General features: G+C 48.0%; 5 protein-coding genes, 2 long non-coding RNA genes and 2 pseudogenes across 10 annotated transcripts; 5 read left to right on the top strand and 4 right to left on the bottom strand.

The window, feature by feature from the left end:
- Positions 1-15,344: 15,344 nt before the first annotated feature.
- On the top strand, positions 15,345-17,553 carry LOC136492714 (F-box/kelch-repeat protein At5g15710-like). The gene has a single exon (XM_066488713.1). The coding sequence runs from the start codon at positions 15,541-15,543 to the stop codon at positions 16,801-16,803; it is 1,263 nt and encodes a 420-aa protein (XP_066344810.1). The 5' UTR covers positions 15,345-15,540; the 3' UTR covers positions 16,804-17,553.
- A 153-nt stretch (positions 17,554-17,706) lies between these two features.
- On the top strand, positions 17,707-19,779 carry LOC136492718 (uncharacterized). The gene is made up of 4 exons (XR_010768170.1): positions 17,707-17,920; positions 18,006-18,309; positions 18,780-19,072; positions 19,445-19,779. It is a non-coding gene; the product is annotated as an uncharacterized lncRNA (long non-coding RNA).
- A 1,654-nt stretch (positions 19,780-21,433) lies between these two features.
- LOC136492717 (uncharacterized protein At5g50100, chloroplastic-like) lies at positions 21,434-27,232 on the top strand. 4 transcript variants are annotated; one of them, XM_066488718.1, is made up of 8 exons: positions 21,437-22,109; positions 22,520-22,647; positions 24,751-24,858; positions 25,595-25,651; positions 26,284-26,349; positions 26,527-26,587; positions 26,744-26,787; positions 26,900-27,232. In XM_066488718.1, the coding sequence occupies exons 1-8, from the start codon at positions 21,980-21,982 to the stop codon at positions 26,933-26,935; spliced, it is 630 nt and encodes a 209-aa protein (XP_066344815.1). In that variant the 5' UTR covers positions 21,437-21,979; the 3' UTR covers positions 26,936-27,232. The 4 variants fall into 4 exon arrangements, with proteins under 4 accessions (XP_066344814.1, XP_066344816.1, XP_066344815.1 ...); XM_066488720.1 differs by having other exon boundaries at positions 21,439-22,109; positions 26,517-26,587; XM_066488717.1 differs by having other exon boundaries at positions 21,434-22,109; positions 26,744-27,232.
- A 196-nt stretch (positions 27,233-27,428) lies between these two features.
- LOC136492715 (ubiquinol oxidase 4, chloroplastic/chromoplastic-like) lies at positions 27,429-30,155 on the bottom strand. The gene is made up of 9 exons (XM_066488714.1): positions 29,853-30,155; positions 29,553-29,745; positions 29,342-29,435; positions 29,098-29,213; positions 28,800-28,908; positions 28,634-28,702; positions 28,224-28,295; positions 28,088-28,135; positions 27,429-27,806 (listed from the first exon to the last, which is right to left on the bottom strand). Exons 1-9 carry the CDS (start codon positions 29,996-29,998, stop codon positions 27,607-27,609), a joined length of 1,047 nt encoding a protein of 348 aa, XP_066344811.1. The 5' UTR covers positions 29,999-30,155; the 3' UTR covers positions 27,429-27,606.
- Positions 30,156-31,296: 1,141 nt separating this feature from the next.
- On the top strand, positions 31,297-32,387 carry LOC136492719 (uncharacterized). Its single transcript, XR_010768171.1, has 3 exons — positions 31,297-32,015; positions 32,177-32,220; positions 32,353-32,387. It is a non-coding gene; the product is annotated as an uncharacterized lncRNA (long non-coding RNA).
- Positions 32,388-33,053: 666 nt separating this feature from the next.
- Positions 33,054-35,313, bottom strand: LOC136492716 (ubiquinol oxidase 4, chloroplastic/chromoplastic-like). Its single transcript, XM_066488716.1, has 7 exons — positions 34,822-35,313; positions 34,532-34,727; positions 34,323-34,416; positions 34,084-34,199; positions 33,780-33,888; positions 33,622-33,690; positions 33,054-33,318 (listed from the first exon to the last, which is right to left on the bottom strand). The coding sequence occupies exons 1-7, from the start codon at positions 34,932-34,934 to the stop codon at positions 33,218-33,220; spliced, it is 798 nt and encodes a 265-aa protein (XP_066344813.1). The 5' UTR covers positions 34,935-35,313; the 3' UTR covers positions 33,054-33,217.
- Positions 35,314-43,204: 7,891 nt separating this feature from the next.
- On the bottom strand, positions 43,205-54,081 carry LOC136492722 (uncharacterized; annotated as a pseudogene).
- LOC136492720 (uncharacterized) lies at positions 47,078-51,626 on the top strand (annotated as a pseudogene).
- A 2,945-nt stretch (positions 54,082-57,026) lies between the features above and the next one.
- Positions 57,027-58,169, bottom strand: LOC136492723 (ethylene-responsive transcription factor 3-like). Its single transcript, XM_066488721.1, has one exon. The coding sequence runs from the start codon at positions 57,934-57,936 to the stop codon at positions 57,373-57,375; it is 564 nt and encodes a 187-aa protein (XP_066344818.1). The 5' UTR covers positions 57,937-58,169; the 3' UTR covers positions 57,027-57,372.
- Positions 58,170-61,086: the final 2,917 nt, after the last annotated feature.

Genomic DNA, 61,086 nt, shown 5'->3' on the forward strand with positions numbered 1-61,086 from the left:
CTGCAATGGTTCTTGGCCTATCGACCGGGCAAACCATCATCTGGCGTGTCCTTTGAGGGCGCAGACAGAGATAGTGTGTGCATGATCTTCGGAGGGAGGTGACGTGACGCGACGCAACAGGCGTGTGAATCTAGGCAGATGGTTCGCCTTTTTGCCCCACTCTATCGTATAAATAGTGGCCTCCCCTTCATGTTTCTGCACACCAAAACCATAGCCTCACCTTCTCTATTTCTCCACCACAGCCATTTGGATCTATTGTGCTTGCTAATCTGCCACTGGAGCCCTAGATCTGTAGCTTCTGCTTCTCCGCCACCGCCTTTGCTTCTTCGTAGCCACCTCCATCCTCCATGGATTTGTGGTACCGCTCTGATGTTACCCATGCACACATGGAGGGCCTCGTCAAGCGTGGTCTTCTCCATGGGAGGACCAACACGGTGGAGTGGCTTATGCCTGGCCGTGAGGATGCGCCGGCACCACCCGATGGCTACATCGTCTCCTTCACGCTCTTCCATGAGCGCAGACTTGTGGTTCCTCCCCACCTGTTCTTCCAGGGTCTGCTGCACCACTATCAGATCAAGCTACAACACTTGAACCCTAATGGGATCTAGCACATCACGGCCTTCATCATGATGTGCGAGGGGTACGTAGGGACCGAGCCCCACTTCGAGATGTGGAGATATTTCTTCTCCATCTCCTTGATCAAGAAGAACGAGAGACATCAAGAGACCCCGATGCTGATGGGATGCGCGGACATCCACCTCCGAGGGCAGCGGGTAGCCAAGTACATGCCCTGCTAGCTCTCTAGATCCAACATAGTGTGGCACTCGCATTGGTTCTACCTGAAGAATGACCGTGCCGCTCCCTTGCCGATCTTCTCTAGGAGCTTGGTCGAAGAGGTGCCACTGTCATGGCTGTGGGGGCCACCCATCAAGGAGAAGAAGAGGATGCACGACCTCCTTGAGGCCATCGTGTTCCTAAAGACCCACGGCCTCCGTGGGGCTAGCGTCATCGGGGGGTATCATGCGAGGTGGGTGGCGCCACTAATGTCACGTGTCCTCCCACGGTATGGGATGACCAGATGACGCCCAGAGCACAGCTCAATGGGATGATGCTCGCTCAGGGGCTCCTCTATGATAGCGAGGTCACGTAGCTCATCAAGGAGGCCATAGGGGAGGCCGACGCCATGTTCCCGATCCTGGGGCATCCCATGATGCAGCCAGACACGGGCTTCATTGAGCTACCGACGGGGTTAGTCTTCTAGGACTCTGTCATGCCGCTGCCACGGATGAACAAAGGAAGAAGAAGAAGGACGAAGAGGAGAAGAAATGGTGGTCAAAGCAGCGAGTGAAGCTACAATGAGGGAAGTGGTGTCAAGGTTCATTGGAAGAAGAGAAGGAAGAAGAAGAAGAGGAGGAGGAGGAGGAGGATGGATCCATGTTGCCCATACCGTGGGATGATCTGGCCACCGGGGACAAGGAGCCACCTTCACCATAGGCGCGGCCCTTCCTTCGGCATGCCATGGGGTAGGAGGGGGAGGACGCGCCCCCAGAGCCGGTGGAATCAAAACGCCCGCCCCATCCAGACCTTCGATGGCGGCCTCGAAATCGGTAGAATTAGGTCATGTCGCCTCATCTGGGCCTTCGACGGCGGCCCTAGAGCCGGTGGAGATAGGTCGCCTCACTCCGTCCGAGCCCTCAGCGTCGCCTCTGGAGTCAGTGTGAGGTGGCCATTCTGATTCGTTTGAGCCCTCCGAGCCGAGGGAGGGCTCGAAGCGGCAACATGCTGATGAGGAGCAGCTGGGGTCGAGCAAGCTGGCCCCAAAACGTCCTCACACGATGGCGTCAGGGTGAGTCAAGAGTTTTTTTGTCCTTTTGTCTTAATGAATTTTTGCCATGAACTAACCGCCATGTCCCTTGCAGCATCGGAGGACGTGGGACTCTCCTGTGGCTCGCTTTAAAGAAAATCCTCCTTCAGTAAATGCGCCAGGAGCTGGCTAGCGCCACGCCGGTGGTGAGCGTGAGTGGCATTAGGGCGGCCATGGCGTCAACCGGGCAGGCGCAGCCGGTGGCTATGTCCATGGGAGAGTAGGCAGAGGAGGGCGCATCTGGGGTGCCCGTGGTGGGCGTGGCATGGCCGATCGTGTCCTTGACGTCGTAGGCAGAGGCGGCATGGCTAGAGCCATTGTCGATGCAGGTGGCCGTGTCCGTGGTAGGATGGACAAAAGGGGGCACACCTGAGGCATCCTTCATGGATGTGTCGATAGGGCAGGCCTCCATGTTCACATCACCCGCCCCCTCTATCACTAGAGGAGCCGCTCTGGAGGAGCTGCCGCTATAAGAGAGGTCGGCGCCGCTTGAGGTCGGCGTGGGGACGTCCTGGTCTCTGGTCCAGGTGGCTACCCTCAATGAAGTAGCAAAGGAGAGGGAATGGGGGAGCGTCCACATGAAGGTTGGGGATGTGGTTTGCGCCCTAACCACCATGTTGAGCTCGATGCGCGACATTGTCGCCCTGGTTGGCCATGTATGATATGACCATGCTTCCGACCATCATGTTCTCTTTCCACGCCTCTAAGTCTTGTCTTCTTCGCAGATCCTTACAGCTCATAGCCAGGAGAAGTCCCAGTTCCTTGCTAAGGAGACACAGTGAAGTGAGGGGCTGGCTACATAGATCACTGCCACCCATCAGGAGGTGGCTCTAGCCCTCCTATTTTGTTTAAAAAAGCTTGTTCTTTTGTTTCGGTTGAACAAATTTGTTCTTTCTCCCTTTTATGTGTAAAAAGGGTTCAAGCGCTCTGACCCTTCCTATTGTTAAGACTCTAGAGCTCGAGGTGCGAGCGAAAAACTCTAATCACACTGGTAAGCAAGAGTGCCATAGCCGCTGGGGCATAGGTTTCTTGTAGTCCGACTAGTTTTACTCAGCGTTCATTCCCGCAAACGTTGCCTCTAGGTTTTTAACGTGAGAAAGGGTCAGGCACGGCGATTATTTTAGAAAGTGTATATATACCCTTATTAGCCCCCGAGTGAGACCCGACCCCTTGCCGTTGCTGGGGTCAGGTTTCACTAAAGATCAAGGAGACGATAGCGAAACTGGTAAGAGAAAGTGTTTTTTATTTCAGAAACATTATTCTTAGTTTTTGTATGTACCCCCTAGGATTCAAGCCATCGTCCTATGACCGCGTATTTGGTCTCCTTACGAGTCCAACTTCCCTCAAGCCCCCACGCGTTGTAGGGGGTCCGGTCAAGGGGTCAGCTTATCTTTGTGATCATCATCCCTCAAGAGTTTTTTTTGGTAAAATGGAGGGGCTAAGCCGTGCCACATTTTTCCATAATGGATGAAATATGGTGCTCGGTGAGCTGTTAACGAGCTAGTCCGAGTGGGGCCCTAGCTTCCCATTCACTGGGGTCTGGCATGGGACAGCAGGTGACCGACTCCAGATTCTTAGTGGCTAATCCATATAGTTCTCGGGTCCGTTCGACCGGTCCCCAGGGTTCATTGCCTTTCTTTGAGGAAAAATCATGGACTGAGAACCAACCAAGACTCGAACATGGGCTGGGATGCCTGTGGCACTCGTGCGCTTGGGTACTAGCCACTAGTGGGCCCATCCCTTTCCACCCTCACTCTAAGGGCGCTCAGAGCGGCTGTGAACCCATTGGAGGGCTAGCCTTCGAACTCCTAGGCCTGAATGGGCCATAGGAGCGTTTTCAGCTCCGTATCCCTCCTTACCTATGACGGTTCTCACGCTTGTCTACACCGATGCCGAGCTGGACGACATCGAGAATGAGGTGGCCCCTCTGGCATAGGACTTACGTACCAAAGTAGAGGATGAGATCATCCCCCAAGAAATTAGTTAGGTAGATAAGCCAGGTGACGAACTTGTAATAAGTGGACAAGCTCTTAAATTTCATTATGGCCAAAAAGATTTTTAGCTCTTCTCCCCTTTTTGTATAAAAATATTAATACATTCCGACCCTTTCCATCGTTAAGGTTGTAAAGCTCAGGGTGCGGGTGAAAAAACTCTGATCACGCTGGTGAGCAAAAACATCATAGCCACTGGGGCATAGGTTTCTTGTAGTTCAACCAGTTTTACTTAACGTTTGTTTCCGCAACCCTTGCTTCTAGATCTTAACATGAGAGAGGGTCAGGCATAGAGAATGTTTGCCAGGTGGATATACTCTTAAATGTGTTTTGACTCTTTTCGTAGTTAAGGCTAAAAAGCTCGGGGTGTGGAAAAACTCTGATCATGCTGGTGAGCAAAAATGACATAGCCGCTGGGGCGTAGGTTTCTTGTGGTACGACCAGTTTTACTCAGCATTTGTTTCCACAACCCTTGCTTTTAGATCTTAACGTGAGAAAGGGTCAGGCATAGAGAATGTCTATCGGATAGATATACTCTTGTTAGCCCCCGAGTGAGGCCCAACCCCTTGCCGTTGTTGGGGTCGGGTGTCACTAAAGATCGAGGAGTTGATAGCGAAAAACCGATAAGAGAAAGCGTGCGTAAATTAAGGGTAAAAGCGACATAGCTGTTTGATGTTCCAGGCATTGACAAAGACATCACTATCGATGGTCCTGAGCCCCTTGCCATTGCTGGGGTCGGGTGTCACTAAAGATCGAGGAGTCGATAGCGAAACCGATAAAAGAAAGCGTGCGTAACATAAGGGTAAAAGCGACGTAGCTGTTCAATGTTCTAGGCATTGATAAGACTTCATCGTCGATGGTCCTAAGCTTATAGGTGCCTGGTTGGAGCACCTCCATGATGACGTATGGTCCCTCCTATGGCAGAGAGAGCTTTTGGCAGTTCTTATTGCTCTGGACGAGACGAAGCACCAGTCCCTGACGTTGAAGGCCTGACCCCGCACTCGATGGCTGTGGTACTAGCGCAATGCTTACTAGTACTTGGCCAAGTGGAGGAGGGCAATGTCATGCCCTTCATCTAGCTGGTCCATGGCATCCTCAAGGGATGCCTCGGCTCCCTGTTTGTCGTACGCCCTAACCCTCGACGCTCCATAATAGAGGTCGGTCAGGAGGATAGCCTCGGAACCATAGATCATGAAGAATGGCGTGTAGATGGTGGCCTAGCTGGGGTCATCCTCAGGCTCCAGAGCACCGTGAGAAGCTCCGTGACCCATCATTTGCCAAACTTATTCAATCGATTGAAGATCCTAGGCTTGAGGCCTTGTAGGACCATGCTGTTCACGCGCTTGACCTGCCCGTTCGTGCAGGGGTGCGCCACGGTGGCCCAATCGATGTGGATATGGTATTCATCGCAGAATCGGAGGAACTTTGTTCCGGTGAACTACGTGCCATTGTCTGTGATAATGGAGTTTGGGACTCCAAAGCGATGGGCGATGACTTGATCGTGGATATTAGTCAAGCCTCTATCCACTTTGTAAACTTGTCTACGGTGACAAGAAAGTGCGTGTAGCCCCCAGGTGCCCTCTTGAGAGGTCCGACTAGATCGAGCCCCCAGACCATGGATGACCACATGATGGGGATTGTCTAGAGTGCTTGGGCCGGCAGGTGGGTCTGCCGAGCGTAGTATTGACACCCTTCACAGATGCGCACAATCTGTTCAGCGTCGGCTACTATGGTCGGCCAGTAGAAGCCTTGTCGGAATGCGTTTTTGACTAGGGTCCTAGGTGAGGCATGGTGCCTGTAGACCCCACCGTAGATATTACTTAGCAACTGCTTCCCTTGTTCGATGGAGATGCAGCACTGTAGGATCTCGGTGTGGCTTCACCTATAGAGCTCACCCTCAATAACGACAAAGGACTTGGCATGACGCATGAGCCACCGAGCCTCCGTTTTGTCCGTCGGTAGTGCCTCATGGAGGAGGTAGTCGAGGTAAGGCGTCCTCCAGTCGGCCAGAGGGTCAGGCTCTATCGTTGGATCCTCATTAAGCTCCATGACTTTGGGGTCAGATGGAGCCACCGATTCACTAGCCCCTGAGCCTAGGGCAGGTGGCCCATCACCGGTCTATTCTGGCTCCTCGTAGCGGACCGAGGGCTTGTACTGATCACTAGCAAAGACGCCCGTCGGCATCAGCTCTTGTCAGGATGCCGTTTTCGCCAACGCATCGGCCGCCTCATTGAGACGCCTCGGGATGTGATTGAGCTCGAGACCATCGAACTTGTCCTCTAGCTAGCGCACTTCTCGGTAATACGTAGCCATCTTGGCATTGTGGCTGCTTGATTCCTTCATGACTTGGTCAATGACTAGCTAGGAGTCACCCTGGACGTCGAGCCATCAGCTACCCAACTCGATGGCGATGCGTAGGCCATTGACAAGTGCCTCATACTTGACCACATTGTTGGAGGAGGAGAAATGGATGTGAACCATGTACCTCATGCGTACCCTAAGGGGCGAAATGAAGACCAGCCTCGTGCTGGTGCCTTTCTTCATCAGCGATCCATCGAAGTACATCGTCTAATACTCTTGGTCGATGACTGCTGGCGGCATTTGGATCTTGGTTCACTTTGCAACGAAATCAGCCAGCACTTGGGACTTGATGGCTGTTCGAGGGGCATATGAAATGCCTTGACCCATCAGCTCGAGTGCCCACTTCGCGATTCTTCCTATGGCAACCCAGTTTTGGGCAACCTCGCCGAGAGGGAAGGACATCACGACTATCACCGAATGCGACTCGAAGTTGTGATGCAACTTCCTCTTAGCGATAAGGATGGCGTACATGAGTTTCTGGATTTGGGGGTAGTGAGTCATGGAATTAGACAAGACCTCGCTAATGAAGTACATGGGATGTTGTACTTTAAGGGCGTGTCCCTCTTCTTCTTGTTCTACCACTAGGGTGGCGCTAACCACTTGCATGGTGGTCGCAATGTAGAGCAGAAGTGGTTCCCCATCGGTCGGGGGCCTAGGATCGGGGCCTTCATCAGGAGCTGCTTGACCTTGTCAAGTGCCTCCTAGGCCTTAGGCGTCCATTCAAAGCGGTCGGCCTTCTTCAGAAGCCGATAGAGGGGGAGGCCTCATTTGCCAAGGCGCAAGATAAAGCGGCTGAGCACGGCAAGGCACCATGTCACTCGTTGTACCCCCTTTATGTTATGAATTAGACCCATCCTCGTGATGGCCGAGATCTTCTCCGGGTTAGCTTTGATGCCATGCTCGGAGACGATAAAACCCAACAGCATGCCCCTTGGGACCCCAAAAACGCACTTCTTGAGGTTGAGTTTGATGCTGTTTGCTCGAAGTTTTGTGAAGGAATGCTCTAGGTTGGCTACGACCTAGTTATCCCATTTGGACTTGACCATGATGTCATCCACGTAGGCCTCAACTGTCTGCCCAATCAGATCCCTAAAACACTTGAGCATGCAGCGTTGGTACATAGCCCCCGTGTTCTTCAGGTCAAATGGTATTGCGACTTAGTAGAACGATCCAAATGGGGTGATGAAAGATGTTGTGAGCTGGTCGGACTCTTTCATCACGATTTGATGGTACCTAGAGTACACATCAAGGAAGCAAAGGGTTCCGCACCCTGAGGTCGACTCGACTACTTGGTCTATGCGTGGTAAAGGAAATGGATCCTTTGGACATGCTTTGTTGAGACCCGTGTAGTCAACACACATTCTCCATTTCCCACTCTTTTTTCGTATAAGAATAGGATTGGCTAACCACTCAGGATGGTATACTTTCTTGATGAACCCGGCCGCCAAAAGCTTCGCAATCTCCTCGCCAATCGCCCTACATTTCTCCTCATCGAAGCGACGTAGGCGCTGCTTCACCGGCTTAGAGTCTATCTTGATCTTCAAGGCGTGCTCGATGACTTCTCTTAGAATGCCTGGCATGTCCGAGGGTCTCCATGCAAAGATGTCTCTATTGGCACGGAGAAAGCCAGGGAGCGCGCTTTCCTATTTGGAGGAAAGCATGGTGCCGATGCACACTACTTTGCCCTCGGAGCCACTAGGGTCTATGAGGACCTCCTTGGCGCCCTCTATAGGCTCGAAAGACCTGGTCGATTGCTTAGGGTCGGGCGCTTCTTTGATGACCTCCTCCCTGAGGGTCACAAGCTCTTTAGAGGCGATAATTGTCGTGGCGTGTTCGCAGCACTCGACCTTACACTCGTAGGCGCGCTAGAAGGAGGCGTCGATGGTGATGACCCCACATGGACCTGGCATCTTCAACTTTAGATAGGTATAGTTGGGGATGGCCATGAACTTCGTGTAGCATGGATGTCCTAGGATAGCATGGTAGGTTCCATGGAACCCGACCACCTCAAAGGTAAGGGTCTTCATCCTATAATTGGTTGAATCCCTGAAGGTGGCTGGTAGATCGATCTGCCCAAGTGGTATGGCCTGCTTTCTAGGCATGATGCCATGGAAAGGCGCCCCGGTCGGCCGAATGCACGATCGGTCGATGCCCATGGCATCAAGCATTTTAGCATACATGATGTTGAGGCCGCTGCCTCCATCCATCAGCACCTTAATGAGCCGCTTCATGCTAATGATCAGATATCTTCCCAGTTGCGGGACATTTTCTGGGTGGTTGGTCTGATCAAAGGTTATGGTGGACTCCGACCATTGGAGGAAGGTAGGTGCGGCTGGCTTGGCCGTATAGACCTCGCAGAGCGCAAGCTTCTGGTAATGCTTAGAGTTGTAGGCCGTCGATCCTCTAAAGATCATGAGGCAGCCATCTAGCATCGAAAATCCGCTGTCCTTCCCCTCAACGTCGTCTGCGGCTGGCTTGGGCTCCTTCCTATGCTCCCCCTTATTGGAGCCTCCGGACAAAGACTGCTTCATGAGGACACAATCCTTGTATAGGTGCTTGATAGGGAAAGCATGGTTCAGGCATGGCCCTTCGAGCAACTTCTCAAAGTGGTTCGGGGTACCCTCGGTGGACTTCTGACCCCCTTGCGGTCGGCAGTGGCCACAAGCGAGCCCTCGCCCTGTTGCTTGGTCTTCTTCTTGTTAGGATGGTTGGAGGCGCCTTCGCCAGCGTCCTCGTCCCACTTGGCCTTGCCTTTGGGGCAGTCAAAAATCGCTCCGACCATAGTCTGAGGTTTGTTTTCCCTAAGTATTTTGGGATGTTGGTCGGCGGTCGGTACCACGGTGGGAAGACGGCGTTGAAAGGTCCTAATATGGCTAGAGGGGGGGGTGAATAGCCTATTAAAAATCTACAAGCCAACTAGAGCAATTTGATTAGTATAACAAATAGCGAAATGCAAACTTGCTCTAGCTCTACAAGGGTTGCAAGCCACCTATCCAACAATTCTAGTTGCTATGATCACTAGACGCACAATTTGCTATGTCACTACTCACTAAGAGCTCTCACACTTGCTACACTAAAGAGGTCCACTAGATGAACTTAAACTACAAAGCAAGCTCTCAATTCTAGCTACACTAAAGAGCTTGCTACAACTAGTTTGTGAGAATATAAATGAGTGAGGAGGGTGATTATACCGTTGTGTAGAGGAGTGAACCATCACAAGATGAATACTAAATCAATCACTAGGAGAATACCAAAGGGCAAGAGACAACCAATTTTCTCCCGAGGTTTATGTGCTTGCCAACACGCTACGTCCCTGTTGTGTCGACCAACACTTGGTGGTTTGGCAGCTAAGAGGTGTTGCACGAACCTCGTCCACACAATTGGACACCGCAAGAACCCACCCATAAGTGAGGTAACTCAATGACACAAGCAATCCACTAGGGTTACCTTTTGGTGCTCCACAGGGAAAGGTATAAATCCCCTCACAATCACTAGAGATGGCCACGAACAATCACCAACTCGTGCCAATCCTCCTTCGTTGCTCGAAGCCATGTAGGTGGTGGCAACCACCAAGAGCAACAAGCGAATCCCACATTAAAACACGAACACCAAGTGCCTCTAGATGCAAACACTCAAGCAATGCAGTTGGATTCTCTCCCAATCTCACAAAGATAATGAATCAATGATGGAGATGAGTGGGAGGGCTTTGGCTAAGCTCACAAGGTTACTATGTCAATGCAAATGGCCAAGAGAGTGAGCTTGAGCCAGCCATGGGCTTAAATAGAAGCCCCCATGAAATAGAGCCGTTGGATCCTTAGTCTACTGAAAATTGGGGCGATCGGACAGGCCGGTCAGATCAACTAGACGCTGGACCCCAGCATTCGGTCGCACAATGCATGCCATGTGGCCCCTGCTTCAAACGCTGATCGCCCGATCTCAACTGTCATCGGTACATTTAAGTTGTGCCCGGACGCGCTGTTTGGAAGTGACCGGACGTAGGACCCCAACGTCTGGTCATTTCTGGTAAGGTTCCAGTCGCGACCAAACGCATCCAGTCATGCCCGATCGAACTCACTCAGCGTCCGATCATTCTCCCTCTTCTCTGTGTTCCGCCTACATCCGGTCACCTACATCTGGTCACTGCGTGACCAGCATCCGGTGCACTCTATGAAAACCTATCTTTTCTGTACAGGGCGCCGGTGGCACCATCGGACCCTTGCTCCCAAGTGCTAAACACAATGTGTACCACCTTTGTGCATGTGTGTTAGCATATTTTCACAAAAATGTTTTCAAGGGTGTTAGCACTCCACTAGATACTAAATGCATATGTAATGAGTTAGAGCATCTAGTGGCACTTTGATAGCCGCATTTTGATACGAGTTTTCACCCCTCTTAATAGTATGGCTATCGATCCTAGATGTGATCACACTCTCTAAGTGTCTCGATCACTAAACCGAAAAGCTCCTATCAATTTAACCTTTGCTTTGAGCTTTTTGTTTTTTCTTACTTCTATTCCAAGTCCAAGCATGTGATCATCATCATGGCATCACCATCATCATGTTATGATATTCATTTGTTTCACCACTTGGAATGTGCCACCTATCTCATAATCACTTTGATAAACTAGGTTACCACTTAGGGTTTCATCAATTCACTAAAACCAAACTAGAGCTTTTAGGCGTTGAGGATGTGTCGGCCAAAGGCCTGAGGTCCCGGCAAGTCAGGGCTCGGGATTTGATCCTCGCCGCTGTCGTAGCGTCTACCACGATGAGGGTGGTATCCATGGCTAGCCTCCTCCCTCTCGTTGCCGTGGGCACGCCTGTGGGCATCCAAGGTGTCACGCGTGTCACGGTGGAGGCTAAGACGCTCATGCACTAGGACCTCGGCGCATGGCTTGCTACCTCGCTACGCCTAGTGGACTGGAACATCCTTATCGGGTCGCTCTAAGGGCGTGCGCTGGCTGGCATCGAGCTCACGTCATCGGGACAGCGAGCTCTCGGCCTGCTGCACCGTGCACGCTCGAGTAGCGTGCGAATCTCGCGATGGGCCTGACGACCCTCGGGTGTCGCAGGCTCTGGAAGCCCTCAGAGTAAGGCCGCTGTGGCAGCGAAATTCTGGCTTGCCTGCGTGAAGTGTGAGAGGGCTTCGTCGTCCTCGATGATCCTCCGGTTCATGTCACGGGCCACGGCACATGCACACCCATCGTCTACATGACGCTCGATCTCTCATTCGAGCTCCACGCGTTTCTGCTCGAGCTGGAGTTGTGCTTCTTCGAGCTCTTGGGGCCGCGCCCTTAGATGCTCTACCCGCAGGCGAGGTGGGGCCCCTGCGTCCCTGTTGACCTCATCGTTAAGGTCATCTATTGGGGTAGCCCCTCCCTCATGGATGCTTTTGACGTATCCCTCAGGGATACCTACCATGAAACATTCTCGCGAGGGGTGATGGCTCCCCCTACTGGATTCAGAGTCAGAGGGCCACTCTAATTCTCCCGTGAGAAGGTCATGGAAAGATTCCGCAACGTATTCGGTCATCCCTATGAACTCATCGTTCGTAGGGGATGGGGGCGTGCGTTGCGCCACAAGGTGGCCAATGGTCTCTGCGGCATGGCGCAGTCCTAATGGGAGCGCTGTCGGGGCGCTCCGAATGAGGTATTCCAGGGAGAGATGCTCTCCTTCGGCAAGCTGTGTCATGACGTTGGCGAACGAGAAGGTGAGGCGACGCAGGTCCTCTTGGGACAGTCGAGGTCCTAGGAAGGCGCCGAGCTAGCACCCTAGCCTCCCGTAATCGAAGCCGAGGAGCTGGTCGCTCCTGGGGGCGTGGGCCTCCGATGCGTGCAGCTACAGCTCCCCAAGTGCCTCGGTGATCGCATCGAGGCCGACAGAGTGGAGAGGCTAGACGGTGGCGGGAACCTACGCCAACTCTTCCTCCATCGTAACGATGAAGTCTAGGTTCCCAAAGCGCACGTGCACGCCTGAGACCCAGCTGACGCCGTGACTAGCCATCCGAGGCCTGATGTGGATGTCGAGACGCGCAAAAAGGACCTACCTGGCGCGCTAACTGTCGGTGTTTTTGGACCACCGACGATTAAATTTGTATTTGCGCGTTTGGCTCGGATGGTGTGCTCGGAGGACATAAGGGTTTATACTGGTTTGGGCGGAACGTTCCTACGTCTAGTTTGTTGCTGCTCGTGTTACCGGCACTTGGTTTGCAGTAGGGGTTACAAACAGGCGAGGGAGGGAGAGGATCCTAAGTCTCTGGTGGAAGGAGTGAACGGGTGCTGAGAGCTCGCTTGCTGCTCAGCCGTGTGCTTGTGTCGTGCTCTTGTGTTTTTTTTTCTCATGGTCCAGATCCCCTGGTAGGGGCGCTCTGCTTCCCCTTTTATAGGCGAAGGGAAAGCGTGGGTTACAGAGGAGGAAAATGAGAAGAACGAGAGAGAAGAAGGCTTTCAGGATCGTCGGGTCCTTCTTTTCCTTCATGTAGGTCCCGCCGATCCTGTAGATGTCAACAGAGACGGCTCCATGTCGCGGCCATGTTCGTCACTAGCGCTATGCGTAGGCGTCATCTACTGGTCATGGCGTTCCACTCTGTCCTAGTGGACGTCGTGGTGAACTAACGCGCCTGTCAGCGTCCGTACGAGGATTAGATAGAACAGTACCGGCATGCCCGACACTGTTCTTGATGTGAATCGCCAGGTATGGCCCGTCATGGCTATGGGTTACATCGAGACGTGCCAGCCTCTTCCCTGGTGTCAGAGTTTTGACCCAAGCCCATACGCTTGGACCTGGAGTGGTTGGCGACGGTATGGATCCTCGTCAGATGAGACGGAACCTGCGTCTTTGGGGTCGGGTGAGACAGAGCCCACGGCCTTGGGGTCGGGCGAGACGGAGCCCGTGACCTTGGGCAAGACAGAACCCACGTCCTTGGGGTTGGACGAGATGGAGCACGAACCCAAAGGGTCGGGCAAGATGGAGCCCGCGACCGAGAGGTTGGGCGAAACGGAACCCGTGACCTTGGGGTCGGGCGAGACGGAACCCGCACCTAAGCGGTCAGGCGAGACGGAGCCCACACCCAAGGGGTCGAGCGAGACGGAGCCCGCAGCCTTGGGGTCGAACGAGACCTTTTAATACGTCTCGAGCTATGCGAAGTAGTCAGCGTGGGCACTAACTTTCTTACTTTGGGTATCCCTAATAACGATACTCGACGGAGAGTGAATTTGCCAAATGAGGAGTTCAATGACAAATTTTATTCATTCAAAGTCATACATCGAGTTACAGTCATAAATCCACTTCCGACCTCTGCATAAGAGCACATAACCTAAATAGGGAAAAAGAAGAGCATGTCAAACAATTACATGTATTTATTAGGTGCAACCGTGTATCTGTATATTCTTTATAGTTATGTCTGACAAAATGGTTCATGGTCTCTTCCAAATACAATAACCAAGGATTCAACCTTTCAGAAAACTCCAACATAACCTTAGACCCTCTTTGGAATGTGGGATCCCCTTTTTCTTGTGTTTTTATAAGAAAAAACAAACTAGTCCATGTAAATTTTCTATAAGTTTCCTATGATTTTCTTCATTTCAAGGGGCCTAACTAGTGGTGGACAAAAAACTCGTGGTTCGCTAGCTTGCTCGGCTTGATGCTAACTCTACTTGGCTCGGCTCATTTACTTTTCTTAGTGAACCAAACTAGCATTTTAGCTAGTTAAGTTAATGAGTTAGCTCAAGCTGGCTTGCAAGCTAAATGAGCCGAGTACTTCACGGTACAACAATCTAAACTAGTAGCTACAACAATCTAAACTAGTAACCATTAGGCTTGAGTTTATATATGAAATCAAAGTCTAGAAGTGATGTATACTATGCATTACACATATTTATTTATTTGCCTTCATATATGAATAGAATAAACTAGTAGCTATTGATTTTATAGCATTGGTTAGAGCCATTAACGAGCCGGCTCACGAGCTTGGCTCATTTACTTAACGAGCTGAGGCGAGCTAGAGTTCTAACCCGTTTATTTAACTAGTTGAGCCAGGTCGTTATCTCAATGAGCTATAATGAGTGGAGCCATAATAAACCTGGCTCGTTATCCAGCCCTAGGCCCAACATCTCCAACTAACTCTTTACATGTTCTTTATCATAAAATATAGAAGATACATAAAAAAAAATTAGGCTAAGATAGACTCTCTAAACCACACTTTGTCTTTTCCGCTCCTCAAAACCACATTTCTCGTTCTTCAATGGAGAGCTTCTATCACTCTAAATTCAATATATGATAGTTTTCTCATGTTTCTTTGTACAAGAAAAATTATAATAAGCAACCATAGTATATAGAACAACAAAAAAAAAGTTCAACGGAGAGATGAGAAATATACAATGAGTATATATGGAATGACACTTTAAATAGAGATATATAGAGATTAAAATTCCTAGAGACTTCTGTAGTTACTCTAAACTCACATGTGGTTGTGTTTATTTTATGTGTCGGTATTTTTTTTCAATACTTATCTGATTATTATATCTTAAACGCACTGGTTCATAGATATTATTTTTCTTATTTTAAATTATAAATTGTTTTGATTTTTTTTAGATTCACTGGTTTTACTATGTATTTAGACATAATATCTAGATGCATAATAAAAATTATGTATCTAAAAAACTAAGACCCCCTTTGGAACACGGGAATTTTTCCAGTCCCTATATTTTTCCTAAATCATACTAAAAATGAACCAATTCCCGTGCAATTTCTATGTAATTTCTATAAAATTCCTGCGTTTTAAAGTGGGCATAAAATGACTTATAATTTGTAGCAGAGGAGTAGTTGATTAGTTTCGTTTTTCTTATCGAAAATGCTTGATTGGTTTCGGTAGTCCGTGGAACAAAATGTCAGCCGATCCGATGGTACCAAATCCTGGTGACTGGTGAGTGGGGCGCGACTGGCTCACCAGCTACCTGCCGTGCCCGTGCGAGTGCGACCGAACGAACCAGCCAGCCACACACCCCCGAAAGCAACTGAAGAGTCCGTCTGACCGCGCCGCGCCTGCTGTGCTGGTCCTAGCCGTCCTCTCCTTCTCCTCCCTGCTCCCCATACCCCATTCCGCATTGCGCCGCACGCTCCTCTCCTCTCCTCTCCTCCGAGTGGGCGCCGACTCCGTCCAAAAAGAGGAGCGTCCGCGGTCCGCCACCGCCAGCGAGAGGGGGCGAGAGAGAGAAAGACCAAACAAAAATATTGAACAGCAGGCCCAGGCTGAGCAGCTCTGGCGCCGCTGCCTCTTCAAAATCCTCCCAGATTTCCCCTCGCATCCGCCCCGATCTCGCCTCCAATGGACGCGGTGCCGCCCGCGCGCGCGGCGCGGCCCACGAGCCCGTCGCGGCCGCCCAAGGCGATCCGCAGCACCAAGCCGCGGGGCCTCGACGAGGACACCGCGGCGCCGCCCGCGTTCCCCAAGGCCAAATCCCCCACATCCTACGGAGCCGGAGCCGAGGCGCCGCTCCTCCTCCACCACCACGCGGACGTCCCGATGGACGCCCGCGTCTGGGCGGAGCTCCCCGACGACCTCCTCGTGGAGGTGCTGGCCCGCGTGCCGCCCTTCCTCCTCTTCCGCCTCCGCCCCGTGTGCCGCCGCTGGGAGGCCATCCTCCACGACCCGGCCTTCCTGGCCGCGCACGCCGCGGTGCCCTCCCACGGGCCCTGCCTCCTCACCGTCTCCAGGGGCGGCGGCGGCGCCAGCCCCGCCCCGCCGCAGTGCACCGTGCTCAGCGTCCCCCTGCACGCCCGCTACAAGCTCCCGTTCTCCTTCCTCCCCGCCTGGGACCTCTGGCTCGTCGGATCCTCGGGAGGGCTCGTCTGCTTCTCCGGCTTCGACGGCGCTGCCTTCCGTACGGTCGTCTGCAACCCGCTCACGCAGGCGTGGCGGGTGCTCCCGGACATGCATTGCAACCAGCAGCGGCAGCTGGTGCTCACGGTCGACAAGAGCCGCCGCTCCTTCAAGGTAATCGCCGCCAGCGACTTGTATGGGGACAAGACGCTCCCCACTGAGGTCTACGACTCCAAGGAGAATAAATGGTCGGTGCACCAGATGATGCCCGCGGCGAACCTGTGCTCGTCGAAAATGGCGTTCTGTGACTCCAGGCTGTACCTGGAGACGCTCTCGCCGCTGGGGCTGATGATGTACAAAGTGGATGCGGGGCGTTGGGAGCATATACCTGCCAAGTTCCCACGGTCCCTGCTGGATGGTTATCTGGTCGCTGGAGCTCGCACGAGGTTGTTCTTGGTTGGGCGGATTGGGCTATACAGCACGCTGCAGAGTATGAGGATCTGGGAGCTGGATCATGGTAGAACAGTTTGGGTGGAGATAAGCAGAATGCCGCCCAGGTACTTCAGGGCTCTGCTGAGGTTGTCGGCGGAGAGGTTCGAGTGCTTTGGACAGGACAACTTGATATGTTTCACTTCGTGGAACCAGGGCAAAGGTCTTCTCTATGATGTTGATAAGAAGGCTTGGTCATGGATTGCTGGTTGCGCTAGCCAGCTGTGCAATAGTCAGGTCTGCTTTTACGAGCCAAGGTTCGACACATCAATCTACTGATGAGTATGGCAATATGAAATTCATTGTGGATAAGCTTGAGGTCAGATGTTTCTGGGGTTCAATATTGAGATGCCTATGCAATGTCCTATTATCATGGTTGTCAGATGCATCAAGTGCAGAGATGAATAGTGCTTCTTTGTTGAGACACTACCGTCTACCGGTAGCAGACTTGAGCTACCAATTTGCAAATCATGTCACTGAAGATTCTTTACTACAGCAGCTGCCATCTGGCACTTCTGGATTACAACATGCAGAATGTCGCCGTTTTTCCACAAATGGGGGTCCACCTGTTCCATTCCATTTTGTTAGCAATGAGTTTCTTGTAAATGATTCCAGGCCTGAAATGAAAAATAAAGACATGCAGTTCATTGTTAGTACAATCTCAGTGGGTACTGTGGACTTAGCTTAATATAGAGTTCAATTGGATCTGAGATTGCATTCTCCACTCAATTGATTTATGCACTGTTTCTTATGATATCTGAATAACATCAAATTGCATCTGTTTTCTGTGTTGTCCAAGAAGCTCATTTATCCTGTGTTGTGACATTACATTTGTACCCTAATTCTTCTAGGATGAATTGATTCATGTAGCTTTTAGCCTTTTACCAGCACCTACTTTCTTATAGTTATGCACATCTAGTTTCTTATTGTTTATGCACCTTTTTGGTGGCATTGCATGGTTAGGCTTGGCAGTTTATAATTATTTGAGATTTGAGATTTGCACAGACAGCATAGTATTTCTATTGTGTATCGATGATCCCTTTACTGGATTCATCTTATTTTGTATGGGTTACTGGTAACTTAGGTCATCCTGAAGGACGAATGAAAGCTAGAGATTCACATGTTTGGGTTGGTGTTGGATGTGATGTACCAGGGATGATGTGTAGTTGTCTGAAACTCTGAATCATGCTGAGATTTCAGCATTGTTTCAGTGAGCATTCTTTGACAGTATAGTTAATTAGTTATGCCTTTCACACAACCAATGTATGAAACTCAAGTGACAAGTTTTGTGCATCATCCAACCTGGGAACAATCACAATGTAATGGGAGCAACAAATGGACACCTCAAAAGTAAATACTCAACTGATGTCCGATGTATAGAAGCTGCAGCTTCCAGGTTCAGTATGTTTACCTAACTCCCAAGCACAGAGCACAATCCCCATTTATGCAATAGTGACTGAAGTTGCCTTTGTAAATTGCAGAATTGGGAGTTCTGGACAGATACAATGCAATACAGATTCTTAAAGAAACAGAGCAAATTTTATCAGTGCTTAGCCTTGAGGATGACATAAAAAAAGTACAATAAGACTAAAACTGGATGTAGTGTCAACTGGGAAATGTAATTGTTTTGGCATGAATTTGATCAATCCTCTATATGGTTGCTAAGTGTTTGGCTAATGTGTTGAGTGAGATGCTGAACCAATACATCTGACTATACTAACTGATGTGGATGTGCTGGAGGTTGAATCTTGGACATGATTTGCAGTCCTTGCTTCATGAGACAAGGTAGTAGCTGCTATACAGTAGACTGAACTCAAGCTTCTTATCATAGGAAATCTTACAGGTCATCTGTTCAGTTCCTGTGTTACAGAGATAGAGATGAAAAAAAAATTTGTATTAAACATATCTTACAGGTTACGTGTTCAGTTCCTGTGTTATGCTACGAAGATAGAGATGGAAAATATATTGTAGTAAATGCCTTATTGCATAAGATAGATGAAGTTATGCAAATGAATCAATGAAGCATCTGCTAAAATTTGAAACTACAACAAATATGCTTTAGAAGACACATAAGATTGGATATTGGTGCTATTGTTCAAATCATGTTATTCTATTTGGTAATCCTTTATTTGCAGCTCACTCCTGTGAATTTGGTTATAATATTCCTTTGCTGGGAAAAATTACAAACTGTTTGTTGGCAGCACTATCTGCAATGGGTCTCATAACAAGAGCTGTGGTTTATATTAACATACCAGGGTTACATTGTTTGAGTAAACATGAATTGGATTGAGGAAAGATGGAGCATCCTCCAACCAAATAGCATGCCGCTGTGGAGATTTTTTGAAAGGCATGCAATGGCAAAGAGTACTGGGAAGTTTCTGACAGTAGCGAGGCTGATGATTATCTTATGGAGTTGGTATACAACTATGATAAAGAAAATGAGCTTGAGGGTCGATAATGCTAAAGCTATGACAGACCACAATAATTGCAGAAATGGAGCAATTCATTTTTTTCGCCCAAAGTTTACTTTAGATAAATAATTTTCAAGGTCAGAAGTCATACTTCTTGTTAAAGGATTATACTTGGTTATCTCATGTTTCATGTCTACTGGTTGATGTGTCCAAAACCTATGTTACCTATACTGTCAAATTTGTGAAACTGCATATTGTTATAAGCGAATCTGTGCTGATAGAATTAGTCCTCTGCTAAATGCTCTCTCTCTCTTCTGTTTAGTTATCCACTGTTTCTATGATTCTTCTTTCCACTGATGACCTGACTAATGACTGTTTGTTCTTGTCACTGTCATCACAGTGTAGTTGAAATTACCTTTCTGACTATGAAGTGTAGTTGAAGTTACCTTCCTGATTGGAAGACAAGACTTGCAGCTAATTTTTCTTTGTTTCCATTTGTGAAGCTGTAGCTGGTGGTGAGAAGAGCTCTCATGTTACTGATATTTTAACTGCTCTAAAAGAGTTTCAACCTGTGATATACTTAACCTATATGCCTTGAAGAATTTTGGAGACCAAGCAAACAAGCACAGATCCAAGATATTCAACACCAGGTAAGCATTATGTACACAAAAAGGTGCAATATTTACACAGCTCACAGGTCACATCACAAGCTACAAAGAATTTTCAGCAACTAAGAAATAAATTGCATGCTAAGGCTGCTGTATCTAACATCAACCCAATACACACAGGCTGACAAACATTTATTATTAAGCATTTCCCTTAAACATATAGCTAATATAGACATGCGTAGAGTGGAAATTTATATTCTCAGTTGTGAATCTCCATAGATTTGGTGATTATTTGTATATATTTTCATACCCCTATGGTTCATCTCAGGTGCTATAAAAATAGTCATTGAAAATGTCTCATAGTAAATGTATTATCTACCATTTGACAGAGTCAAAATAAAAAAAATAACTTAACTAAGTCTTACATAAAGAAGGAATAGGTATAAATATAACTGGGGAAATACAAAATTTTCAGTGAAAATTAAATATCATCTCTGTTTTAAATTAAAAGTTATTTTGGTTTTCTAAACACATAGTTTCTGTTATGCGTTCTAGACATATACATACTATTTATTGTTATATATCTAGAAAAGGAAAAAAATATAATTTGAACAGAGGGGTGTTTTAGGTTTATGTTACTTTGGGTTAATTTTACCTAACCTTTTTTCGAATTAAAAATTGAGAAGGGAAAACACGAGCTTCTACTATACACGAATTGTTTGGCTACACGGCAATCCCAGGGAGGCTGCTAGAGTCCGCTGTTCGGACGGGAGCACCGCGTCGGCCGGACAGCGCACGCGGAAGGATTTGGCGCCAGAAATTAATTTCGGGCAGGGAAGGACCCACAGGTAAGGGCCCACTTTACCTACAGCTCACACATGACTTTCAACTAATTAAAAAAAGTCATAATTGCTAAATGAAACATCCAAATTAAATTCTGATTACACATCAGGTTTCTTGCAATAAATCCTTCAGAACAAGATCACACATGAATATATTTAGATAAAATTTTACTAATGAACATTTATCTTATGAAGATAGAACATTTTCTTTTATTGAGCAGAGACGATGTTCTAAGTTCAGAACATCGCATATATATGACGTGAACATCACCAAATACACTATAGAACATCACCAAATACGTTATAGAACATCGCATGTATATTACGTAAACATCACTAAATACATCATATAACATCACACGTATACTAAATGAACATCACAAAAAACATCACAGAACATCACATGGATACCGCATGAACATCACATGGATATTTTTCATTCTGAAATATACTATAGAACATCACATGTATACTAAGTGAACATCACTGAATACACCATATAACATCACTAAATACAGTATAGAACATCGCATATATATTACGTGAACGTCACTAAAAACATCATAGAACATCACATGTATACTAAGTGAACATCACAAAAAATATCATAGAACATTACATATATACTACATGAACATCACATGTATACTATATGAACAAGAGAAAAACATCATATGTATACATGACATAACACTAGAACATTAAATGTATACTACATGAACATCACATATATAGAAAGATAAAAAAGTAAAAAATAAAATTATTAAAGCAGCTAATTAGAGTAAAACAACAAAGAAGAAAAAATACACATACAAACATAATTAACAAATGATACAAAATAATAAGACAAGGACAGAAAACAAAACAAAACAAAAAAGAAATAAAAAGAAACATAAAAAATAAAAAAATAATAAAAATCACATAAAAGAAAAAAGAAATATAAATAAAAAATGAAGCATGAAAAAGGAAAAAGAAAAATAGAAAAGAAAAGAAAAAGAAAAGAAAATAAATAGAAAAAGAAAAGAAAAAAGAAGAATAAGGAAAAAAGAAAACTAACGTAAAAATCACAAAAAACATAAAAAAGAAATATAAATAAAAAATTAAACACAAAAAAGAAAAAGAGAAATAGAAAAGAAAAGAAAAAGAAAATAAATAAGAAGAATAAGGAAAAAATAAAACTAACGTAAAAATCACATAAAACAAAAAAAGAAATATAAATAAAAAATGAAGCACGAAAAAGGAAAAAGAGAAATAGAAAAGAAAAGAAAAAAAAACGTACGTATACTTACCTATACGCTGGGGGAAATCAAAACTGTTACGCGTGCAAGTGGGCCGGGCGGCTCCCGTCCGCAGCCATCGCGCGCGGGAAAAATCGGCGGAAGTCGGACGGGAACAATTCCGGCAATCCACGAAGCTGGCCGCAGAGACCGCGGGAGACGGGCGGTGCGGAAAGAGGCGGGGGACGCCGTCGCGTCGCGGTGGAGCGAGGCCGACCAGGAGCCGACCCATTTGAACCGGAGGCCACCGCTGCGCCCCGAGGGCTCCTCGCTCGCTCGCTTGCTTGCCACCCGCTCACGGAGACAGGGAGAGGCCGATGGCGAGCTCACTGGCCCGCCTGGGAGCGGCGCTGCCGCGCGCGCGCCCACGCGCCGCGGCCCGAGCCCTGCCACCGGGGCGGTGGGACGCCGCCGCGCTTGGCGCCTCCCACCGCGCCGCGCCGAACGGTAAGAGCATGCTACCCACACCAATTTCGCTGTTACTGTTAGTGGTGAGGGCTGAGGGGACGTCGGATTGGGTGGATCCTCGTGCAGTGCTTACTCATGAATCCTCTTGTGATCGAGCCGGATGCTTCGATCGGACCTAGGAGGTTCAGGATGTTGGTGTTTGTTCTTGGCGAGGGGAGCCTATGTTACTTCTTACCTTTTATTCTGCGTGCCTTTGATCTCACGAATTTTACTGCATTCTGTCTCGTTGGGAGATAATGCGTGTGCAAGTGCAGCGTGATATTGAGAATTTGAGGTGTGAACTAAAATGAGTAGCATTTTTGGGCTGCCAAACTACCAGAAATGTTCTGTTAGGCCTGTGCTTTTATGCAGTATAAGATCAGGTTATTAAGTACGAATTTGTACATCAGCTTGCAGGTGCCAAGTCCATTCCGACGTTAAAGGAGCCCCTACATCGGACTTGAAGGACGGTGGCAAATCTGAAGCTTGGAGGATCAAGATGCTCTACGACGGTGATTGCCCTCTCTGTATGCGTGAGGTATGTTGCGCTAGAACTCTACGATGCAGCTTCTTGAAGAACATAGCCTCATTTTCCAATAAGGCAATGATTAATGAGCACGTTGAACTAATGGGCACATGTCACCGGTTGATGGCATTGCTGATTGTATAACTGGCAGTATGGGTAATTCATACTGCGTTCACTAGTTTTTTCTCACCCAGCTGTGGAAACTAGATCTTCTACATCTATTTGGTATCCCAGGGGCACCATTCAATTACCTTTAATATTTTAAGTAATGATATGTTGATTCCTCTTTTATTAGTTCTTTGAGTTCCATTTCCAGCTAGCTGATCTTGATTCCTAATCAACAGCTGAGAGTAGGCAGCCATGAGGCTGTGACAAATGAAGAGTACAAATTATTGCCTGGATAAACCATCCGATGCTGTAGATAAATTCTCGATGAACTCATGTGATATTCAACAACAACAACAACAAAGTCTTTAAGTCCCAAATAAGTTGGGGTAGGCTAGAGTTGAAACCCATCAGAAGCAATCAAGGTTCAGGCACGTGAATAGATGTCTTCCAAGCACTCCTATCTAAGGCTAAGTCTTTGAGTATATTCCATCCTTTCAAGTCTCCTTTTATTGCCTCTACCCAAGTCAACTTCGGTCTTCCTCTATCTCTCTTCACGTTACTATCCTGGCTTAGGATTCCACTACGCACCGGTGCCTCTGTAGGTCTCCGTTGCACATGTCCAAACCATCTCAATCGGTGTTGGACAAGCTTTTCTTCAATTGGCGCTACCCCTAATCTATTACGTATATCATCGTTCCGAACTCGATCCCTTCTTGTATGACCGCAAATCCAACGCAACATACGCATTTCCGCGACACTTAGCTGTTGAACATGTCGTCTTTTCGTAGGCCAACATTCTGCACCATACAACATAGCAGGTCTAATCGCCGTCCTATAAAACTTGTCTTTTAGCTTCTGTGGTACCCTTTTGTCACATAGGACACCAGACGCTTGCCGTCACTTCATCCACCCTGCTTTGATTCTATGGCTAACATCTTCATCAATATCCCCGTCCCTCTGTAGCATTGATCCTAAATATCGAAAAGTATCATTCCTAGGCACTACTTGACCTTCCAAACTAACATCTTCCTCCTCCTGAGTAGTAGTGCCAAAGTCACATCTCATATACTCAGTTTTAGTTCTACTGAGTCTAAAACCTTTGGACTCCAAAGTCTCCTGCCATAACTCCAGTTTCTGATTCACTCCTGTCCGGCTTTCATCAACTAGCACTACATCGTCCGCGAAAAGCATACACCAAGGGATGTCTCCTTGTATGTCCCTTGTGACCTCATCCATCACTAAAGCAAACAAATAAGGGCTCAAAGCTGACCCTTGATGTAGTCCTATCCTAATCGGGAAGTCATTTGTGTCTCCATCACTTGTTCGAACTCTAGTCACAACATTGTTGTACATGTCCTTAATGAGCCCGACGTATTTCGTTGGGACTTTATGTTTGTCCAAAGCCCACCACATAACATTCCTTGGTATTTTATCATAAGTCTTCTCCAAGTCAATAAAAATCATGTGTAGGTCATTCTTCTTCTCCCTATACCGCTCCATAACTTATCTTATTAAGAAAATAGCTTCCATGGTTGACCTTCCGGGCATAAAACCAAATTGGTTCATAGAGAACTCACGTGATATTCGTGTTCTGAAAAATGCTTTTGCTTTCAGTTTGTACGCCTGGGCAGATACTTCCTGATTAACTTTTCCCATGATATTCGATTTTTTCTCTCAGAAACCTTCACTAGCTATATACTTTATATATCTAAGACCTTCAGCTGAGACATCAGAACCCCATCTTTTCAGAGGCACTCGGTGCAGACCATGGAGTTCTCCACCATGAACTTTTACTATATATTTTAGGACCCCATACCAGTGCTAGCCATGTTAGAGCTCAATGTGCAGCACTATCTAATGAAAGCACACGCCATTTGACTTGTATTTACTTATTCAAACTTGGATGGATTTTCTTAACTGATAATGTTGTTTATGGTTGAAACAATAGCTGACTATCATACGGATATCGCTGCAGCTAAATTTCCGTTTACTTTCATGTCTGTGCAGGTAAACATGCTAAGAGAAAGAAACAAATCCTATGGAACAATAAAGTTTGTTGACATAAGCTCGAAAGATTACTCTCCAGATGACAATCAGGGCCTTGATTATGAAACTGTGCGTATTATTTCAATTTTATTTCACTTTTCTTTTTCGCCCAGTTTATTTCTTCGTTAATGAAATTGGCAATGCCATGTTCTGTTTCCTAAAGGCTATTGTGTAAAAGTTACTTTTCATTAGTATAGTGGCACACACAGAGATAACTCTAGTAATTTTTGGCATGCACGTTCCACTGAAAAAATATTGAATGATGACCTTTTTTTCCTTGCTTAAACATTTGGTTTTGAATATTTCATGGCTGTCATTTTGTACTGGGCACTGTTATTCTGACACTTCAGCTGCTTCCAGATGGTTCCTAGCTTGTTTGCATTCGTGCTTCTATGCTTTCTCAAAAAGTTTCAAAAACCAATATTAAACTCATCAAACCTGATGTATGACCACCCTTCATTGCTAGCAATGCTATTTGATTCCTCAGTTCCTGCCATTCATTTTCTGAGGGAATATAAGGCTTCTTATTAGTAATTTATTTACTGGGGCCAGACTGAAAGTTAGCATTTTGTATGGCAGACAGAGAGATGAATACAGGAAGAGCTAGAAGATCATGTGCATTTGTTTATTTAATTTCTACTCCCTCCGTTTCAAATTATAAGTCACTTTGACTTTGTTGATTCTTTCATTTTGTTATGCATCTAGACATATTATTTATCTAGATAAATGAATGTACCAAAAAAGTCAAAGCGACTTATAATTTGGAACGGAGGGAGTAGTAAATAAATCTGCTTTCTCTTTTCAGGTCATGGGGAGGATACATGCCATTCTTTCAGATGGAACTGTTGTCACAGATGTTGAGGTAGAACATTAACATCATGTCCTACTGAAGTCGTCTGGGATTTTAACTTTCCAATAGGCAGAGGCTACTGGCTTAGTGCCAAAAACTGTTGGATAGTTAAATCAGACTAGGTTGACTGTCTGAACATTTTTGCAGCAAATGAAGGGAATGATCAATTGAGTTACATGTTAATAATGAATGACTAGATGTTTCTTTTACATAATACTGTAATACATCTGTTTTCCTTGTGGTCACTTAACTCTGTGTAGTGTAACTGTATTAATGCATAGATGAGTTTGTACAAGCAAAAATTAAGACTGTTCTCTTCTAGTGCCTAGCAAGCTTAGATACTAATGTTTTCTTGACAGGATTCAGGACACCGTTACATGCATAGCTTATGGTCACTAGACTGTTACAGTAGTGTTGCTAACCACAGTAAATCATCTTCTAAAAAACTTGATGTAGAATATCCTGATTTGTCGACAAAGTTAATTTGGCCAAGCTACAAAAGAATCATTCCAAAATGTAGTGCCAAACCTAACAAAGTATGAGTGTGGCACCAAGACAAATAAAATACCTAGTCAGAATTTGATTCTTTTTAGTCTAAGCATCAGGTATGTTCCATGCTAATATTTGTTATGTTTTCATTGCAGGCATTTAGAAAACTGTACGAGGAAGTAGGACTTGGATGGGTTTATGCTGTTACTAAGTATGAGCCTGTAAGTCGCTACTTACAGAGAGCAAAACATAGGCTCAGCTTGGTCCATTCACTTCATAGGCTCACCATTCAGCCGCATGCTTCCTATATAAGCAGAACATCTTACATATGAGATTAAACATAAGTTTTATCTTCTTACTGACACATACTTCTTTATTCATCTTCTAGTACTCTGCAGGTAGCTACCATGGCAAATGCAGTATATGGTGTGTGGGCGAAATACCGTATGCAAATTACAGGTATAGCTGCTAAGAACTTTGCACATGAGTTGACTTATGACAGTGTGCTTCCATTTGTTGTAGTAGTTGGATCAAAACTTTAATGAAATTTAATGCATACGTTCATTGATACTGCATTCGGGGTGAACAAATCACTCTCTTTTCCTACTACGACAGGTCGACCTCCACTAGAAGAGATTATGGCATCCCGAAAAGCTGCAGTAAGTTGTCCTTCTGGTCATGAGCTCACTTCCTCTGCCTGAACCTCTGTACTGATCATACTGGTTGCTTATCAGTGAATATCTCAGTAGCTTCTGCTTTGTCCTTCTGCAGGGCGAATGTAAAGATGACAAAGTATGCAAGATGTGAGCATAAAAAGCCGCCGCCGCCGCTGTAACAGTGATTCTGAGTGGAAAAAAAGGCCCCAAGCTGCAGCTGCAGCCGCGTTGTACCTAACACCCCTATTGGGCTACTGTGCTACATACCTCACCTCTATTCATGCTTAGATAGGCTCATATACATAGTTTTAACACTAAAATAATCGCTATGGTATTAAAAAAAGGTGAATAGCTTATGCAATGGTTTATCGAAGTAAATATATACATTTGTATGTACACTGTACTGGTTTGACGACAAGACATTTTATGGCGAAAACTTCCACGCAATGTTCTGTTTTTATCGTAAGCCCTAGCGACTGGTGAGGGATTGCACGGTGCCTCATGTCCTGATCATGGGATTTGTCTATAATGCCTTTTGGACACTGCGTTCCTGAGTTTACGATGCAACAAGAATGCAACGTTTTATAAATCACATTGAAAGCACGGCAAGCCATGTGGCAATGTTTCACAGCCTGAATTCTCATCTCTTCAATGTTAGATATTTGATTCTGTTGCATAATTGTGTCTACACTGACTTCTGTGATATATGGCCCGGATTTTACTTAAAAAAGTTACATAGAAAAAAGAGAGGATATCATCAAAATTTTGTACTTCGTATACTATGATGCCTGAAAACACAAGAAAGAGGATTTTACATACTATTTACTTTGTAAGGGACTTTTTGACACAGTCCACAATACCTTCACACTCGTCTTCAGGTATTACACATTCCGAATCAGCTTCTAAGCAGTTCGGCACTGAGTGAGGAGAACGAAGATTTCCATGTGTTTGACAGGCCTTCATTGTCTTGCAGTGCTCTGCCTCGTCATCTCGTATATTGACGAATACATCATATAAGTTATCTGCATATGGGAATCAGTGAATCAGTGAGTACTTACAATAGTCTTATCTCTTATGGCAGAGAAATAGAAAGGTCGACTACAAATGATTCACGTCAGTAGGCCAGAATCCACAATCCAGTAAACAAGGAATCAAAATCGAGATTTTATGACTCCATGATGGAGCAGCCAATTAATTTCACAAGCACAGCTAACATGTTTAGTTCCAACCTTCTGAAAAAGTAAAAAATAAAACAAGGAATAGGCGGCTATTGAGGGGACAAGAGAGATAACACCAACTTTACCTATTTTAGGTCTCCTAGAACATGGAATTCTTGCTGACTGAAACTCATCTGAGGGGCAAAAAAGTTATGTAAGCAATTAGAATAGATATCAACTGTTGATGTATAGCATTAAGATTTAAGAACGATAAGTGGATACCAAATAAGTAAAGGTCCTCGTTCAGGTAATAGTTTAATGCTGCCTCTGGAGCTGGTAGTCTTTTCAATTTCTCTGTTGAAAGGAAACAGAAAATTTACATCATCGAAGTGGAAGTGCAGGTAAAACGAAATAGCAGCTTCTGTAATCACAAGGTGGGTTTCAAAACTATTGAGACATAAAATTAAAATGTTTGAATAAGAATTTATTGTAAGAAATGATTTTAGGGTTCTGGATGTTCATAAATCATAAGAACTAGAAACTGAAAATCTTGAATCATGATGGCATAAAATTAAAACGATTTTAGCCTCACTGGCTGACTGCCTTACATCACATGGATAAAAATACTAAGCCAGGTTCAACAACCAGAAACCATATAAATAAACAACAGAAGCCCATTAAGTTAGCCTTACCTTCATGGAGCTTGAGGAACTTATCATAGGTGGAATACGCATGTCTCTCCACACATTCAGAAAAGTGATCTGTACTCCATTCGTGGGTGCAAGCGTTATCATCACGAAAGAACATGGTAATAGAAAACAAGCATTTACTTCACAACCGGTGCGTAAGAGTACTTACATGCCATTCGTGGGCTCACCATGTACATTGCAACAGTCATGAAGTAGTAAAAAAACGCCATAAACCGAGCAAGGAAACGATCAATCCATAAAGCGTCGCCACCCAATTCCTGATATGAGCCAAGGGCTGAATCCATAAGTAGGTTGAATTCATGTACAGAAACGAACTGATAATTACTATGGAAAACAAATTAGGCAAACCAACAGAAATAAAAGTAAATCACGGTAGAACTTTGACATAACACTGAAAGGAAGATCTCGCACACATGGATTTTACTACTAAGTGGAAAGAGGCGTACTTCCATGATCAAGAGGTGATGGAACTCGTTCCAGCTCTGCGCAAAGTGAACCTTTAGATAATCGGCTCGTCTCCACCAGCCAAAGGTTTCATACATGTGAAGCACCGATATGAACGCTGTTCATAACCAAACCAAGCAGAGTCAAAAACAGGCACCACAGCGGCACGGCAGAAACCAACGCTGCAAAACTCAGTAGGGACCTTTTTCAGGCTACTGCAAGCATATGACAAAACGGAGCCCTCACCGAAATACGGCACCCTGGCAATCGTCTCGAGCACAAAAAACCTGGCGTAGTTCCGATCACGGTACACGCCATCGAGTACCATAATCATCGATTCCTGCGGAAAGGAATAATAGCACATAAGACCATCGAGACGTATATGGGTACATGATTTTGCAGGGGTGAAAAAATCGGGACGGATTGTGCCGAGAATCTGGTGGGGCTACTGAATCACCGTGGCGAAAATGTTGAACGACTGCTCGAGCCTGACCACCCAGCTCTCGTCCGAGGAAGGAACCATGGGGTCGTCCGCTCCGACTCCGTCCAGGGGCGCGGCGGCCTCCCTGACGGGGGCGGACTCCTCGACAGGCACCTCCGTCCGCTGCTTCTCCCGCTGCGTCCTGATCGCCTCCACACGAAGCCTCCTCCTGCACAGGCTCGGGTTATTGCGGGAGAAGAACACAAGTACGGTATGGGGCCATGGGGGAGTTGGGGAGATAGAAGGAGAAGGCGGGCTAGAGTTGGCGCGTCGTACCAAGCGGCGGCGGCGGCGGCGGCGGGGCGGAGGCGCGGTGCGCCGCGGAGAGCGAGGAAGCCGGACGCGGGAGCGGGAGGCGAGGGGGCCGTGGCGGGCTTGGTGGACGGCGCCGCGGGGAGGGGCGAGGCCGAGGCCACCGCCATGACCGCTGGTGCCTGGTGGAGTGGAAGGGTGCCGGGATCCCGTGTGGGTTTTGGGAGGGTGGAAATGGGGTGTGAGCCGTGAGCGGCGCCGGCGCGCGAGTGAAGGTGGAGCGGAGGGGCCGGGACCGAGGGAGGGAGAGATCGAGGGAGGCAGGGGCGGTAAGATCTAGGCGGTCGGAGGTATGTGTCGTTGACCTCCCTAAATTATTTTTGACTTTTTTTTTACCTGTGTGCCATTATAAAATATTGAAATGACATGTGTACTATTGAAATTTGAAAAAGTTCTTCAATACTCTCTTTGAAATTTCTTTTGCTCTGTATACCACTTCCGTCAGCTTGACGTTCAATTTTAACGGAGGTGGCTACGAACCAGAGTAAAAATTACCTTTTTTTACCTGTGTGCTATTATAAAAGTTCAAAATGACCTGTGTACCATTGAAAAAACGAAATTGCTTGTTTGAGGCCCTAAATGAATTCAAATCAAAAAGTGGTCAACTACAAAGTTTCATAACTTTTTGAGATCCACAATTTTCATTTAGTAAGTTTTTCCATCCGAGGTCGTTTGAAAAATTTGAATTTTAAATTTGAGAGATTCAAACGTAGTTTTGCATGATAAGATGATTTCAAATCAAAAAGTTGTCAACTACATAGTTTCATAACTTTTGCAGATCTATAATTTTCATTTAGGAAGTTTTTCCATCCGAGGTCTTTTGAAAAATTCAAATTTTAAAATTTTTAAATTCAAACGTCGTTTTTGCATGACAAGATGATTTCAAATCAAAATGTTGCCAACTATAAAATTTCATAACTTATCAAGATCTACAAAGTTTATTTTGGTCATTTGTTCATCCGACATAGTGGTAGTAACATTGTTCACAAATCTTATATATCTGTCTTCTACTGATGTCGGATGAACAAATGACCAAAATAAACTTTGTAGATCTTGATAAGTTATGAAATTTTATAGTTGGCAACATTTTGATTTGAAATCATCTTGTCATGCAAAACGACGTTTGAATTTGAAAATTTTAAAATTTAAATTTTTCAAAAGACCTCGGATGGAAAAACTTCCTAAATGAAAATTATAGATCTGCAAAAGTTATGAAACTATGTAGTTGACAACTTTTTGATTTGAAATCATCTTATCATGCAAAACTACGTTTGAATCTCTCAAATTTAAAATTCAAATTTTTCAAACGACCTCGGATGGAAAAACTTACTAAATGAAAATTGTAGATCTCAAAAAGTTATGAAACTTTGTAGTTGACCACTTTTTGATTTGAATTCATTTAGGGCCTCAAACAAGCAATTTCGTTTTTTCAATGGTACATAGGTCATTTTGAACTTTTATAATGGCACACAGGTAAAAAAAGGTAATTTTTACTCTGGTTCGTAGCCACCTCCGTTAAAATTGAACGGCAAGCTGACGGAAGTGGTATACAGAGCAAAAGAAATTTCAAAGAGGGTATTGGAGAACTTTTTCAAATTTCAATGGTACACAGGTCATTTCAATATTTTATAATGGTACACAGGTAAAAAAACTCATTATTTTTTCTGCATCCGCCGCTGGAGGGAGGGAGGGGTATATTCGCAGTGCCGTGAGCGGGTTTGCCGTGCTTGTCGCGGCCTACGCTACGGGACGACGGTTTGCGGCGTGTTTGATTCGCGGCCTCTCAGGCAGCTGCGCATGCGATCCTGCCCCAGCCGACCAAAATTGGACGTCTGGAAGTACTCTCTGGGTCACACAGCTCCACCTAGAAGATAACCATTGCTGCGTGGAGATCAAAATATTTGTCCGGTTCGTCGTGGCTGAAAATACTGTTAGTTGATTTGTTGTGAAAGAAAAATACTGTTTGTTGGTTGAAAAAGTACGACTTATAAACCTAAGTGAACAGGGTGATTATCTTCTTGCCGACACCTGTGCTTCTTCATTCATCTTCTAATACTTTGTAGGTAGCTACAAACATGACAAATGCAGCATATGGTGTGTGGGCAAAATACCGTATGCAAATTACAGGTATAGCGACTAAGAACTTGCACATGGTTGACTTATGATTGTGTGCTTGCATTAGTTGTCGTAGTTGGATCACAACTTTAATGACATTTAAGGCAAATGTGAATTGAATATTTCGCATTAGGGTGAACAAATTTTATCACTCTTTTTTCCTACTACTACAGGTCGACCTCCGGTAGAAGAGATTATGGCATCCAGAAAAGCTGCGGTAAGTCCTGATCATGAGCTCACTTCCTAATTCCTATGCGGCTATGCCAGAAACTCTGTACTGATCATACCGGTTGCTTGTGAGTGAACATTTCAGTAGCTTCAGTTTAGTGACTGCTTTGTCCTTCCGCAGGGCCAATGTAAATATGACAGTACGCAAGATGTGAGGAAAAAAAACGATAATGCCGTGGGTAGGACGTCTGTTTCGTGGGCCATGGGCCTCGACGTCCGAACAGTCCAACAAGCAACATTGCCATCTGCATGAAAACAAAAATAAAAAATTACCACTCTCACCTTCTTCTCGAATCGCCGTTGTTCTCCATCCATTCTCGAACCAACTCTCTGTGCCCGCATCATCGCCGCTGCATGCTAGAGCGCCGCCGCCTGCTTTTCTATCTCCCCACCGCCACTCACCACTTGGCACCAAGTTCTTCGAGCCGACGCGGCGTGGTCCATGGCGATTGCTCTGGCGCGGCGTTCTTCACCATGCCCAGCCGCTTGCCTGCCGCCATCCTCCCTCTCCACTGCACTCGAGTGACGCTTGCTGGCTACCCTAGTTCGCCACCAGGTAGGCCATGGCTGCCGATGGCGCCATGCTTTGTTTCAGGTGTGTTTTCAGAAGTTGTTTTCAAGTATTCCATCTGTATGTTGCGTATGTTGCAATAGCTATATACGTATATTGCAACTATATGTTTCAAGTATTTCAGTTGTTTCAAACGTATGTTTCACGCGTTTCATCTGTATGTTTCATGTATTTCATCTTAATGTGGCATATGTTGCAATGGCTACACACGTATGTTTCAAATGTATGTTTTATTTGTTTTAGACGTATGTTGCAAATGTATGTTCCAAATATTTCAAATATTTCAGATACATGTTTTTTGTGTTTCATCTAGATGACTATACAAGTATATTTCAATAGTATATTGCATATGTTGCAACGATCGAATGGATGCTACAGAGGAGATGGAATAGATATCAACTGTTGATGTATAGCTTTAAATTTTTAAGGAACATAAGTGGGTACCGAATAAGTAAAGGTCTTCATTCAGGTAATAATTTAATGCTGCCTCTGGAGCTGGTATTCGTTTCAATTCCTCTGTTGAAAGGAAACAGAAAATTTACATCATCGAAGTGGAAGTGCAGGTAAAATGAATTAGCAGCTTCTGTAATTACATGGTGAGTTTCAAAACTATTAAGACGCAAAATATTTGAATAAGAATTTATCCTGAGAAATGATTTTAGGGTTCTGGATGTTTGTAAGAACTAGAAACTGAAAATCTTTAAACATGATGACATAAAATTAAAACGATTTGACCCACATTGGTATCTGGCTCACTGCCTTACATGGATAAAAATACTAAGCCAGGTTCAACAATCAAGCCCATTAAGGCAGCCTTACCTCCATGGAGCTTGAGGTACTCGTCATAGGTGGAATACGCATGTCTCTCCACACATTCAGAAAAGTGATCTGTACTCCATTCGTGGGTGCAAGCGTTATCATCACAAAAGACTAGAAAACAAGCATTTACTTCACAACTGGTAAGTAAGAGTACTTACATGCCATTCGTGGGCTCAGCATGTACATCGCAACAGTCACGAAGTAGTAAAAAAACGCCATAAACCGAGCAAGGAAACAGTCAATCCATAAAGAGTTGCCACCCAATTCCTGATATGAGCCAAGGGATGAATCCAAAAGTAGGTTGAATTCATGTAAAGAAACTGAAGTGATAATTAATATGGAAAACAAAATAGGCAAAACCAACAGAATAAAAATAAGTCGTGGTACAACTTTGACATAATAGCACTGAAAGGAAGATCTCGCACACATGGATTTTACTGGAAAGGGAAGATGGAGACATACTTCCATGATCAAAAGGTGATGGAACTCGTTCCAGCTCTGCGCAAAGTGAACCTTTATATAATCAGCTCGTCTCCACCAGCCAAAGGTCGAATACATGTGAAGCACCGATATGAACGCTGTTCATAACCAAGCAGAGTCGAAACAGTCACCACAACGGCACGGCAGAAACCAACCGCTGCAAAACGTAGTAGGAACCTTTTTCTGGCTACTGCAAGCATATGACAAAACGGATCCCTCACCGAAATACGGCACCCTGGCAATCGTCTCCAGCGCAAAGAACCTGGCGTAGTACCGATCACGGTACACGCCCCTGAGTACCATAATCACCGAATCCTGCGGAAATAGCACATAAAGTAAAACCATCGAGATGTATGGGTACAGGATTTTGCAGGGGTGAAGAAATCGGGACGTATTGTGCCGAGAATCTGGTGGGCTACTGAAGAATCACCGTGGCGAAAATGTTGAACGACTGCTCGAGCCTGACCACCCAGTCGCTCTCGTCCGAGGAGGGAACCATGGGATCGTCCGCTCCGACTCCGTCCAGGGGCGCGGCGGCGTCTCTGGCGGGGACGGACTCCTCGACGGCCACCTCTGTCCCCTGCTTCTCCCGCTGCGTCATGATCGCCTCCACGCGGAGCCGCCTCCTGCACAGGCCCGGGTTAGAACGACACGAGTACGGTATGGGGGAGGGGGAGATAGAAGGACCAGCCGGGCTAGAGTTGGCGCGTCGTATCGCACCACGCGGTGGCGCGGCCGAGGCGCGGACCGCGGCGGGAGCGGAGAGCGCGGAAGCCGAATGCGGGAGCGGGCGGCGAGGGGGCCGTGGCGGGCTTGGCGGACAGGGGCGACATCGAGGCCACCGAGGAGAGCGCGGTATTGTATTCTGGGTGGTGCTGTTGGCGCCTGGTGGAGTGGAGGGGTGCCGGGGTTCCGTGTGGGTTTTGGGAGGTGGAAATGGGGGTTGAGCGGCGCCGGCGCGCGAGTGAAGGTGGAGACGAGGGACCGAGGCAGAGTGAGGGCCGCTGTTTGCCGTGCTTGTCGCGGCCTACGGTACGGGATTACGGCTTTTGCTTGCTGCGTGGGGGGCGCCACCGGCGCACCGCGGCGGGCAGCTGCCGAGCTCCGGCTCGGCACGGCAGTGCGCGCGAGCACGAGGAGAAAAATAACAGGATTGATGGAAGTGCCGTGCCGAATGCAGCGCCTGATTGATCGCCGCTAGTGGTGAGTTTCTGTGCCGTGGCGCGATGCGCTCCGTTCCTTTCTCCCTTCTCACTAGTGGATGTCTTTTTCACTGCTCACTAGTGGATGTACTTTGCGACTTGCGAGCACTTGCCAGCTCGAAGCATGGTAGAGATGTGACCAGGGATGAAAACGGATCGAAAACGGATATTATATTTGTTTTTATATTTCTGTTCGGATTCGGATTTGAATACGGATAGTGTCAACTATGTCGGATAGGATACGATTGGATATCGACATCATAAATATGCGATTTGAGTATTTAGATACGGATACGGTATCGGATGTTGGATATCCAGACTCGGATACGGACAGATCTCAACCCCTCTAAACGGATTCGGTTTCGAATACGGTTGGAAAATATTCGTACCGTTTTCATCCCTAGATGTGAGACATATGACCATCACCGTACTAAGACTCTCCGGTACACCCAAACCCAAAATGTACGTTAAGAGACCTAAAATCAGCCTCCAACAAAGTATTTATACTGAAGACCTATTTTGAGTTCTAAGACTGTCTTCAATAGGTGACACATATAGACACCTGTGGGGGTATGGCCTCTGGTATCCATAAGACAAGACATGGGCTACACCATAAGAGGTGGCCCAGCCCACAAGATCAAGACGTGCACGGCGCTGCTTGGCGTGCACCGTAAGACGTTGTATAGTACTAAATAGTATATTTTCCTTGTAACCCTATCCCTCCAAACTATATAAGGAGAGATAGGGGTCCCCTAGCGAACAAGATCCATCTAGATCTATCTACTACATCTCAATACAATACACCAAAGACATAGGACGTAGGGTATTACGTCGATCAGACGGCGAGAACATGTCTAAATCGCTGTCTCTGCGCGTTGTGTCACCATCCGGTTCCTGATTACGCGCACCCCCACCGACAAATCTACTATCGTGGGATATCCCTCGGTGGACTACCGACGATATTCTATCGACAACGCTCAGACATCGCCAGCTTCGCCGAGGACACCTCGGTGCTCGGACATCGCCGCCTACGCCGAGGACTCCTTAGTGCTCGGTCATCGCCGGCGACGTCGGGGACTCCTCGCTCCTCGGTGCTCGGTCATCGCCAGTGACGCCAGGGACTCCTCACTCCTCGGTGCTCGAACATCGCTAGCAACGCCGGGGACTCCTCCATCTTCGGTGCTCGGACATCGCCAGCGACGCCGGGGACTCCTTGCTCCTCGGTGCTCGGTCATCGCCAGCGACGCCAGGGACTCCTCGTTCCTCGGTGCCCAGTCATCGCCAGCGACGCTGGGGACTCCTTGCTCCTCGACGCTCGGACATCACCAGCTTCGCCAGGGACTCCTCGGTGCTCGGACATCTCCGCCTACGCCGGGGACTCCTCGGTGCTCGGTCATCGCCAGCGACACTGGGGACTCCTCACTCCTCGGTGCTCGGTCATCGCTAGCGATGCCGGGGACTCCTCGCTCCTCGGTGCTCGGTCATCGCCAGTGACGCCGAGGACTCCTCGCTGCTCGGTGCTCGGTCATCGCCAGCGATGTCGGGGACTCCTCGCTCCTCAGCGCTCGGACATCGCCAGCTTCACCGGGGACTCCTCGGTGCTCGGACATCGCCACCTACGTCGGGGACTCCTCGGTGCTCGGTCATCACCAGCGACACCGGGGACTCCTCGCTCCTCGGTGCTCGGTCATCGCCAGCAACGCCGGGGACTCCTCGCTCCTCGGCGCTCGGACATCGCCAGCGACGCTGGGGACTCCTCGCTCCTCGGTGCTCGGTCATCGCCAGCGACACCGGGGATTCCTCGCTCCTTGGTGCTCGGTCATCACCGCCTACGCTGGGGACTCCTCGTTCCTCGGTGCTCGATCATCGCCAGCGACGTCGGGGACTCCTCGCTCCTCAGTGCTCGATCATCGCCAGCGATGCTGGGGACTCCTCGCTCCTCGGTGCTCGGACATCGCCAGCGACGCTAAGGACTCCTCGCTCCTTGGAGCTCGGTCATCACCAGTGATGCCGGGGACTCCTCGCTCCTCGGTGCTCAGACCTCACTAGCTTTGCCGTTGACCCCTCGTTCCTAAGTGCTCGGACCTCGCTAGCTTCGTCAGGGACTCCTCGGTGCTCGGACATCGCCAGCTTCGTCGGGGACTCCTCGGTGCTCCTTTGGTGGTCAGATTTTGCTATGTCTCGTCGATATGCTATCAAGCTGCTCCATACTGTTTGGATCAGGGTGCTGATCTTGGGCAGCACGTCTGGGGTCTTGATACACGCATGTCAGACGACGTCAGCAAGCTTTCAGACTTCTTTTCCTTTGACCCTACTACAAGATTCATTCTTCATCTTCCAGCAGGCTCGGGGACTAAGAGGGCACACTTCACCTTGCGGTGAATGTGCTTGTTCTCATGTTGAGGCTACGCCCGGGAACTGGCTGGCTGCTCGGCTGGTCTTCTACTTTCTAACCCTGGCACCACGCGACTATGTCACCTACTGTCAGGCTTGGGGACTAGCTGTGGGGGTATGGCCCCTGGTATCCTCAAGACAAGACATGGGCCGCACCATTAGAGGTGGCCTAGCCCACAAGATCAAGGCGTGCACGGCGCCGCTCGGCGTGCACCGCAAGACATTGTATAGTACCAAATAGAATACTTTCCTTGTAACCCTACCTCCTCTAGAGTATATAAGGAGAGGTAGGGGTCCCCGAGCGGACACGATACATACATGATCCATCAAGATCTATCTACTACATCTCAATACAATACACCAAAAATATAGGACGTAGGGTATTACGTCGATTAGACAGCCCGAACCTGTCTAAATCGCTGTCTCTGCGCCTTGTGTCACTATTCGGTTCCTAATTACGCGCACCTCCACCGACAAATCTACCATCGTAGGATACCCCTCGGTGGACTGCCGATGATATTCTATCGATAGCGCTCGGACATCGCCAGCTTCGTCGGGGACTCCTCGGCGCTCGGACATCGTCGCCTACGCCGAGGACTCCTCGGTGCTCGGTCATCACCAGCGACGCCGGGGACTCCTCGCTCCTTGATGCTCGGTCATCGCCAGCGATGCCAGAGACTCCTCACTCCTCGGTGCTCGGACATCGCCAGCGACGTCGGGGACTCCTCCCTCTTCGGTGCTCGGACATCGCCAGCGACGCCAGGGACTCCTCGCTCCTCGGTGCTCGATCATCGCCAGCGACGTCGGGGACTCCTCGCTCCTCGGTGCTCAGTCATCGCCAGCGACGCCGGGGACTTCTCGCTACTCGGCGCTCGAACATCACCAGCTTCGCCGGGGACTCCTCGATGCTCGGACATCGCCGCCTATGCTAGGGACTCCTCGATGCTCGGTCATCGCCAGCGACACCGGGGACCCCTCGCTCCTTGGTGCTCGGTCATCGCCAGCGAGCCGAGGACTCCTCTCTCCTTGATGCTCGGTCATCGCCAGCGATGCTGGGGACTCCTCGGTGCTCGGACATCGCCAGCTTCGCCGGGGACTCCTCGGTGCTCGGACATCGCCGCCTATGCCAGAGACTCCTCGGTGTTCGGTCATCGCCAGCGACACCGAGGACTCCTCGCTCCTCGGTGCTCGGTCATCGCCAGCGACGCCGAGGACTCCTCGCTCATCGGCGCTCGGACATCGCCGGCGACGTCGGGGACTCCTTGCTCCTTGGTGCTTGGACATCGCCGGCGACGCCGAGGACTCCTCGCTCCTTAGATCTTGCTATGTCTCATCGGTGTGCTATCAAGCTGCTCTATGCTGTTCGGATCAGGGTGCTGATCTTGGGCAGCACGTCTAGGGTCTTGATGACCGCATGTCAGACGACGTCAGCAAGCTTTCAGACTTCTTTTCCTTTGACCCTGCTACAAGATTCATTCTTCATCTTCCAGCAGGCTCGGGGACTAAGAGGGCACACTTCACCTTGCGGTGAATGTGCTTGTTCTCATAACGAGGCTACGCCCGGGGACTGGCTGGCTGCTCGGCTGCTCTTCTACTTTCTGACCCTGGCACCACATGACTACGTCACCTACTGTCAGGCTCGGGGACTAGCAGTGGGGGTATGGCCCCCGGTATCCTCAAGACAAGACATGGGCCGCACCATCAGAGGTGGCCTAGCCCACAAGATCAAGGCATGCATGGCGCCGCTCGACGTGCACCGCAAGACATTGTATAGTACCAAATAGGATACTTTCCTTGTAACCCTACCTCCTCCAGAGTATATAAGAAGAGGTAGGGGTCCCCGAGCGGACAAGATACATACACGATCCATCAAGATCTATCTACTACATCTCAATACAATACACCAAAAACACAGGACGTAGGGTATTACGTTGATTAGACGGCCCGAACCTGTCTAAATCGCTGTCTCTGCGGCTTGTGTCACCATCCGGTTCCTGATTACGCGCACCTCCACCGACAAATCTACCATCGCAGGATACCTCTCGGTGGACTGCCGATGATATTCTATCGACAGCGCTCGGACATCGCCAGCTTCACCAGGGACTCCTCGGCGCTCGGACATCGCCGCCTACGCCGGGGACTCCTCGGTGCTCGGTCATCGCCAGCGACGCCGGGGACTCCTCGCTCCTTAGTGCTCGGTCATCGCCAGCGATGCCAGAGACTCCTCACTCCTCGGTGCTCGGACATCGCCAGCGACGCTGGGGACTCCTCCCTCTTCGGTGCTCGGACATCGCCAGCGACGCCAGGGACTCCTCGCTCCTCGGTGCTCGATCATCGCCAGCGACGCCGGGGACTCCTCGCTCCTCGGTGCTAAGTCATCGCCAGCGACGCCGGGGACTTCTCGCTACTCAGCGCTCGGACATCACCAGCTTCGTCGGGGACTCCTCGATGCTTGGACATCGCCGCCTATGCTAGGGACTCCTCGGTGCTCGATCATCGCCAGCGACGCCGGGGACCCCTCGCTCCTTGGTGCTCGGTCATCGCCAGCGACGCCGGGGACTCCTCTCTCCTCGATGCTCGGTCATCGCCAGCGACGCTGGGGACTCCTTGCTCCTCGGTGCTCAGACATCGCCAGCTTCGCCGGGGACTCCTCGGTGCTCGGACATCGCCGCCTATGCCGGGGACTCCTCGGTGCTCGGTCATCGCCAGCGACACCGGGGACTCCTCGCTCCTCGGTGCTCGGTCATCGCCAGCGATGCCGGGGACTCCTCGCTCATTGGTGCTCGGACATCGCCAGCGACGTCGGGGACTCCTCGCTCCTTGGTGCTTGGACATCGCCGGCGACGCCGGGGACTCCTCGCTCCTCGGATCTTGCTACGTCTCATCGGTGTGCTATCAAGTTGCTCCATGCTATTCGGATCAGGGTGCTGATCTTGGGCAGCACGTCTGGGGTCATGATACACACATGTCAGACGACGTCGGCAAGCTTTCAGACTTCTTTTCCTTTGACCCTGCTACAAGATTCATTCTTCATCTTTTAGCAGGCTCGGGGACTAAGTGGGCACACTTCACCTTGCGGTGAATGTGCTTTTTCTCATCTCATGGCTATGCCCGGGGACTGACTGCTTGCACGGCTGGTCTTCTACTTTTTGACCCTAGCACCACGTGACTATGTCACCTACTATCAGGCTCAGAGACTAGCTGTGGGGGTATGGCCCCCGGTATCCACAAGACAAGACATGGACCGCACCATCAGAGGTGGCCCAGCCCACAAGATCAAGACGTGCACGGCGCTGCTCGTCGTGCACCACAAGACATTGTATAGTACTAAATAGGATACTTTTCTTGTAACCCTATCCCTCCAGACTATATATGGAGAGGCAGGGGTCCCCTAGCGGACAAGATCCATCTAGATCTATCTACTATATCTTCAATACAATACACCAAAGATACGGGACGTAGGGTATTACGTCGATCAGATGGCCCGAACCTGTCTAAATCGTTGTCTCTGCGCCTTGTGTCACCATCCGGTTCTTGATTACGCGCACCCCCACCGACAAATCTACCATCGCGGGATACCCCTCGGTGGACTTCCGATGATATTCTGTCGACAACACCCAAACCCAAAATGGGTAGCAGGAGACCTAAAATCAGTCTCCAACAGAGTACCTATACGAAAGACCCATTTTGGGTTGTCTGAGAGGTATAACCTAAATATGAGTATCCTCTCTCCTGTAAACTCTTTTGGGTCCTGTTGTTGGAGAGGATGTCGAATAGGTATTGAATCCTTTGACTGTTGCGCTACCCAAACGTTGAATGGGTATTGTATTCTGGGTGTTGTTGTTGGAGATAGTCTAAGAGGCACAACCTAAATATGGGCACCCTCTCTTCTGAAAACCCATTTGTAGAAAGGATTCTCTTTTGGATCTTGTTGTTGAAGATGTCGAATAGGTATTGAACCCTTTACCTGTAATGCTATCCAAAAAATAAATATGTCTTATATTTTAGGTGTTGTTATTGGAGATAGCATAATAGCCGTGTAGCCACTGTCGTAGCTCACAGGCGTACGGGCGGCACGCTAGACCATGAGTTGTGCAAACGCTGTATAATACATTCCAGCTTACAGAACATAAAGGTCTACTCTCTAATGCACAACAGCACATGTCCAAAGAAACAAAAAGTGTATCGTGACAATATCAGTACAACGGGTCTCCACAAGGCTCTGTTAGAGCCCGTTTGGCTGGGCTCCGAGCGGCTCTGGCTCCTCTGACTCCTTCCCTGTTCATCTCCTGTAGCGATACTGTTTATCGGAGCCGTTTTTCTCTCTCCTCCTTTCCTCTCTCACTGACAGCGCCGGAGCCGGAGACGCTCGTTTTTTTGGCTCCTCCGGCTCCAGCTCCTGCGTGCTTCAGTTGCGCTACAGTGTGGGAGCTAGAGCCGGCGGGAGCCCGGCCAAACGCGCCCTTAATTCTAGTGACCGGTAGCGCTCGTCTCCGCCGATTGTCCCCCTCTTTTTTCGTCTGATATATCGTTGGAGGTCGGAGGAAGTCGGGATCTATCGTTTTTAATAAATTTTTTCAATAGGTCGAGTCTTTAGGGTTAGGGTCTCTCCAAGCTAAAGTTCTTGGTTTTGGGGATTTATTTCCTCCTCCACCTTTCCAGGGACGGCGAAAGGGCAGGGTGGAATCGTTTTCTCTATGACGGCTCTGTTGAAGATGCAGGGCAACAACTACGGCGTCAGTATCTTCACCGATTTGACGACATGTAGACTTTTTATTTTCGGACGGCGACATCAAGGCGGAGATGGTGTCGCCACCATGGAATATTTTTTTCCAGTCTCTTCTCCATTTTATTGTGGTTAGTTCTGGCCACAATGAAGGACTATGAAGAATAAGTTTTGGATCGGTCTTTCCCATTCTTCGGTGACAGAAAGAAGAAGGAAGACATCAGAAAGAAGAAGTTTCTCAACTCCGCCTACATGAATGTTGGCCATCGTTCGTTGATCATCTGTTCTCAGGCCTTTTGCCGAGTGTTTGCCCGTACGGTCATCCATACTGTAAAGCGTCGTACAGGTTTGGTTTTGAGATCTAGATCTATTCACAGAGGAGGGAACCATGGATACAATTTAGATGAAAATCAATTTCTGAATATTTGTGTTATCCAGAGTGCTTGTAACGTGTTCATGTACTCAGCTATTATCTAATATAATTCTTCTTTTTTTTTAAAAAAAAAAAGCTCTCTCAATTCTATAATAGCGTGCCATAAGGGAATTGTGCAACCCAAACACCACTAGCAGCAGACAGGTTCCCTGCCTATCGTCAGTCAATGGTTTCACGCATGTAGTTGGGTGCATTATGACCTTAATATGCTACAAAAATGATCCACCACAGATCGAGCTGAGTACCTACCAGTCATATGAGCTGTTCTAGTAAAGTCGCATGGACTACGCACCCTCAAGTCACCCTCAAGTCCACATCCTAGTCCATGTAGTATGCAATGAATATAGCTCATGCACTGCCCGCTGCTGGCTGAGTAGCACTGCTAACGTTCGCAGAGGCCCCGCTGCTTGAGGTTGAGGGGGCCTCGGTGCTTTGACCCACCGAAGGATGGGCGTCGGCGCTCTTGTTCTTGGAGCCTAACCTGCTGTTTCTGAGCATGTTCCTGAGCCGGTTGAAGGGCCGCCAGTGCCATCTGTTGTGTGACTTCATGTGGCCCATCATCAGCTTTTGTTGCTCTCTTCTGAAGGCCCTTCGAGCGTACCAAGCACGATTTTTTTTTATTTTTAACATTTTTTAAACTAATTTTAAATCAAACACTATTTTATTTATTTTTCTAAAACTAACATTTTTGCCCGCGTCTATTTCCCTACGCGGCGAAACGCCCGTGCCGCGCCATGCATAGTGGCGCGGCGAGAGGGATGACGTGGCGCTGACCGGGGCGCTGACCGGTGACTTGGTCGGGGCTGCCGTGCAGCGGATCTAGGCGCGGCACTGACGCGCCACGGAGCATGGCGCGGCAAGGCCAGGCCAGACCCGCACTCAACTGTTCATTCTCTTTCCTTTGCATACGACCGCGACTCTGCCGCTCTGCGAGTCGCCAGTGGACGGCGAGTAGTCAGGCAGTCAGGCAGGCACGGCCGCACGTGAACGAGTGAGACTGAAAGTGAATACGTGATCCGCATAGGTACGAATGGCCTTAAAACACGCACCAGCTAGGACTACTACCCGCTAGTTGAGTCAACTCTATTCATGCAAAAGGACTAGCGTCCTATAGATGAGATGACTATTCTAGCAAGGTGCAGACGTGCAGCACCCCACCAGTGTATGGATGTGCATGCTCTAGATAAATTTAGTAAAGAAATCTTGATTAATTTATATAACAAGCATGGATCAACAGCCCTAGTTCTTGACGACATCACTGTTAATAGTAAAAGATGACGTGTATAAAGAAAAGGGTAACTAATCAATTATAAGTGATATTTAATGGAGCAATATTAATTGTCTCATGCATGGTATATATAACGTGAATGGTGCCTAATTAACGTAGTTCTTGTCATCTGGTGTTGAGTAGTAGTAAACCAAAGAGTAGAACATGTCACATCTCTAGTTTGCTTGAACGGCTATCTCTCTGTATGCATGAACAGTTAGTGCAGCATAAATGCATGAACAGCTAGTTGAGCCTAGGGTGACAGGCTAGTATGAGAGGTACAAGTACCAGCAGGTGGGACATTACCTGCTCCTATCAGTCATCCGGCTTTCCGGCTTTCACTTCAGCAAGCCCCAAGAACGAGTACACTATTGCTCAATGTGTGCATTGCAGGTCCGATCAATGTGTATGTGTGCTATTTCGCTTGAGATGATTGAGCAAGATCATTTTAAGACCATGGAACACTCAAATTTTATAACCACAGGGTTAAGATCTAATGATCAGAATTAATTCAAAGATAGAACATATAAAATATCATACCATGACTGATAAGTTCAAGCAAACAACGCTGTCACGATAGATCACTGATAGCATTTGCTCGACGAGACGATGACAACAACCGACAACGGCCCTAGAAAAATTAGAGTTTCATATGTTGAAACCGAACTTCATTACCAGATAGCAACGAAATTAGAGTTTCACATGTTCGCAGCAACATCCACCGCATACATGCCACAAAACTTCCACACTCCTGAACAGAGTTCAGAAAGCTGGATAAATTTCAGCCTACCTCCCACTAGAAAAAACGACCAGCTATTGAACTTTAACAGAAATCTGGTGCATATATAGAAGTTACCATACTTAAGTAGGCACAACAAGATTTTTTTTAAGGATAAACATAAGCAGATCACAACATTATTGTTCATAGTAATTACACCAGTCAATAAGCACACGCCCGGTGATCATAAACCAACTGACGGTGTCAAGGACTAAACAAGATACACCTAGTAGCCATAGCTAGTCCTCCTCATCGTCCTGATGAACTCCTCAAAGTCTATCTCACCGTCACCTACGACAAACCAGAAATCAAGATAAATTACAGCTAGTAACTTAAAAAATGAGGGTTTTTCTAATTTGCATAAACAAAGAAAGATGGCAGAGCACAACTAACCATTTCTGTCCGTCTCTTGCACCATGCCTAATTTGCTGCATTATCCAGAAGATGAGTAGTGTTATTTCAAGGAACTTTCCACAGCACATGGATGTGGTTCCATACTTGCATGGGCTCAAACACAAAAGAAAATATGAAATAATATTGTGGCTCTTATTTTCGCGAGGGGCATAATATATCATGGACAGGATGAACCGATGAACTCATCTCATCAACAAGCTAACTTCTTAAGAAATATGAAAGATAGGGACACTAAAAGATATGCTCAAAAGGAAACAGTCACTGCAAAAGAAACAGAAGGAAATGCTCAGCGCAACAATATCAGCAGGAACTCTCTCACTACTTAACATTGCGCTTATTCTAGGACTGCTTATGCAAGATTACAATATCAATTCACCAAACATAAATGGAAGAGCTATAGCATTCTTTGCCGTAGAACTGTCGAGGAACAAGACAACTACAACGCACTTTCTAGAGAATGTTGCCTTACCTCATGGCAACATTCAGCTCTTTTGCATCAATGGTTCCTGTGAGATAAGTATGCTAGTAAGATATCAACAGTTCCAACACCTGGAAAGCAATTGCGTCTTTTCCTGCCGCGGTGTCGGAGTGGAAAGCCGAGCAGCCCGCCGCTGCCAGACTCTGAAAAGGCGTTGTCGCTTCTGCGCACGCACGGCACAGGGGAGGCCGGGACCCCTACCTCCCGCGAAGGCCTGCTGCACCGCCCGCGAATTAATAAGTGGATTGCCGCGCCATGTGCCGTGGCGCGTCAGTGCCGCGCCCAGATCTGCGGCGCGGCAGCCCCGGCCACGTCACCGGTCAGCAGCCCTGGTCGCTGCCACGTAAGCACCCCTGCCGCGCCGCCATGCATGGTGCGGCAGTTTGAATTCGCAGCGTCGTGCGAATAGGCGCGGCCAAAAGTGTTATATTTGAAAAAAAAATTAAACAATGTCAGTTTTAAAAATGGTTTAAAAAAAGTGTTAAAAAAATCCCAAGCACCACCTCGCCATCCTAGCGTGTACCTGGAAAATTCCAGAAGGTAACACACTTAGGTTGATGCGAACAGACAGACTGTAATTTGTTACTCACGTAACATTGTCACCAGATAGTTGGAGCTAGGAATTATAAAGATCTCCCAACGACAATGCACGAGCAAAGTGGAATTGCTTAGGTTGCAAGATACTATGGTGGTGGAAATTTAAGCTGCCGCCGACAGCACATGTGTGGGAAAAGGTTCCATATCCATACCACTAATGGGGGCTGAAGCATGGCATGTTATGGCAAGTGGAGCCGGCCCAGGGAACATGGCATGTGAAATTTAACATCAGACCTGTGAATTCCAAGTTTGACTATCACTATATACATGGCAACATCATAGCTAAAATAAGATCTTTAAGTTCAAAATGGTCGGCAGTGTGTACACTGTACAAAAATAGTCATTATACTTGATGCTTTGGGTAGTGGGAAAAGGTCCAAAACTCAAAAGCAAGCCTGATAGTAAATGTACTCCTTCAACATCTACCCGTCCTAAGCCAGTAAACACATAGATCGATGAATCAAGTACCAATTTGATGCATGATGGTCAATGTGGACTCCAGTCATGCCAAGTATAGAACATATGCATGGATCTAAGCTTAATTAAGCCTTAGGTAACCTTATCTAGAAAGTAAGTAACATGCTAGGTCATAAAATGAATTTCACAAATTAAAAGAGCAGTACTATCAAAGTAGATAAGAGCGAAGTACAAAACCAAAGTTAAATATCAACAGCAAGAACATACCCAACAACCATTGTGGTCATCGCCGTGGCTACACAGGCTGGAGCAATGATTTCAAGTCGTCCGATTAATCGCGATTAATCGCGATTAGTCGTCCTAATCGGTCCTGGGTGCTCGATTAGGGACCTCGACCCGATTAGCTCGATTAGGGGCCTGGTCGTCCGACTAATCGTCGCCTAATCGCGATTAGTCGTCCGATTAGGGGTGGGACGACTAGTTTTGGCTGCTTTTTTTTTGCTGCCGCGCGCGGGCCACTGGGCGAGCGCGCCAGAGCGCGAAAACGCAGCTGCGTGAGCGCGCGCGCGCGGGGTCACGGGCGCGCGCGAGCGTGGGAGGGATAAGGGGTTTTGGCTGGTAGCGACAAAAATTTCACGGGAAATTAACAGCCGCCGCCGGCCCTGTGCTCGCGACTCGCGAGTCGCGCCCGCCCTCTGCTCCGCCGGTGGCCGGCGCCCCTGCAGCCTGCTCCTGCCGGCGGCCCTCTGCTCCGGCGGTCCCGCCCGCCCTCTGCTCCCGCGGTGGCCAGCCGCCCAGCCCTCTGCTCCCGCGGTGGCCAGCCGCCCAGCCCTCTGCATCCTGCTCCCGCCGGCGGCCATCTGCGCCAGTCCGCTCGCCCTCTGCTCCGCGGTGGCTGGCCATCTGCGGCTCTGCGCCCGCCCGCCCTCTGTTCCTGCAGGTGCCTGGTCGCTCAGCCCTCTGCTCAGGTGTCTGCTCCCGCCGCCTGCCATCTCCTCCCGCCGCCCTCTGCTCCAGCAGGTGGCCGGCCCTCTGCTGATCTATTCCCGCCGCAGCTGCCTCCCTGCCGTTCAGGTCCTTCCCTCATCCCCTGCTCCTCTGCCCTCTCATCTCTACTCCTCTGATTTGGATGCTTCATGTTCTCTCAGGGGTCAGGGGCTCAGAGTTAGAGCTGCATTCCTCTGATTTGAAGGCCTGAAGGTGCCGGCCCTCTGCTCGTTGGTGATGAGCTGCTCTGACGACTGTATGTCCATTTTCCCTCCCCATCTGCTCTCCTGACCTACATGGCTGCATCCTCTCTGGCTCTGCTAGTAATGCTGCTAACTATCAGCCTTGTGCTTGTACAGCTGTGGAGCGACGACGTGCAAACGTGGAAGTGATAATGCCAATGCCTGACCTTGACGGAGGTGTTCTACATTCATCATCTGGGTCAGGTGCAGCTGCCACGGCTTCCTCAGCTAGTCCAGATGTTGCAACACTAGTTGAGAGGGCTATTGCAAAGCTACCTCCAGAGCTTGCTGCCCAAGCTGTTGACACCAAGAGGAAGGCAAAATCACAAGATCCAGGATGGAAGTATGGGTGGTGGCCAGATGCTTCGAAGAAGGATTTTGTGCAGTGCATATTTTGCAAAAAGATTGTCCCCTCTGGAATAAAAAGATTCAAGCAGCACCTTGCCGGGGGGTATGGAGATGCAGTTGGATGTCCTAGTGCTCCAGAAGTAGTTAAGAAGGAGATGGCTGATTACCTGAAAAAGAACTCAAGAACTATTCTAGCTTTGAATCCTACATTAGGTGAAGATGAAGAGCAACAAGATGATGCTACTGCTGCAGAAGAACCAGCAGCTGTACCAGAACCAAGCTCTGGAACAAAAGTCAAGCAAAAGAAGAGGATTGCTCAGGCTGCCATCTCTTCTTTCACTGTCACTGCTGCACCAAAACCAGCCACTCAAAAAATGTCCAGATCAGTGAGCTCAATGCTTTGCAAGTCACCGGAAGAAGTAGTTGAAGAGAGGAACAGATCCAAGCATAGTCAACCTACACTTGAGCATTGCACAAAGAAAAGTAAGGAGGCCAAAGTAGTTGTTGATGATCATGTTGCAGATTTCTTCTACGAGAATCGCATTCCATTGAAAGTCATTAATTCTAGAAGCTGGGAAGTTTTGATTGAGTCAATTGGACAATACGGCCCTGGGTACCGCTCACCATCATATCATGATGTAAGGGTACCACTGCTTGAAAAGGCTGTGAACAGGACATCAGAGTTGAGGAAGAAGCATGAGGAGGCTTGGAAGGAATATGGCTGCACCATAATGTCCGATGGGTGGACTGACACAAGCCATCGCCATCTCATCAATTTCCTTGCTAACAGTCCAGCAGGGACTTTCTTTCTAGGGTCTGTTGATGCTTCAAGTGAGATAGCAAATGGACCATTGTTGGCTGATTTGTTGGAGAAGCAAATAGATAAGGTTGGGAAGGAACATGTGGTACAGATTGTCACTGACAATGGAGCCAACTTCAAGGCTGCAGGGAGGCTTTTAATGGAGAGGATCCCACATGGCCACATCTATTTTGGACACCATGTGCTGCCCATTGCTTGGATTTGTTATTAGAGGACATTGGGAAGATCAAGGAATTCAACACTTGCATCAACATGGCAAAGAAGGTGTGTAGGTTCATGTACAAGCATGGGAGGATTCTAGATCTCATGCGAGATAAGATTGGAGGAGATCTTGTGAGGCCAGCTATAACTCGCTTTGCCACTTCATTTCTCACATTGGCAAGCATGCATAAGAACAAGACTGGATTGAGGAATTTAGTGGTTAGTGAGGAATGGCAAGCTACCAATTTCTCTAGCACTACAGAAGGCCGGCAAGTTGAGAACATTATCCTTTCAATGCCATTTTGGAATAAAGTGGAATTATGCATAAGAGCTACACAGCCACTTCTTGTTGCTCTTAGGATTGCAGATGGAGATGAGACACCTGCGGCTCCTGAGATTATGGCAGCCATGGATCATGCAAAGGCTGCAATCAAGGATTCTTTGAAAGACAAACCAAATTTACTCAAAGAGGTACTAGAATATTTTGACAAGAGATGGGAAAACCAAATGGAGCAGCAGTTGTATGGAGCAGCCCTATACTTGAATCCAAGCAAGTACTTTGCCATAAGGGAAAAAGATAGGAGACAAGCCACAAAGCTGAGAATTATGTTTAATCAAGTTATGTGGAAGATGGTGAGTGATGATGAGGACCAAAACAAGATAAGCAAGCAAGCAGATGACTATGAGAGGTCTGAAGGCCAATCCTTCTCAAAGCCAGGAGCAATAAGAGACAGAGATAGAAAAAATCCTAGTAAGTTCTCCAATCTAAAATTTTGTATAATTATTTCCTTACCTTTTCTGAAAGATATCAGCAATGAACTAATAATGGATTTCTATACTTTGGAATGGAATTTGCAGTTCTTTGGTGGGGTGCATATGGTGGCCTGACATATGAACTTCAATGTTTAGCAAAAAGGATTGTTAGCCTTTGTTGTTCTGCATCTGGATGCGAGCGTAATTGGAGTGAATTTTCTACTGTAAGTGCTATGCTACAGCTATTGTTGTGCTAAGTAATTGAGTATGGTATCTAATTCTGCAATCTTTTGTGTAGATCCATACAAAAAAGAGAAACCGGTTAGAGCACAAAAGGTTAAATAAGTTGGTATATGTCAGCTACAACCGCAAGATGGAAAACAGATTTAAAAACATTAGAGAGCTGGGTTCCAAAGGAAAGCGATCAAATCCACTCTTGCTTGATGAATTTCATTGGGAAAATGAATGGGTCAATGACAATTGTGAACCAGTTCATGAAGGTGCTGCCAATGCTATTACTTGGGCTAATGTGGATGATGCTATTGGTGCAACTCAGGGTCTAGAGGGCCGTAACTTGCCTAGGGCTGCTGCTGCTCGTACTGCTATTCCTGCCCCTGTGAGGCGTACTTATGCTAGGAAGCGTCCAAGGAACACAGTGGCTCAAGATCTTGATGAAATAGATGATGAAGAACAAGATCAGCAAGTAGAATCTGATTCAGCAACACCTATGGATGAGGATGAAGAATCTGCACCACCACCAACAGCAACTGCAGATGGACATGGAGGCTTCCATTTCAATGATGATTTGCTTTATTAGATGGCTACTAGTTGCCTACTTTTGTTGGACTATTGTGTGTTGATGTTTGCGACTTTGTGTTGAACACTTTTGCTTATCTGTACTAAACTAATTTGCTTATCTGTACTAAACTAATTTGGTTATGTAATATGCTGCCCGTGTGGCTGCCATGGTCTGCTAAATGCTAGATATTTGCTACTGCAGCAGTGCTGCTATTGATATGTGTCAATAACTCAAGATCAAGACTACATTAGTGTTGCTAATTATGGTGTTCTTTGGTATTGCAGGCTTCCAGCAACAAGTCAGCAAAGGAATGGAGTTTGGGACAGTTGGACAGTGAAGAAAAGGCAAGAAAACAACTCCCACAAGTAAGTCACTTGCTAAACACTAATGTAGTCTTGATGCTTGCTATATTGTGTACACTATATAGTACATATAGGTATATATATAGTATGTATATGTCCTGATGCATAGGACGATTATATGGACGACCAGGGTCGACTAGGCTCGACTAATCGGCCTGGTCGACGACTAATCACGATTAGTCGCCTGGTCGGTCCTATAGCGACTAGGTTCGACTAGACGACCTGAAAACATTGGGCTGGAGCGCTAATATTGCTAGAAGTGACAATCTTTTTTTATCTCTTCATGTTCAACTTTGTGGTTACCCTTCAGCTGTTAACATCAAGAAATGGTATAAGTAAATATGTCTAGTAGTCAATACGCGCAACAACAACAACAACAACAACATAGCCTTTCAGTCCCAAGCAAGTTGGGGTAGGCTAGAGTTGAAACCCACCAAGAGCTCCAAGTCACGGTTCAGGCACTTCAATAGCTAGCTGTCAATATGCGCGAAAAGAACAAAAAGAAAATAGAAAGGGACAAGGAAAGCAGATCATCCAACCATGCGAAAACTAGTCGGCAGCGTGGTACAATATAAAAACCTAAAGCATCAAGTTTTTTTTTTTTTGCTGGGTCAAGGAGTGTATCTCCAACATCAGAGTGCACCACAAAAATGAAAATAAGCAACGTAATGAAATAGATACAGATGAAGTGGACAGCGAGAGAACACTTTAATCTTGTTGTCAACAGCACAACAAGGTATGTTCTGTTGGAATACTAGGTGTGGCTTAAGGTGGTATTGTAATCTGTGGTAGTTGCCCTTCAGAGACAGTGTTTTGCTCTTCCTTTCTAATATGGGAAATTTGTCTACAGGACAATTTTGTTCTTCCTTTCTAATATGGAAAATTTGTCTACAGGACAAGAACAAGTGTGCCCTGCCTATAGGACACACACAAAAACTTCTTGTCACTAGTGTCCTACAGACAATGGGAAAATTAACAGCATCCTACTGCAAAAATCAGAAAAAAAAAACTCCCCCAAACCAATTTTCCTTGTAATATAATAGGTCGTTTTCCTGCATGTTTGTTTCAACAAAAAAATGCTGCTCCGGAAACAAAATAGCACCACACACATGTCCAAACTTGCTTTGCTGTCAGATTTGCATATGTAGGTCAAGCTGAGAAGTGAGAAATGAGAATGGCCCAAACAGGTGTAAAGGATACAACTCTGTGTTCAAAGAGTAACTAAAAAAAGCTTTGACAGTTTTTCTTCTGTGTGGTGATCTTACTGTCTGTCTGGGGGTGTGCGTTTGTGTGGCAGTGCTTTTGTGTGAGAGTTTGTTTTTCGAAAGTGTGTGTTTTCAGACCAGTTATCTCTTTTTGACTAAAAGACACAACACTCCTGCATGTTTAAGAAAACCAGTATTTTTTTTTCCTTTTTTTGTCAGAGGATAAGAGATTACACAAGTGTCTTAATGCTCACACCACCTGCTGGGGTTACCAGCTTCACCAAAGAAAACAGTATTTCTTCTAAATTACTTACAGATGATTCAATTGACTCAAGCCTCCTTTCAATCCTTGATTGATGCACCTGGCAAAGTGAATAGCCTATAGTGAGAAAATTCACATTGTAAATATTGTGAATCCATCCAATGAAGATATTTCTAAGAAGCATAAGTAAAGTACATTACAAATACTTAAAACAGAATATAATTAAATTGATCAACATGAGTTTAGAACAATCACCTCATGCAAATTAAATTGGGGAATCAGCAAAGAATCCAACACCAAAGGTAAACTATGCTTTTCCAAGCCTAACTCGTACAGTCCTAAGAAAAATGGGATACAAACAAACTCCAAGTTTCCATCTCAGCCACACTGGACACTGCAGAAACCATTGATGTACAGTTCCAATCTAGTCATTCCCTAATCCCTTATCAAAGGGAAGCACTATGAGTATCAAAACTGTAGCAGCATATAAGCTGCACGATTGCAGCACTACCTCCCACAACTACAGCCAAAAGTGACTGGGAAACCCAGCCTGATGAATCAGCCTGAACTTCCAGACCGTGGATTATTCACACATCACCCACCGAACCATGACCAATACTGAAATCTAGAGCAACAGCTGATCTGCCAGAGCAGGAAGGAGCGTACCGGCCCAAGCCGTGAGGACGGAGGCGATGGAGGTGCCGACGGTGAAGACGATGCGGTGGTTCTCGAACACTTGCTGCGGGCCATCGGAAGAGCGCACGCGCACGCGTCAGCGAATCAAGCAAAATCACAGCAGATACGGGGGACATTAGGGATGGGGGGCTAGGTCGTCAGTCGTCACCTTGGTGGAGAAGAAGGTGTCGCAGACGGCGGCCCAGGAGTTGGACGCCCGCCTCCGGATGTTGGGGAGCGTGAGCAGCGCGCGCCCCGCGCCGCCCAGCCGCCGCACCACCATCGGCCCCCTGACCTCGGGCGCTTCTCGCCTTTTGCGGGGTGTTGCTTGGGCGGGCCGGGGGATTCGAGTGTTTTTCGGGGGGATTTGGGTGGGAGGCGAGCAGCCGAGCCGGCTTAACCGCTTGGCTCCTCTTCCTCCTCCGCTTTCCCCTCCCACGGCGGAGGGAGGCCGACCAACTTGCGGAGTACGCAACGAACGGGCGCCGCCCCGTGAGGTGAGGAGGGTCGAGCCTCGAGCGAGACACGAGACTCTGGTTGCGCCTTGCGAGCGCGATGGCCGATGGGGGCGAGCCGGCCAGGGCCCAGGAGTGAATCTGGAGCCTCGGGAAACGGGCAAACAAGATGGATCCGCCGGCTGATCGTGGCTGATTTTGGCTGATTTAATATTTTTCCGTGAGAGAATAAGTCGAAACAAGCTACAATGTAATCAACCGAACACGCTTTTGCCACGCCTACCGATGGCAACTCCGTTTGCCACTTTTATACGGACAACTATATATTTACCACACGAAACATTGAGACTCTTATGTATTTATCGTTTTAACTGACGTGGCACACCACATAGTTAGCCACCGTGGCAGCGCTTCTTAAGACCACCGTTGCTTCTCTTCGTCCACTCGCTGACATGTGGGCCCCATAAGCCAGGTTCATCTTCAGCCTCTGGCCAACAAGAAGGAGGCGAGCACGCGCCACTTATTGCCATCCGCACGCATCCAGGCTGCACACGCCTAGGCCGTCCAGGGCGCTGCGCGCCATGCCAGGGTTGGCGGTCTCCTTCAACCTCTCCCACCGTCACAGCTCGTAGACACGGCTGCGCTGCCGGGCGCCGCCGCCAGAAATCGCAGCTGCTGCCCGGCGCTGGCGGGACTCCGTGCGCTGCACAACGCGTTCACCGCCTATGTCGTGCTCGACTCCGGCGTCGTCAGGCTCGCATGCGCACTGGCCTCCCGCACGCCACCGCACCCTTCATCCATATCTGAGCTAGCTCTGGAGCTTCGCGGGCGTGCCGGTGATGGTGGCCGCCGGCGCCAGAGCTTCGCGCCCCCGCGTCGTCCTCGACTACAGCCTGTCGTGCCGCCCTCCAGCACCGCCCGACGTGTAGGCCTCCCGCACCACCCGACGCGTAGCCCGCCGTGCTACCTCCTCTGCGCCTCCCGTGCAGGCTCAACGCGCAAGCACAGAGTCCGCTGCAGTTGCGGAGCCCTTCCCAAGCCCGCCGGAGCGGCTCCACCCTCCCCGCGCCGCCATGCCCAAGTCTACCGTCTCCGCAGCCGACCGCTGCCCATGCCGAAATTGCACCAGACTCCGCAGCCACCCCATCCTCTGTTCTTCTCATGTCGAACTCAATCGCACGCACAGATGCACCCCATGGGCCACACGCACGAATGTCCTTGCCTGCACACGCATCGCTGCGCCGGCCATGACTGAGGAGGCGCAGAGGGATGAGCCTGTGTATTGATGGCTGATGCTGGAGGTTGAAGGAGGACCTGACTGATGAGGCCCACATGTCACCGAGTGGAGGGAGAGAGAAGCTGCAATGGTCTTGAGAGCACTGCCACGATGGCTAACTACGTGGAATGCCACGTCAGCGAAAATGACAAATACATAGGAGTCTCACTGTTTCGTGTGGCAAATATGTAGTTGCCTATATAAAAGTGGCAAACAGAGGAGTGCCATCCGTAACGATGATAAAAACTTAAAAATCCCCGACGAAGTACAAGAAAAGGAAGAGGAATTGGTATTTGAATTTTGAAACACCGTGTTCGTACTCCAAATTCCTTGTGTGATCGTGCCAAACTCGTGAAATATGAATACGAATACGAATACAAATACAACAATTAATGTGTCCTTGGTAAGTTCAAGGACATTTGCTCTTGGTCCTGATTCACTCCTGATGGACTGACTGGACGTCGCTGAATTTGAATGTGAAACTGATAGTAACATACTGTATAGATTGTAGATTTGGAAGAGTAGGGTCTATAAATTTTGTGGGACTAGCCAATGGCTGATCTAGAAAATTTTTCCATGGGATATATCATACCAGTATTTTTCGCCTATAATAATATGGTATAAAATCTACTTATCAATTAGATCATAAAATTTGGCACAATATATATAATTACTAAGCAACCCAATATATTCGATGTTATCCACTTATCAGTTTCTGGATTAGTATCAACATGCTATACACCTTCTTCATGTTCAAAGAGATTGCAGTGGTTTTTTCAGCCGAGACTTCTCATTATGAAAATTGCCCATTTTTGTTTGAGTTTTTAACTCGACACATGTACGCCTATAGTGACATGGCTCTGTTCGTTTTGCTGAAAAGCCATGGCTGAAAGTACCGTTCGTTGATTTGCTGTGAGAGAAAAACACTGTTCATTCGCTGAAATAGTACGGCTCATAAGATAAACGAATAGGGCCATAGTCAATCTTAATATCAGCATGTTCGGCTGGTGCTGATACAATCATATACGATCGTAGATTATTACTGCTGGCTGGTTTGGTGTGAGAGAAAAATACTGTTCTCTTTAGAGATTTACGATCATTTACGAGCAAGCGAACAGGTTGTACGATGGTTTAGCTTGTCAACGATGTTCACATGCACAATCGCTTTGTTCATTTTAAGACAAGTATATGGCCAATCCTCTGTCCTCTCAAAAAAGAGAGATGATACATATGTAATTACAGGGATACACTATATGTTTTTGGGAAAAAAAAAACTATTGCCGCTTTGCAGATTTTGAAATTCAAACCAAAGATGGCCATGTTGACGGAGTAGTGAGTTCCTTTCCTCTCTGTAAGCCATGATTTTTACAGCAATTAGGAATTGTAACACTCGTAGCCAATCGAAATCTCAAAACATGGCCTAAACAATGGTGGAGCCTGTATGAAAACATTTGATGTAATGCCTGACTTGTCCTGTTACATTGTATTCCGGCCAAGATTTTGTCGCTAGAACTTAAAAAAAGAGAGGAAGAAACCAAAAGTGGTACGTTGTTGATACGTTGAATCTTTGCACTCCTACACAAACAAGCAAGTATGAAAGCGAACAGGGCATGCATGAACCGATGAACCACGTCGCGTCTACCTCTATCCCTGGCGAGACAATGGCCCTGTTTGTTTGATTTGTTTATAATTGATTTTTTTTTCAATTTTAGATTGTGCTAGTTTAAATTTCTAAAACAGCAAGCAAAAGAATTAAGATAAAAATCAAAACGTTTGGCAAGATTTTCACTTTTTGTTTACATGAATTCGACTATAAGCCAATAACCAGCAAAAATACCTCAAGATTGCCACAATTTGTGGCAAGATTCGTGTTGATTCGTGAACATCTCTCTGATGTTTTCTAGTGTACAAGTACAAAGTACAAACAGAATGGCAATATCAGATCCAAATATAAGAGACATGGAAAAAAAATAAAACTCTCGACGATCTGACTGACCTCTGAATGAATTCGTTGCAGAAATCATCATCCAATTCTATCGCCATCGTATCGCGTAGTACAAGGCAGCACTGGTACAAGCTCTCTCACGAGCACGACAAGTCAAAGCAGAATCCGGTCAAGAAAAGAAGACCAAAGCAAAACCGCCTTCTGTCCCTTCGTCTCCGTCCGTGGATCCGATCGCTCAGAGCCACAGCTCCGTGCCGAGCCCGAGGTCGTGGCCATCGTCGACGTCGAGCGGCGCCGGGAGATTGAGGTCGAGCGTCGGGCGCGGGCACGAGAGCGACCGGACCGTGGAGGCGTCGTCGCCGTCGTCCACGACGGATGCCGACGACGCGCAGTCGCTGTGGCAGTCGGCGTCGGCGGGCGCGGCCTGCCGCGGAGGCCGCGGCTTCGCAGCGGCACGCCTGCGATGCACCGCTGCCGCCGCCGCCCTGGGCACCCCGGCCCGGGGCCCGCTGGAGGACTCGACGGTGGAGCTGGAGCTGCACGTGGGCGCGGGCGCGGGGGGCCGGGAGGTGAGCGCGGGGAGGTGGGCGGGGAAGTTGGTCCTGGCGAGCGGGCCGCGCAGGGCGCGCGCGGCCACGTCGTAGGCGCGCGCCGCGGCCTCGGCGGAGTCGAAGGTGCCGAGCCAGACGCGCGCGCGCTTCGCCGGGTCCCGGATCTCCGCCGCGAACCGGCCCCACGGCCGCTTCCGCACGCCCCTGTACCGCTGCGCCGCCGCCGCAGCCACCGCCGCGTCGCACATCGCGCTGTTATCTACCGCCTGCAGTCGTCGTTACACAGCAAAAGCAAAGCCCTCCTCGGCGCGCGGCTGCGCTCACCCTCGCTGTCGATCGGCCGAGACACGCACGCGGGCTCGACTCGACAGGGCGCCGAGGAGCGCAGGAGTGCGTGAGGGGCTGGGAGTCGACTACGGCCTACGGAGGAGAGGGCGCTGCGCTGGTGTGGTCTGGGCGTCGGGAGGGGCGTGGTGGGGGGTAGAAGAAGGCTGGTTGGGGGGTGGGGGGTGGGGGGAGGACGACGCGGCTGGGGGTAGCTTTGGGCAGCCGCTTCCCACCTTCCCCACTGCCTCCCTCGTTCGTTCGCTGCCATTATACTTTTCTTTTCCGGATTTGATTTCCCCGTGCCGTCCCGTACTTTCGTTTCTCCTCCCGTCCGTCTTCGGTCCTCCCCGACCCCGACCCCGCCCGCGGCCGCGTTTCGTTGCGGGGCAGCGATAACACGTTTTTTTCCCCGGTCTCGATCGACCTTAGACTATCTCCGAGACGTTAATAATAAGATCTAAAAAAAACTCTTTCCGTAAATGAGTCTTCAGAAGAGAATACTTATATTTAGGTTGTGAGTCTACTCCAACCTAAAAATGTGTCTCACATAGTACCATTCAATACCCAGTTTGGGTTTAGGTACCCATATGAATAAGCTGTTGGAGACAGTCTTAGCTGTAGCCATCTACTCCTATTCCTGCTCGTGACACGAGGGATCACTGAATGAAACACGGATAAAACACCTACTCTCAATGTAAAGTTTCATTCTAGAGTTTTATGGACATTTAATTTCATGACTCATAGATAGTTGGTAATCGTGTCAAGAGAGCATCTAGATTAAACTCATTTCTTCTCTCCCTTATTAAATACGCTGACATATCATCAAAATTACCTATATAGCAACATATTTAATATAAATAAAACTCACGTGAAACTCCCACTTACACTAGCCTGAGCTAGGGTCGCATTTACCTTGCCGCTGTTGTACCTGCCGCCTCAAAGGGCGACGTAGGATCCGAATCCTATCTTTTCCCGTGCCCTGGTTGAGGAGAAGGTTAGACTGTCTCCAACGGGGAAGGCAAATGGCGACCTATACCCAAAATACCTCGTGCACAGTTTTTTGCGTCCTAAAATTACGCTCCAACGGAGGGCGCAAAGACGGCACCCATTTTGCGTAGGAACCGAGTGGGAAGGCAAAAAAGCGTCGTCGTTTTTGGCGACGCAAAGCACTGCAGAGAGAGGGGGAGGAGCGACCGACGCCGGGCCTTGGCACAGGGGCGGGGCCGATGGAGGTCGGTGGAGGCGCGGCTGCCATCGTGGAGCCTGGATCCGCCCGGCCGCCATCGGAGGGAGCAAGGGTAGGCGACCTGGTGCCCCTGCAAAAGCCAATCCCGGCGAGGTCGCGGCGAGCGGATCTGCTCCCTCGGCGAGCCTGTGTGGATCCCCAGCGAGCGGCTCACATCCCCGGCGACGTCGCGGCGAGGCGTGCCCCTGCGGGAGCGGCTCCTCCAGCGTCGTCTGCACCTGCGCGCAGATCCAGAGGGGGCGCCGGAGGCGGGGCTAGAGGCGCTGCGCCTGGGGAGGAGGGGCACGACCGGAGGAGCTCCTGCCTTCTCTTCCCCGGATCCGGCCGGCCGGCTCCTTCCCCGGCGCCCCTGCCTTCTCTTCCCCGGATCCGGCAGGCTCCTCCAGTGCATCCGCTGGAGGCGACGCGGAGGGCTCGCGGGACTCGGTTGGAGGCAGCGCGGAGGGCTCGCTGGAGGAAGGGCATGGGCGTGGTGCTGCTTGGTGACAAAGGGAGGACCAGGCGCGCGGGACCAGGCTGGGGCCGGAGCAGCGCCGCCGGCGAGGAGCAGCCGCCGCAAGGAGCAGCCGGCGCGGCGAGGAGCTGGCGGCGCTCGGCCTTGTGCGTTGGACTTTTGCGTCCATTGTTGGAAACACGAAGTTTTGCGTCCGCGAGCTTTTCACTGTGTGTTACCTAAACTGTCAAATGCGTCTCACGTTTGGGTTACCGTCGTTGGAGTCAGTCTTAAGCGGCTATAAAAGGCGCATCTCGATCTACTGCTGAAGGCACAGTTTTTTGCTATGAAGATCTCAGGCTCAATTGGAATTTGAATTGGCAGAGATCTGAATCCTGGCAAAATTTGGTAGGTTTCATGTAGGGAGAGATTAATGGTCCATATAGCGACGTTCAAAGAAAGGACAAGAGGTGCGAGATGAAACAAGCACCATAATAAAATAAACTAGCCGGCAACCCCGCGCTTTGCGCAGGCAACAGTGGAAAAAAAAAGGTTGATACTGCGGAAAAAAAAACAGGTTGGTACTGTTCCTTAACGGGGCGAATACTGTTCATCGAAAACCGTCAACAGTGAAAAGGTTGGCAGGTTGGTACTGTTCTTTTAACGGGTCGAATACTGTTCATCGAAGCCCGTTACTGTGTATCGCACGTTTACTGTGCCGGAACAGTGTTATGTGAGAGAGGTCGGAGATTTGAGATTGCACGCCTTTTATACTATAGATATATCTTTGCTCTCCTTAGATTTCGAGGACATTGGTTGAGATTGCTTAGTATCTTGATCTTTGGAGGCTCAAGGACATTGGTTCAAATTGCTTAATACCTTGATGCGCGCTGAGAGTTGACTTTCAAAACTTTCATTGATTCTATGCATGAAGTGGCTATTAGTTTTTGAGACACTTACAATTTGAAGTCTCGAATTGAGTTTTTCTCGCATCCGACACATATATAGGTGGAAAAGCTACGTCTCACGACGTGGCCAATTATCTCCTAGCATGGTCAACTTTTGTGCAAGTTGAAAATCAATGAATTTGTTTTTGTATAATTTTTAGTGTTTTGGAGCAAGCCCAAATCTCTTAACTATATGTGTCAAGAAAAGATGGTTTAAACTGTTACAACACAGGGCCAGTTTGGATGCCGAAATTTTTGGCAAAATGCTACTGTAGCATTTTCGTTGTTATTTGGCAATTAGTGTCCAATCATAGTCTAATTAGGCTTAAAAGATTCGTCTCGTGGATTTCGTCTAAACTGTGTAATTAGTTTTATTTTTTATTTATATTTAATGCTTCATGCATGCGTCTAAAGATTCGATGTGACGGAGAATCTTGAAAAATTT

The sequence above is a fragment of the Miscanthus floridulus genome, chromosome 11, assembly GCF_019320115.1.
Source record: "Miscanthus floridulus cultivar M001 chromosome 11, ASM1932011v1, whole genome shotgun sequence".
In the NCBI taxonomy this organism is placed as follows: domain Eukaryota; kingdom Viridiplantae; phylum Streptophyta; class Magnoliopsida; order Poales; family Poaceae; genus Miscanthus; species Miscanthus floridulus.

What these genes read in the sequence shown, in the direction of transcription:
- LOC136492714 (XM_066488713.1), top strand. Translation starts at nt 15,541, where the DNA reads ATGGACGCGGTGCCGCCCGCGCGCGCGGCGCGGCCCACGAGCCCGTCG.
- LOC136492717 (XM_066488717.1), top strand. Translation starts at nt 21,980, where the DNA reads ATGGCGAGCTCACTGGCCCGCCTGGGAGCGGCGCTGCCGCGCGCGCGC. An exon ending in AGGGCCTTGATTATGAAACT is followed by an intron (nt 24,859 to 25,594) that starts GTGCGTATTATT and finishes TTCTCTTTTCAG; the next exon opens with GTCATGGGGAGGATACATGC. An exon ending in CTGTTACTAAGTATGAGCCT is followed by an intron (nt 26,350 to 26,526) that starts GTAAGTCGCTAC and finishes AGTACTCTGCAG; the next exon opens with GTAGCTACCATGGCAAATGC.
- LOC136492715 (XM_066488714.1), bottom strand. Translation starts at nt 29,998, where the DNA reads ATGGCGGTGGCCTCGGCCTCGCCCCTCCCCGCGGCGCCGTCCACCAAG. An exon ending in GGTGAGCCCACGAATGGCAT is followed by an intron (nt 28,703 to 28,799) that starts GTAAGTACTCTT and finishes AATGGAGTACAG; the next exon opens with ATCACTTTTCTGAATGTGTG. An exon ending in CGAGGACCTTTACTTATTTG is followed by an intron (nt 28,136 to 28,223) that starts GTATCCACTTAT and finishes TTTGCCCCTCAG; the next exon opens with ATGAGTTTCAGTCAGCAAGA.
- LOC136492716 (XM_066488716.1), bottom strand. Translation starts at nt 34,934, where the DNA reads ATGTCGCCCCTGTCCGCCAAGCCCGCCACGGCCCCCTCGCCGCCCGCT. An exon ending in ATCACCTTTTGATCATGGAA is followed by an intron (nt 33,889 to 34,083) that starts GTATGTCTCCAT and finishes GGCTCATATCAG; the next exon opens with GAATTGGGTGGCAACTCTTT. An exon ending in GCTGAGCCCACGAATGGCAT is followed by an intron (nt 33,691 to 33,779) that starts GTAAGTACTCTT and finishes AATGGAGTACAG; the next exon opens with ATCACTTTTCTGAATGTGTG.
- LOC136492723 (XM_066488721.1), bottom strand. Translation starts at nt 57,936, where the DNA reads ATGTGCGACGCGGCGGTGGCTGCGGCGGCGGCGCAGCGGTACAGGGGC.